This window comes from Nicotiana tabacum, chromosome 13 (assembly GCF_000715075.1).
Source record: "Nicotiana tabacum cultivar K326 chromosome 13, ASM71507v2, whole genome shotgun sequence".
Lineage (NCBI taxonomy): Eukaryota > Viridiplantae > Streptophyta > Magnoliopsida > Solanales > Solanaceae > Nicotiana > Nicotiana tabacum.
Genome location: NC_134092.1, coordinates 16,177,632 through 16,249,720, shown reverse-complemented (window position 1 = coordinate 16,249,720; position 72,089 = coordinate 16,177,632). Strand labels below are relative to the sequence as shown.

General features: G+C 36.0%; 2 protein-coding genes and 2 non-coding genes across 5 annotated transcripts; 3 read left to right on the top strand and 1 right to left on the bottom strand.

The window, feature by feature from the left end:
- Positions 1 to 15,320: 15,320 nt before the first annotated feature.
- Positions 15,321 to 15,426, top strand: LOC142168507 (small nucleolar RNA R71). Its single transcript, XR_012698364.1, has one exon. It is a non-coding gene; the product is annotated as a small nucleolar RNA R71 (small nucleolar RNA).
- Positions 15,427 to 19,718: 4,292 nt separating this feature from the next.
- On the bottom strand, positions 19,719 to 28,029 carry LOC107829223 (O-fucosyltransferase 31). 2 transcript variants are annotated; one of them, XM_075227756.1, is made up of 10 exons: positions 27,712 to 28,029; positions 23,258 to 23,320; positions 23,072 to 23,153; positions 22,853 to 22,923; positions 22,627 to 22,715; positions 22,246 to 22,449; positions 21,368 to 21,626; positions 20,846 to 21,073; positions 20,516 to 20,713; positions 19,719 to 20,264 (listed from the first exon to the last, which is right to left on the bottom strand). In XM_075227756.1, exons 1-10 carry the CDS (start codon positions 27,835 to 27,837, stop codon positions 20,055 to 20,057), a joined length of 1,530 nt encoding a protein of 509 aa, XP_075083857.1. In that variant the 5' UTR covers positions 27,838 to 28,029; the 3' UTR covers positions 19,719 to 20,054. The 2 variants fall into 2 exon arrangements, with proteins under 2 accessions (XP_075083857.1, XP_075083856.1); XM_075227755.1 differs by having other exon boundaries at positions 23,066 to 23,153; positions 27,712 to 28,028.
- A 10,326-nt stretch (positions 28,030 to 38,355) lies between these two features.
- Positions 38,356 to 38,437, top strand: TRNAS-GCU (transfer RNA serine (anticodon GCU)). Its single transcript has one exon. It is a non-coding gene; the product is annotated as a tRNA-Ser (tRNA).
- A 10,593-nt stretch (positions 38,438 to 49,030) lies between these two features.
- LOC107814065 (mitochondrial uncoupling protein 5-like) lies at positions 49,031 to 50,416 on the top strand. Its single transcript, XM_016639395.2, has one exon. The coding sequence runs from the start codon at positions 49,262 to 49,264 to the stop codon at positions 50,231 to 50,233; it is 972 nt and encodes a 323-aa protein (XP_016494881.1). The 5' UTR covers positions 49,031 to 49,261; the 3' UTR covers positions 50,234 to 50,416.
- Positions 50,417 to 72,089: the final 21,673 nt, after the last annotated feature.

The following is a 72,089-nucleotide window of genomic DNA, read 5'->3' as shown; positions in this document are numbered from 1 at the left end:
CATATAGTTCATTCAAAAGTGTGACAATCTCTTTACGAGTTTTCTTCATCATAGGACCTGCAACTGCACTATTCAGCAATCTCCTTGATGGCGGGTTTGCATCCATTGCTCTATTCAATTATGAGGGAACCTCCGCAATAGCTCCTTAAATCTTTCCCATTACTCGAACACTGTCTCCCCTTCACCTTGGTTGAAATTGTGAATCTCTTTCCTCACCCGTCCAGTCTTAGCAGCTGAGAAATATTTTTCTAAGAACTTGATATTCATCTCCTCCCACGTACGAATTGATCATATGGGCAGACTTCTCAACCACTGCTTTGCATCATCCTTAAGTGAGAAAGGGAATGCTTTGAGGCAGATGACATCATGTGATGCTCCATTGTAGCGAAATGTGTTCATAATTTCGTCGATGTCCATCAAATGGTTATTAGGATCTTCATTGGGGTTTCCTCTGAATATATGAAATTGTTATGAATGGTCTGGATGACTCTCTGTTTGAGTTCAAAATTATTGGCACCAATGGGCGGGGGCCTCACACTAGACTGTTGTTGCTTGTACATCGATCTGGCATAATCTCCTAGTGACCTCCTAGGCCTAGAGGCTGCATTTTCAAATTCATCTTCGATCATGGTTCGGTTGAGATTGAAACTTCTATCCCCGGTAACTGTTTCATCCGCAACTCTACGGGCTGCTTCAGCTGCTAACCGTGAGTCCTGTCGGTGAGCTGCCTCTCTTGCACCTAGGTTCACCTCCTCTTCATTGTTTCCCATTGTATTCTGAGTTAAAGGTTGACCCAACAGCAATCTTCTCGATCGTTTCTCCCTTCTCAACTGCCTCAGGTGCTTGTCTAACTCTGGATCGTATGGAACCAATTCCTTGGAAAATGATCGAGTCATACATAGCTAAACTTAACTTGTTGCCTGCACACAGATGAGAAGAGCGTAAAAAAAGAAAATAAAATAAAATAATTCCAGAATTAACACCGAAAATTACTTCAAACACTATCAATCGCCAATCCCCGACAACGATGCCAAAATTTGACGAGTGCAAAACCGGTGTATAGAACTTTAGCTCTCTAGTCAAATATAGTATAGTATTAAATCGTCTCCACAGGGATTTGTTTAAATAATGTTCTAATAAATTTTCCGCTTAACACTATCTAGGAAATAAACATTTGATTTATGTTATTATCAACTAATAATAAAAACTAAAATTATCGATTGTGAGAAAATAATAGAATTTTAATGACTAAGTAGCAACGATTGAATATCAAAGAGAGAATTACGGGTTGTGACAAGATATGTGATCAACTATTATTTTGGGTAACTCCGTGCTAAGTTCACTCTTAACTTCTATTGACTCTTACGATTTCAACCGATGATTTGGCTATCTTACAGATTCAAATTCTTCTTCCGAATAAATGAGAATTCTGTTAACCAACCTAATGACAGGTTCTAATAACGTATGCAAATATACAATGAATGAAAAATCTTTCAAAGAACGTCTCTCAACTATTCTTCTAAATTGGGTCATTGATAACTCTCTAAGCTCTTCCGATTACCTAAGAGAGGCGTAAAATCAACCCAAACAAGATAACACAATGCAAATTGCAGCAACACTTCTCTTTCGATTAAAGTAAAACCACAATTAGCTTGGCAATTCAATTAATACCCATTCAACGAATTAGTGCAATTGACAGAAAGTAAAACCCCAAAACACTAGCCAATCATAATATCCGTCAACAACCCTAAGAAAGATTACTCCATAGTGAAGAAGTTATTAATCACAAGAGTATTAGAAGAACAAGAAGACATTACAATTTCCAAAATCAAACAACTTCCGTATTGAATGAATTGGATGAAGTATTTTGAGTCTTAGTTGTTTCCTTGCCTTCTTCTCTCCCAAAAGTTCCCTCAAATCCCCAATACCCTATTTTTAGATGATCTAGGCTTCATATAGGTTAAAAGGAGTCACCTCTGAAATTACAAAAATAGCCCTGGGTAAAGGTTCCGGAAATGGACGTGCGCGGCTGCGCACCTAGAGGTATGACTGCGCATATGGCCGCGCACCTCTAGCAGTGCACTGTGTAACTTGCACGCTCAAGTGCGTGCTGGAGGGGGTCTCATGTGCGGTCACACATCTGGTTTAGCCTTCTGCTCAACTCTTTATTTTCTCCATTAAGTGCATTATTCATCTGTTGATCCCCAAACACGATCCCGACTTAATCCTTAGGCGTTTACTCAGACTTCAAAGCTCTAAAATAGCTCGAATTAGCTCCACAACCTCTTCATAACTCGGAATCACTCCTACAAGGCACAAAGCACACCCTTAATGCAAAACAATATCATTTAAAGCTCAAACACTAGTAAAGTGTAATAAAATAGAGTGCAATTAGTGACCAAAAGACGCAATTATAGCCGACCATCAGGAAACTGCTGTAGCTTTTGGAAAAAGTGATCTGAATCAGTCTCAGTTATGGCACTTGACTTGGCTATATGAGCGATAAGAGATTATCTTTGCTGAGTAAGAAAAATTTGCTAAATGGGTACAAAAATCAAATTTTGAATTTTTGTGAGAATTATGTGTTTGGTAAACAGACAAGGGTAAAGTTTAGCAAGAAGGCCGAGCATAAGACCAGAGACAAGTTAGATTATATACATTCAGACTTGTGGGGTCCAAACAAAGTTCCCTCCAAGATTGGTGCCAGGTATTTTATGACTTTGATTGATGATAACTTAAGGATGGTGTGGGTGTATTTTCTGAAAATAAAAGACAAAGCATTTCGGACATTTGTTAAATGGAAGATGATGGTTGAGAGGCAGATGGAAATAAAAGTTAAGCGTCTTCGAACTGACAATGGGTTGGAATTTTGCAATTCCGAGTTCGATAATTTCTGCAGCAGAGAGGGCATAATGGGACACCGCACTTGTGTCAGAACAGCATAACAAAATGGTATTGTAGAACGTATGAACAGAACGCTTTGTGATAGGGCATGGAGCATGCTTTCATACTAAGGGTGGTAATTGGGCCGGGCGGGGCCCTAAACGGGTCGGTCTCGTGGGCTGCGGTTCCGGACCTTAAATAAACGGGCTAAACGGTCCCAGACTAAAAGTGTTTTTTGTAGAAACCGGCCTGAGAACGGGCCCACGAACTCATGGTCCCGTTTTAAATAGGTCGGACATGCGGTCCCAACGGGCTAAATGGGCCCAACGGCTAAGCAATAATTTTTTAAAAACATTAAATAGAAATTAGAGACAAAACGATGTTAAAAAAACATCTAAGGCAATGCCTTGTAATTCTATTATAGAATTGTGACCTAATTTTTTAATTCAAATTTAAATACAAAATATTATAAAAATATATTCAAAGCAATATCTTGTAATTTTATTATAGCAATAAAATAATATGGCAATATCTTTCTTAGTTTTCCACCCCCCTATGGAATGAGCACAACAATGTACTAATACCACTATTGAGAAGAGAAAGAAACTAATCAAGAAGTGCCAAAATATAAGTTATATAATACATACTAATTTTTGTTCATACAAGTTACATATTATCTCTTACAAACATCATAAATCCTTTAAGGTTCATAGGAAGTTCCGTTGGTAGTGGCGGAAAAGTAGTTTGGTCATCGACGCTTCCATTGACAGGCGAAGCAGCATCCTCAGCAAGTTCAGCTAGCATTTCTTTGTAAGTTTCGTCTACCTCTGGTTGTGATTCAGCAAGTCCAAAAATTTTTCTTTTCGAACGGACCCAATCTCTGAAAAGTACTGAGTTTTCCAAGCTCCCTCATAGACACTCTATGATCACCGATTTGAAGTCTTGCTTGAATGAAAGCGCTCTCTGATGCCACTGTTGAAGCTTGAATAGTTAAAATGTCTCGGGCCATCCTTGAAAGAACCGGAAAGTGTTTTTCTTTGTCCTTCCACCATTGCAAAATATTGAAGGTTCCGTTGGGATTCACTTCCTCAAGTTGCGAAATATCATTACTAGTTACTACTAGAACCAAAAGAACCCCTAAACCCCGCCCAAACACTAAGTCCTCTTCTCCCGCAGTTCTTTTAAAAGATTGAGAATCAGAAGAAGAAGGAGTTGGAACATTTGGTCTAGCATGATTTAATGCAACTTGATAAGCATTATAAATAGTTTTAACATTTGTTCTAATTGAGGCTATTGCTTTCGGAAGTTTAGGCAACTCATCATCTTCAAGTGCTAAATATTATAAATAGTTTCATACCAAAATTGAGGACCTCCTAATTTCATACAAGGATTTAACAAAGAAGCAATACCATAAATAGGGGGAATAGGGAAAAATATATTTTAAACTTTTTTCTTATAGAATCAATAGCAAGTTGATAAATTTCCACACCTTGTGAAAAATGAGCAAACAAATTTGTAAGTTCTGCATAGTTAGAAATAGTAGGATAATATTGCCCAGAAAATACTTTTGTAGCAATATGAATTTTTTCTAAAAAATCAACAAGCATTTTAACATTAGCCCAATCCTCATTCGTAAGGTAATAGTCATCATCACTTACGTGTGCATTAAACGTTGAGTTTATAGGGTTTCTATATTCATATGCAACAACCAATCTTTCATACATGTAATCCCATCTAGTAGGACAAGGTTTAGGATCTTTTCTTTCTCTTAGGCCACAATCATCACATCTTTTAAAATATTCCCTAAATCTACTTCTACGGTTTGAATGAAAAAGCGAGTTAAGAGTCATTTTAACCTTTTCAACTTAAATATTTAAAATTCTCATATCATCACCCACAATTAAATGGTAAATATGACAAATACATCTAACACGAAAAATATTACTAAATACAGAATTTAGCGTAATGGTAAGCAAGTCTATAGCATTTGTGTTATTAGTAGCATTATCCATTGAAGCCGATATTATTTTATCACTAATTCAAAAATATCTGCAAATATCCGTAAATGTGCTAGCAATAAACTGCCATGTATGCCGTGAAGTAATTATTCTATAAGCAATTATGCACTTTTGCATTATTCAATCCTCATCAATCCAATGACATGTAACAGTAAGGTAATCACAATCGTTGTTACTTCTACCAATATCAGTTGTAATAGCAACACAATAATTTATATGAGTAAATAAATAGCGCAAATATTGTTCATATTCATGCTTATATTTATAAATATCATTCTTTACGGTTGTGCGAGGAAAATCTTTATAAGTAGGATTAAAAATATTTCGAATGTAATGCACAAACGCATGGTTAAAAGAAAAACTATAGGGTAAGCACATAACAGTTATCAATTTTGCCAATTCTTCCCAATCATTTTTTGTATCATAATATAAATACCACCGATAACAGTGTTAATTTTCAGTTAAAATTAATTTGAACCGGTACTAGGGTCAGCCTGACTAGGACTAGGTATATTTTTTCCCTCGTCTGGAGATTTCAGACGTTGATTTCTGACGTTATCTTTAGGGTGTTTTTATGTGTCTAGCCAAAGATCATGTCCCCGACCACGATCCAGTATATTTAAAAGCTAACTCTATACCACAAGTTTTACACTTAGCCTTTTTTTTGGAACTAGTTGAGTAAAAAATGGCCAAGCATGAAATATTTCCTGCCGTTTGGTAGGTTCTCTACAAAAAGTAGGGGTAATAACGAGAGTATCATATGGGTCATCATTTGGATTAGCAGCGTTATCACTAGTTGGGTCAACATCAGGAGTAGGACTAATGGGTGTATCATCGTCTGATTGAGTTTCATCAAGATCAATTTTCTCATCATCATTTTCATCAATAATATTATAATTATTAGAATAAAGAGCATTCATTAATTCATGGTCTAAATATTCACTGGGTGCAATATTATGGTAAAATTCAGTATCGCTAAATTATAATAAACTATTATCGGTATTAAGAATAGCAGGTGTAGGATGGGTATGGGGTCTGGTTCGGGGAGCCGGGGGCAGGGGAGGAGGAACAACAGTATCACTAGATTCTCCAGTCTTGGATTTATGGTTGATAACAACAATTAAACTTTAGCATATGTTTTCAAACTTTCCTTTACTTTATTCCATACTTCAAAAATTTATTCAACAAATAGGCAACATGTTTATAACAATTCTAACCTCACAAACCGACTCAATATCACAATGTATTGATGGCTTGAACACTTACATCATAGAAAAATCTAATAACGTCACCTATCCTTGGCGAAATCATGTATCCTCAAAACAAAAACAAGAGAGCAAGTTGAATCCACACATTCGAATCAAATGCTCAAATATATTTTAAGGATTCTCATATATCAAAGAAATCCCTCACTCTCACAAAGAAGTCACATGCATGCACAAAGTACCACATGTTTGCCCATTATGTAAACCTCTAGTAATGTAGGCTTGCTCGATCTAAAATCAATTAGGACTTTTTATGGCTATAATGTGGGCTAAAGGACGGGTATGATAAATTTGGAAACAGTGACTTACCCTCCTAAGCACTTCAACATATCACAAAATAAATTTAAGCGCATATTTCTTCAACCTAACTGCAATTTCGCAAACAATATTATCCCCAAAGTATTTCTTCTTTCCTTAAGCACTACTTTAATTCATATCCACTAGCAAGAACAAGATTACTTTTTTTTTAGTTTCCCCTAGTGGTGTATTAATTTACATAACAAGTGCACCCTTCTTTCTTTCATTGGTTCCACTCGAAAGCCATCCAACACTTAGTCCTTACTTCTTCTAGCGCTCACTTCATAATTAAAGTATTTTACGAGGTATACGGATCAAAATAATGACAATTAAGAATAAATGGGTATAGGCATGTAATGTGGTTACCAAATAAAAGTCTATAGGCTCAAAAGGGTTGACTAGGGATAAATTTTATTTGTGGTAGGCATTAAATTCAAACAGATCAAAGAAATCCTAAAATTATTTTTCAAACTGAGCAAAACCTAAAATTTCGCTTCAACTCACATGTCGGGCAAATTCTAGACTCTAATGCAATAACACGGACTGTACAATTTCTCACCACACATGGCACATGATTCACCAAGGACGGTTTCATTCCTATTCTCAAATAATTGCAAGTATTCACAGAGCCACAAAATATTAAGCATCAAGCACAAAGTGATACAAGCCAAGAAAACGAGATATAGGCATCAATAAACATGTTATTACTCAACAAGGCATCATAACAATTTCAAACCATAGGAAAGGTACTACACATGCTAGAGCCTAAATATGCTACTATCAAACTAGTCAAATAGTAATTCTTATTTTTTCATTCTTTTATTCCCTGAATCCTATTCTAATCTAAAGACAAAACAAAAATTACTACCCGGTACAACTACATCCCATGGAAAAGAATCACGGTACAAAGAAAAAACACGAGGGAATATATATATATATATATATATATATATATATATATATATATATATATATATATATATATATATATATATATATATATGTGTGTGTGTGTGTGTGTGTGTGTGTGTGTGTGTGTGTGTGTGTGTGTGTAAGAATTCCATCGTCGGGAAAAGTTCAGTCATTTGTTTTTTAAAATGGGAATCATGAAACAAAAAAGTAAAATAAATAAAACAAAATTAAACACACAAAGTAATTAGTTTATCTAATATTTACAAATGACAGAGAATACTTCTCACCCCACACTTAGTTCATGCATTGTCCCCAATGCATGTAAACGTTCCAAAAATAAACAAAAAATCCAAAAATAAACAAAAAAACAGGTAAGGGGTAGGAATAACTCCCTCATCAGTCATTGTAATCGCCCATCATCCTCGAAAGCCTCATCTACAACTGTCCACTCATCATCTGTTTCTCCCTTCTCAGCATCATTATCATCATCCTCCTCGGATTACTCTGGCTCGGCCTCGAAACATACTGGTGTGTTGACATCCTCATCATCTGGGAGTCGCTGACCATCGCCAAGCCTAACTAGATGTTGTGCATGAGTATTGAGCGGGAAACACTCCTCCAAGATGGCCCTCTCCTCAGTAGTGGCCGGCCTTCCCCCAATCCTGAGCTGTAAACCCATCATCCCATATAGATGTGCCATAAAGTTGTCATCTCGAGCATTGCGCTCGGCACCTGTCATTGTGGCCATGGCGTTCTCTTCCTTAACCCTGATGCCTGTGATGTCCATTAGTAGGAGGGGTGGAGGAATGACTATATTAAAATCTCACTCCTCCTCCACCAGTTCTTTTCTCAGGTACTGAGTCAACATGTTGGCGAAGGACAGTCTATTAATGCGCTTGCTTGTTTTTACCTAGGCCATCTGGTAACGTATTAAGTGGCCTACATTCACTTTCTGGCTAGTCATGAGGAAGTACAACACGCATATCCTTTCACGGCTAATAAGAGTCTCATGGTTGCATGGTAATAGTCGCGTGTTGATCAACTTCAGCCACACCTGAGCTTCCGGCTTTATATTTTTATTTGGAAATTTCCTATGGCGTTGGGTCTTCTTGTCACGAACTCAAGCATCCACAGAATTGACACCACATAGAGTGTGTATCAATGTTTGATATGTTGGATGGGTGATGAAGTTGTCCAAGGGTTCCTATGGAATATCTGGAGTTCCCAAAAAATTGCATATAGCTGATGCTGAGAAATCGATCAACCTTCCCCTAATAGGCACCAGCTGCTCAGTATCATTTGGATAAAAATCGGTATAAAACTCTCAAACAAAGTTTCCATTGATATCCCCAGTGTTTCTAAACATGTAGCTCAAGCCAAGATCATGAATACCTTTCTAAATTGATTGATATTTAGCTTGTAGGTGACGCTCATGAATAACTGACTCAGAATGTATATGTCTTGGCCGACAAATGTTGTACCAGTCCTTGGCAGATTGAGGCATGCTCCTTAGTCCAAATTCTCGTTGTCCCTCAGGTTGTGGGCGTGTGGCTGCTATAGCTGCAACTGCTTGCAACCCTTCAACTTGGCTTGAAGTGGCCTCCCCTCCTTTTCTCTTTTTCGGTGGCGGTCTGGAAGAAGCCTTGGCCTTATTAGGAGCAGTAGCCTTGCCCTTGCCTTTACCATCGTCTTTTTTAGGAGGCATATTCGTACCTACATAAATGAACTTTTATCAGTGATAGAGTATATGAATCAATTCAAAACATGGTCTTTCGACCCCACAATTAAGAGTTCACGACATGATGTTCAACCATTTTTAGGCTACTCAGACTTCACCTCTTTATTTTAGCATGAGAATCAAGAAATGGCAATATGATGTTTACTACAATTGCGATGCATATAGCTATCGGTAAGCTCACCTAAACTTACAATTTGGAGTGTGCAAGGCAACATATCGCTACTATTACAATCCCGGAGACTAGAACACCATTGGGGACAAAGAATGTGTTTGAGACATTTTGACAAACACATAGTGTGCACTAATGCCATGGAAGTGCTTGTAGGGATGAGGGATTGCCTCACCCTACCAAATCAGCTTGGGGATTTCATGTTACCACCCTTGTAAATTAGAGATTGAAACTATTTTTGAATAAGCTAAAATCTAGATAGTTGGGACTAGTTAGAGTTGTGCAAGTACTCTCAAGTGGAACTGTAGAAATTGAATCCAAGGATGGAATGAACAGGTTTAGAGTAAATGGGCAAAGGTTGAAACATTACCTTGGCATGGAGGAGGAACATGTTGTATCAGAGATTCATTTAAAGGAGCCTCAAGTGTTGAGTGAACCTTAAGTTTGATCGACTGCATCGTGCCGTGACATTAAATCAGGCGCTCGTTGGGAGGCAACCCAATTCATAGTTTATTTTAGCTTAACAAGAATTTTTGTTTGTTTTTATGCACTAACAATTTTTTAGCTAACTGTTTGTGCTTGAACAGGTAATGGAGCACGATGGGAGGTCATGGCACTTGGAGTCGGTCACAAAACGAAATAAAAATTGCATATGTACGCTCCAAACAAAGCTGCATACCTTGTGTTGCCCAGCAAAAATGCATCGTGGACCTGGCAACAAAACGCACATTGCCAGCCTTTCATCTCGCTATACAGCTCGCGTCGTCGGGGGTAGCGAAGTCCACCTCGTGGAAGACCTTGCGGCGCCAGCTTCCCAGCTCGCTGTAGAGCTTGCCTTGCCCAGTCCCTTGCTCGCTATAGAGCTCACATCGCCAGGTAATTACCTCGCATTTCGCCTTGTGTCACACGGAATACAACGAGCAACACCTTGTGTTAGCCTCACATCACGCGGGTTATAGTGAGGTCAGTATTGCGTTAGCCTCGCGTCGCGCGGGTTATAGTGAGGTCAGTCTCGCGTTAGCCTCGCGTCGCACGGGTTATGGCGAGGTCAGGTATGTTTAATGTTTTTATTTCTTTCCTTTTTAATCCCCATCGGTTATAACACAACACACACATACACATTAATTAAAACACACCATCCCATCCTTCTCTACTTACTGCACATCCTAAATTTCCCTCTCCCCCTCCAACACAAACCTAATTGAAGACAATTATTCACCCATTCCTTCACTCACTTGGAACATCAATTGAAGAGCAATCCCTCCTCCTAAGAATCTAAGGTATGTTACTAACTCTTTTCTTTATCAAAATGCGAATGGGTTGTAGTAATGAAATCTGACAACTTTTGTGTATATCTTCATTGTAACATTGTGCTTCTTCGCCCTAATCCCATTAACCCCATAGGATTGGTATTGAATTATACAACAACACGACATCTCCGGGTTTGAAAATCCTCTCTTGAATATGCTTATCATGCATGATATTCATCCTTTCCTTGTACAGCCTGGTGCTTTCAAAAGCATGGTAACAGAACTCATCAAGTTCATGAAGCTCTGCGACTCTACTCATACCAGCGGCCTCCATGTCAAGATTTAATTGCCTTAATGCCCAAAATGCTCTATGCTCTAGCTCCACCGGTAAATGACATGCCTTTCCGAACACCAATTTATATGGTCACACACCAATCGAAGTTTTGAATGCAGTGCGGTAAGTTCATAGTGCATCATCCAATTTTCTCGCCCAATCAGTCCGAGTAGCATTTACAGTTTTGGTCAAAACACTCTTGATTTCATATTCGACACCTCAACTTGACCACTTGTTTGTGGGTGATACGGAGTGGCAACCTTATGGCGTACGCCATATTTTTCCAGCAACTTTGCGAAGGTTTGATTGCAGAAGTGAGTTCCTCCATCACTAATGATCCCTCTTGGAGTTCCAAATCGGGTGAAGATATTTTTTCTTAGAAAACCAATAACTCCCTTTGCATCATTTGTTGGGAGTGCTTCAACTTCTACCCATTTCGAGACATAGTCCACTGCTACGAGTATATATTTGTTGCCATATGAGTTGACAAATGGTCCCATAAAATCGATTCCCCATACATCAAATACTTTTACCTCTTGAATCGGGTTCATGGGCATATCATGTCGATGGGAAATATTCCACGTCTTTTGACACTCATCATAGCTCTTTACCCAAAAGTGTGCATCTTTAAACAACATCGGCAAATAAAAGCCCGACTCCAGCACTTTAGCAACTGTCCTTACTCCTCCAAAATGGACTCCATAAGGCAAAGCATGACATGCCTGCAAAACAGAAGCTTGGTCTATCTCGGGAATACATTTGCGGATCATGTTATCAATACAAATCCTAAACAAATATGGTTCATCCCAGAAATACATGCGACAATCACAAAAGAACATTTTCTTCTGCATAGAAGATAAGTCATATGGAACAATACCGCTTGCTAGGTAGTTTGCAATATCTGTATACCATGGCGCTACCTCAAGGCTCGTGGCCAACAATTGTTCATCTGGGAAAGTCTCCATGATCTCTTCCACCTCAACCTTCATTTCAGCTCATTCAAGCATGGACAAGTGATTGATAGGTTTTCCGTTCCTTTTCGGTCACGGATTTCCAGGTCGAACTCTTGCAACAGTAGAACCCATCAAATCAGGCATGACTTTGCCTTCTTATTATCAATTAGGTACCTGAGAGCAGCATGGTCAGTATAAACAATTACCTTCGAGCCTATCAAGCAGGACCGAAATTTGTCAAATGCGAACACCACTGCTAGCATCTCTTTTTCTGTCATTATGTAATTCAGTTGAGCGACATTCAATGTTCTACTTGCATAGTAGATTGGATGCATGATTTTATCTTTTCTCTGTCCAAGTACTGCTCCCACAGTATGATCACTTGCATCATACAGTAGCTCAAATGGTTGATCCCATTCGGGTGCAACTATGATAGGTGCAGACACTAGCCTCTTCTTCAATCCCTCAAAAGCTACCCTGCAGTCATCAGAAAACACAAAAGGGTGATTTGTTTCAAGCAATTTACAAAAAGGGTTAGGAATCTTGGAAAAATCTTTTATGAATCGCCTGTAAAAAATGGCTTGACCAAGGAAACTTCTTATTGCCTTGACAAAAGTGGGTGGTGGCAACTTCTCTATTACATTAATCTTGTCACGTTCCACCTCAATGCCCTTACTTGACACTAGGTATCCCAAGACTATACCTTCATATACCATAAAATGATATTTTTCCTAGCTTAGCACCAGATTAGTCCCCATACATCTCTCCAACACTCTTTTCAGATTTCTAAGGCAATCATCGAACGAGTTTCCCACCACTGAGAAATCATCCATGAAAACCTCCATTATTTATTCTATCATATCTGTGAAAATGGCCATCATGCATCTTTGGAATATGGCGGGTGCATTGCATAGGCCAAACGACATTCTACGAAAAGCTTAAATGCCATATGGACAGGTGAATGACATTTTATCTCTATCTTTCGGGGCAATAGATATCTGATTATACCCCAAGTATCCATCCAACAAGCAAAAATGGTACCTCTGTCAATCTATCTAGCATTTTATCAATGAACAACAAGGAAAATGGTATTTTCGAGTGGCCTTGTTCAACCTTCTGTAATCCATACAAATTTGCCATCCTGTGACTATTCTCTTTGAGATCAACTCGTTGTTCTCGTTTTGCACAACAGTTATCCCACATTTCTTTGGCACACACTGAACTGAGCTAACCCAATTGCTATCAGAGATGGGAAAAATAATTCTCGCATCTAACCACTTGATCACTTCCTTCTTTACAACTTCTTTCATGTTAGGGTTTGACCTTCTTTGATGTTCTCTAGAAGATTTGTGCCCATCTTCCAGTAGAATCTTATGCATACAAAATGCCGGTTTGATACCCTTAATGTCTGCAATAGTTCAACTGATTGTAGTCTTGCACTCTTTCAACACCTGCAAAAGTTGTTCTACCTGTACATCTAACAAACCAGATGAAATAATAACAGGTAAACTCGAGTTAGGTCCCAAGAAAGAATAACTGAGTTAAGATGGTAACAGTTTCAGCTCCAATTATGGTGGCGCTTCGATCGATGGCTTTGCTGGAGGGGTCTTCTTTCTTCTGAGTGTAAAAGGCTCGAATTCGAGCTCTATTTTCCAGTACCCTTGCATTGTGTCTAACAAAGACTTTTACATTAAGTGCCTCATCATCTTCCTCCATGATCACATCCACCGTGTCTAACAAAGAGCAATTTTCAAACTCTCTGGGTCGCCGCATAGACTTTTGCACATTAAATGTTATTTCTTCATTATTCAGCCTCATCTTCAGTTCCCTTATTTCACAATCAATCAAAGCTCTCCCTATGGCCAAGAATGACCTTCCCAAAATTATGGGAATCTCCTCATCAACCTGGTAGTCCAGAATGACAAAATCTGCTGGAAACATGAATTTTCCAACTTGCACAAGTACATCATCAAGTATACCTAATCGTCTTTTCACCGTTCGGTCATCTAGTTGTAGTAACATGGATGTGGGCCTTGCTCCTCCAATGCCTAACTTTTTATAGAAAGACAATTTTATCGCATTTATGCTTGCCCCCAAATCACACAATGCTTTGGCGAATGCATAGCTACCTATGGTGCATGGAATTGTGAAGCTTCCAGGGTCGGATAGCTTCTCAGCTATAGGTTTTTCCACAACAACACTACATGTCTGTGTCAATGTGATAGTTTCCAAGTCTTGAAAGTCGAACTTACGAGACATCAAGTCCTTTATTATTTTTGCATAATCGGGGATCTCCCTCAAAGCATCAATTAGAGGAATGTTTACCTGAATTTGCTTCAGCATTTCCATGAATATTTTGTACTTCTCATCCTTCTGATATTTGGCCAACCTCTGTGGGAAGGGTGCTGGAGCTCGCTTCTTTCCTGTGGCTTGAGTCAGATCTTGCTCAGGCACTTTTTCTAATGCCTTCTCTTGCACTTTCTCAGTCTCCTCTGCAACCTTTTTTTTCTTGTTTATTTCCTCCAGGGCTGGCTGCACTCTCACTTTTGTTAACTCAGTTGACTCATCTACCTCAATTGGCACTGACACGAGTGTTTTAGTTGATCGGTTCTCACGAGTGATTTCTTTCTCTAAATTAAGATCTCTACCATTTCTCAAACTCGCCACCATAATCTGATTCGGGCCCCACTCCTTTGGATTGACATGTGTGTCTACAGGTAAAGTCCCCTGGGGACGATTATTTAAAGCCATAGATATCTGCCCTAATTGAATTTTAATTCCTTTTATCGCTGACTCATGTGCTTCCACCTTCTCTCGCATTTTTTCATTAGACCCAATCAGTTGGTGCAACATTCCTTTAATTTCAGACAACTCATCATCTTGTCTCACTGTTGCTGTTGAGGCTGTTGATAAGCTAGTTGCTGATTTTGCTGATTGTATCCCTGTTGCCTTTGGTAAGGCACTACTTGATCCTGTGGTCGCATAGCTCTAGGATTGTTGGTGTTATTGTATTGTTGTTGTGCTGGTCTATACTGCTGATTCTGCTACCCTTAATTCTAACCACCTTGCCTCTGGCCTCCATAGTTGCCCACATAGTTCATATTCTCCTAATAGTTTTGGTTGTCATTTTCACCACTCCACGGGCACACGTATGGTTAGTAAATGCATGGTATACATAATCCTCCATTAGTCGTGTCAACTATGTGTACCTGCTTTTGGCCTGATTCATCAATCTTCTTAGTGAGGATACTCATTTGTATCATCAGAGTAGCCATATTCTCGGTTATGGAGTTGTTAGGGTCCAATGCTACTGAGTGAACTATAAGGGTGATTGTAGTGTCTCTTGTCATCCAGCCTGAGTTTTGAGCCATTCTATCTAGCAGGACCTTACATTCTCTAAATAACTTACTAAAAAATGCTCCACATGTTGAAGTATCAACATTAGCCTTCAAGTTATTCGCCAATCCCTTGTAATACCGTTGTCCAAACATCTGATCTGGAATGCCATGATGTGGACACTTAACCAGTATACCTTTGAACCTCTCCCAGTTTCTTGTAATGTTTCAGCTGGTTTCTGCCAGAAGCTCAATATTTCATCGACTTGCTTGGCGATCTTATTGGGTGAGTAGAACTTATTCAAAAACTGCTTGACTAATTCCTCCGAAGTGGTGATGGAATTTATGGGGAGCGAATTAAGCCAAGTCTGGGCTTCTCCTGTCACTAAGAATGGAAACAACAACAGTCGTATTGCTTCCAGTGTCACGTTCGGTTGCCTTTGCGTTACACAAATTGACCAAAAAAAATTCAGATCAGTGGATCTTCAATGTAAGACCCGGAGAACAGTCCCTTGTTTTATAGTAGATGTAGCATGTTGTTTGTGATTTGAAATGACTCCGCTTGTATCTGAGGAACTATAATTGCTGTTGCCAAATTTTCAATGGTGGGTTGTGCAGAATCATACAAAGCTACTTCTGGCACAAGAGGTGCCACACCCTGATTGTTCAGGTCATTCACATTGTTTTGATTGCTTTGATTATCCAAAACGTCACCCATGTCTAATTCAATTTGTTCACTTGGGTATTGTTGTCATTTGTCCTTCCTGTTTGCATGACTTAATGCCTTGAAAGCTTTCTCAGGATCCGGTAATGCTTCAAATAATTCACCAGTTCTTAAGGAGTTTCTAGACATGCACTTATACACACAAGACTACAAACGTTAGAATTTCAATATAATGAATTTAAAATGAAGAAAATTGACTAAACTAAGAATCCTAGCAAGTCTTCTAGCTGTAATTAATAACATTGTTGCCTCCCCGGCAACGGCGCCAAAATTTGATCACGCCCAACTATGCCTCCTAAAAGGTCTAGCGGTCATTGCAAATATAATTTGATTTATAAGTCTAGAGTCGAATCCCACTGGAAAATAACGTACTAATTACAACCAATAGTTTTGTACGAATTCAAGTAATCAACCTTCAGAAATATTATATAACGATTTGAGAGTTTACTAACTAAGATCAAAATAATTAAAAATGCAGTAATCTATAACTAACAAAGCAAATATTGTAGACAAGATTTGAAAAAGTCTAAGGTTATGATTTCCCCTATTATCGGAATCTTTCCCACTACGCTTTCTATGAATTTGCCTAAATATTCTCTACCAATCATGAGTACTTTGATTGTCGTAGCTCTCTCTCGAGCAACTACCATAATTTACTAGACGTATTCTCTCGAACTACGCTAGCTGGCATTAATTTACCGCTCACTACGATCGCACCAACACTTCGTTATCTCTAATCCCGTATTTAAACCCTTTGTATTGATCTCTCAACTACATTAGGAGTGGTGTTGTTCAACAACTACCTAAATGTGTACCCTCTCTTGATCAATATACACACTAAATGGGTACAGTTAATTGAGAGATCTTCAATTAACAACAATAAAAATGTAGTTGAACAAGTAGAGAAAAATCAAAGGCAAATCTATATTAAACGCATTAAAAAATCATCCTCCAATAGGTTCCATCAAACCTTAGATAAGAGAGTTTAGTTACTCATAAATACAACAACAATTAACATAATGTTCAAAGACATTAAACTACAAAGTAAAGAGATAAAGAAAAGGAAAATTCGTTTGATTCTTGCCCCACAGTGCTTGGCAACCTTTTTCTTCTCCAAAATCATGTACAACCCTAGAATAACTCATTTGGGGAGTATTTATGTCAATCCCCCGGTTCAAATTCGGGTTTGGATCTTTTAACCCGCGACTTTAGTTACCGTGCTATAGCCCTCGCGAAGCCTGGTCTGTAGCGCGATCGACCTGGCTATAGACCTCGCGAAGCCTGGTCTATAGCGCGGCCGACCTGGCTATAGACCTCGCGAAACCTGGTCTGTAGCACGATTTGTGTACTTGATATTTTTGGCTCTTTTCTTGCATTTTTTGTCCTCGTTTTGTGCAACTTTCATTCGATGATTTATTCCGATGTTCCTACACATAAAACAACATAATTTAGCGCAATTGTCGCACAATAACTCACTAAACCAACAAAATATAAGGCGAGTAATGTGCTAAAAATCTCATTTTGGCCTAACATCACTTAGCTGAACCTCGTTAAATCCTTATGTTGATTTTTCTTCTCTATTTGCTTTGTGTGTGATTGTGTGCTAGTTAACCCACGATCTTCTGCAACAATATTAAATTTTTTCCTTTTTGTAATCACAACAAACATAATTCCAGTTGATTAATGCCACCAAATTCTGCATATTGTCTTTCTCGTTTGGCTGGTCGTTAACTGACTTGTCGTTACATTTTTTAAAATACGAGTTTTTTAGTGGGCGTTTGGACATAAGAATTATAAAATTTTAAAATAGGTTAGAAAAAAATTTTCAAGTGAAAATGGTATTTGAAATTTAGAGTTGTATTTGGACATGAATATAATTTTGGGTTGTTTTTGAAGTTTTGTGAGTGATTTGAGTGAAAATTTTGAAAAATAGCTTTTTGTAATTTTTCAAATTTTCGAAAATTTTCAAAATACATCTTCAAATGAAAATTAGAAATTTTATGAACAAACGCCGATTTCGAAAAAAGTAAAATTTTTTTAGAAAAAAGGAAAAAATTTCTTATGTCCAAACGGGCTCTTAGAATTATTAATTTTGTGGATAGTTTTATTTCTTGAATATCTTTAATAGGGTAATAAGTTCCTTTACTTTACTTTCCGATCAATGGACCAGATTTTGACTGAAACAACACGATTTTTACCTATCAAATTAGTCTATTGCAATTCCATATTAGCGTTATTGACGATCGAATTGGTCACTAATGGTAATAAATTTTACTACTGAGAGGATATGCTTTGTTCAGTCCTCTTTTTCTTATCCCCAAATTGAATGTGTTAGTAACTCTTAAAAATTAGTGAAAATTGTTTATAGCATTGCTTGACTTCAATCCATATATGTGACAGGATAATACTAATAAAAAAATCGATATATAATATACGGAAAAGGGCCAAAAATACACTTATCGTTTGGTAAATGTTTACTTTTATGATCCATCTACCTATTCGTCCAAAAATGGATACAACGTTATCTTCTGGTCTAAAATTACCCTCACGATTGGCGTAAATATCTTTGGTCCCTTTTTTAATGTGTTGACAGCACGTACAGCCCTTGTCCAAATCAAATTTAACCTGCTCCAGATTTAAACCCGCCCGACTAGACTGAAAATATTTTAAACAAAAAAATGAAAAAGAAAGAAAACAGAATACTCACCCAACTCGTCTTCTCACCCACCCATGTCGCCGTCCTCCTCCTCCGCATTGTGTGAAACTTGGTTAATTTTAGCGTTATTGATTTTACCTTTCTCTTCCTATTTATTTTTCATTTTCCATTTTCCCATCCATTCTTCATTTCCAGCCAGTTTCTTCCATTGAACCACAAAAAAAAGCACCACTGGACTACCACTTCTTCACCGTGAACTATGATTTATCAAAGATGGAATCGTCTTCTTTAAAAAACTAATTCAATATTTTTAAATAGAAGTGGATTAGATGTAGAATATAGAGAGACAAAGAGAGGGATGAGAAGCTTTGTCAGAGTTTGACTTTCCGGTGAGAGTTTCAGCTTTGCCGACAAAACTCAAACTAAACAGAATCATCAGATGGGTTTTGGAGCTGAAAATGGTGGTGTTTTGAAGGAAGAAGAAGGTAATTTGGGGCCGGTTTTTATGGTGCGATGCAACTGGTTTTTGGAGTTGCATTAATGGAGGTTTCTAGGTGAGTTTATATAGCTATTTTTACGATGGATAGTGGCTAGTCTCAGTTGGAGTTTGTGGTGGTTTTTGGTGGTGTTTCGGGTGACTGACTGGCGACTAGTTTTAGAAGCCTGGCGGTTTATGGAGGCTGTGACTACTTTTTTGGAGGAGAGACGAGGAAGATGGGGTTTTTACAATGGGTTGGTCCAATAAACTGGAGCGGATTTAAATCTGGAGTGGGTTAAATTTGATCCGGACAAGGGAGTCACCCAATTACGTGCTGCCAACATATCAAAAAAGGGGCCACAAAAATTTTCGTCAGTCGCGAGGATAATTAGACCAGAAGATAACGGTGTATGCATTTTTTAACCAATAGGTAGACAGAGCGTAAAAGCAAACCATTTACCAAATGATAGGGGTATTTTTAGCCCTTTACCGAATAATATATGATAATATTTCATAAGAAAATGCATTTTGAGAACCAACTTCATAAATCAAACTTGGTAAGGCCTACTGCACCAATTCTGTGTCCAGATATGATACTGCTGCTGATGAGCAACTTCATCACTAGATGATGGTCGACATATTTGCACTAGATCTATCATATTATTATCAATAGCATCTCCTTGATCTAACTCTAAAAAAGATATTCTAAAAGGTCAAATCAAGAAAATTTTCCATTCACTAGCTGTCATTTGGTAATTTATCTATCATTTCTACCACAGCCAAAGGAAACACACTCTTTGCAACAATTCATTCCAGCGGTTCAGAAAACTGGTAAATATAGTAAGGTATCTCTGGCCTAAGATGCTCTCTGTATAATGGTCATCACAGGACTAATACCAAATTGTAACACATATTCTGCAAGAACAGTAATTCTCAGGTGGCAACAAAAATTCTATCTATAGAATAAGGGGTCGGCCTTTTATTTTAACTTTAGAGGCACAAACACTAACCTAATGTCAGCACAGATACTGCAAAGGCACGCTCAACCCTGGCACATGCAATCAGGAGCAGGATACGTGTACAGAGATCGATTAGGTTTGCGAAGTCTGATCTGCCCTTGTCGGTTCTTGTGTCCTTCCACAACTGCCTCTTTGAACTCTGGCCAACTCAGGGTTTTATTCAGGAAAAGCTGGCCTAATAAGGCCATGTTAGGCCTTATTGTCTTCAGATTATAGTACGTTCGATGCCCCACCTGTTGATTTCAAGTTGATTAGCCGGTGCATATCGGATTCAAATAAATATCAAACAAGGTTCGTGTTTTGGATATAAAGTCCAAGGGGATCTGAGCTACATGATAAGCAAATAGGATATCCTTATAGATATTCAGTCTTTCCAACGAAAATGAAAAAACTCAAATGCCTAGACCTAATATTATGAAGTAAATTCTGAAATGCAGTACAGCAGCTAAATTGCAACTCAAAAATTAGAAGTGCAGGTGATTACCATTGCATTATGCATATTTCCTGGGGACGCGGAAATGAAAATATCACTGTGCATGCTGACATAATAATCAACCGCAGCCAGTAAGGAAGCCTTCCCTTTAATAAGAGCTCTTTCATCTGAAGAAGCAAGGCTCTTTTTGTCTTCCATCAGCGGAAACAAACTTCTCAGGGTTGAGATCCGGGCTTCCCCACCATAAACCTAGAAACATTGACATAGAAAGAGTAACTTTAGAAAACAAAAGTACAGGCTTAAGATAATCTTGCACCTCAAACACCAGGGAAAATTTTGAAAAGTAGAAAATATAGAGAGATCTACAGACAAAGTGGAGACCTTATGGGAGGCAAGATATAATCGAGTGCTATTGTCAAATCCCAAAGCTGCCAGCAGTAATCCAATTTCTTCTGGGGTCAATGGGCACCGTCCTTGACTTCTCAACTCTTCATCAGTAAATTGAGAGTTTAGGACTCTTCCCTGCCAAATCACTTGCCTATATTTGGCTAATGCCAGTTTTTCAGCCTTTCCACCACCAAAATCACACGCTGAATGTGCAGCCATATCCTGGAAAGATTACAAGGTTACATTGTGGACGGGAGAGCAAGATTTGAAAGCTCAAAACTAAACAATGTAACGAAGGAAAAGAAAAAGTGGATCAGAGGACATATGATGTTGACTTTAACAGGTTTCAAGGACAACAAACTCTATCTGGAAATGATAAGACTAGTTATTTGATCAGGAGATACTGCAGGATCCGCAAGTTAAAACTTCCAATTTACTTCAGGCAGATAATCATTGTAATGCGAGGAGCAGATAACTATAATCCTGATACTAACTGCTCAAAGAAGAGTGTTTTACCTTGTCAAAGCGAAGGTGAAGAGCAACAAACTTCCCTGCTCCTAGTTTGTACTTCTCACTAACCTCTCTAATGTAATTACTACCATCTTTGGTAGAAGGATCTCTGAGGCGATTGACAAGGACATCTCCAAGATGTCTTATGTGAGGAACAAAGGCTAGTGCTTGAAAGTTCACTTTACATCGAAGGTGTTGGAGGTACTTAGGCAAGTTGTCAAATGTCATTCGGTGAGAAAATGGTGCTATTGCAGCAATTCCATAACTGAATTATTCCGAAAAAGAAAATGTTATTTTAATGAGCGACTCCAAAAGTAGAGCCAAAAGCCGTGAATACAGAATAGCTATCTATTCAGAAGAAACATGTTTATACTAAGAAATAAATCAAACACAGCAAACTATTTGCCAAATTGCTCATCTAAACTTTACATAAGGTCACAATCCGGGTCATAATAACTAACTAAAGTAACTCACATGAAGGAAATATGCAACCATCTGTTCTTAGGTATTATAACTGAAAGGCATTGCGTCTATCATGACAAAAAATATAAGTGCAGCTAGTGCTATGTTGTAGAATTTTAGAAGCTTTTTTTTTTCTTTCTGAAAATCCAAAAACTCTTGAATACTTTCGGTATGTAGAAATTATACTTTTGGCAATTAGCGTCATATCTAGCATGACAAAAACAATACCAATGCTAATGCTAGGTTGTAGACCTTGTGAAGCATTTTTTTTATAAATTCAAAAGCACTGCGAATACTCTTAACTAATTAGACCTTCTACTTTTGAATTGTTAACCTGCTTTGTTGAGAAATAGAAGTCATAGGTAGTTATCAAATAAAATCAACAAAACATTTTTAATACAAAAATCAATCATGTGAGCTACCTCTGCAGGACAGGCAATACATTGTCCAAATACCAGTTTGTCGAAGCATGAACTGATGCTGTCTTGATTCTGGTAGGTCGAATACCAGTTGCATAATACTCTCGTGTGCTCCAAGATAATTCATCGGGCAGCTCTTTAACTATTGCTATATCGTCTTTCAATACATTGATGAAATAATCAACATCAAAGATATCCTCGAATGTACTGCAGGAAGTAGCAGATGACTTGTATTATGTACTTGTGGAAGGATGCAGGTACCCGGTGGAATAGTCGAGGTGAGTGCAAGGTGACCCGGACACCACCGTTATTAAAGAAAGAACCTTGTATTATGTATTTAAAAACCGAAAATAAAAAATCAATGTAGCAATATATTACAACAACCTTGAATCTTGCCAAACAGGATTTACTTCCAAATAAGGGATCACAAGTGTAGCATTCAGGATCTTGGCAACAACAACTGCATCACAGATCTTATTCAAGAAGTACACATATTAGTAATCATCTCATAACACTTGTTAAGAAACGGTATCCACGGCACAAACATTCCTATAATAAGCATTTCTCATATATGTTGTCCCCATAAACAGAGCACACTTATGATACGCACCGCCATCCTTTGTTGATTTAATCCTCCATCGAGGAACACTTGAATATATCCCTCAGATTTTTCAGGTAGTGCTGCATATGTTTGAGCAACAGTGAATCAGAAATAAAAGAGTAAATGAAATATCACGTTGATGCTACGAAATGAAAGAATGCTGCACAGAGATCCTTGAAACGACACATGAAAGTTGAAGTGCGTTAGAACTAATCCACAGACACTCACTAGAGGCGATGACAGATTCAGTACAGGGTTTCCATCCTTGGTAGGCCAAAGGCATCCATAGGTCAGACTGTTCTTCAGATGACTAAATGGAAAAGAAGAACCCAATAAGAGATCCTTCTACCATTCTCTGGGTAACAAGAGTAAAATTTGGAGGAACAAATGAATGCAACGAATAGTCTTACGCACAGTTTGGCGTTGTAGAGCACTCTTCAGAAGACGCGAGTGCCTGGGTTTTGGAGCATTCCATTCCTGTGGATGCAAACTGGATTAAGGATATAAATTTTGCCTTAAGAATCGATCTTCGATAAATGGTGCAAGTAAAATCGTGTAGTGACAACCAAAAGTATGACTGTATTCCCAAGTTGTCAAAGTTTTATTCAATGCAGATAAACTTTTCACATCGTCTCTTGTTCTACTAGAGTTCTGTTCTCTTTGTAGTCAGAAACTATTCATTGCGCTGGCAATATCACGTTCTCTTAGCTAGAAATGCTGCCTTGTTAGGTTCCTTTCAGAAGAGTTATGCAGACCTATACCTATTTTTGCTTTACCATTTTTGCAGAATTAAGACTTTCCAGGCAAGGAAACCACATGATATTTTATTTCTACTGATGTATAGCATTATCTAGCTTCATCTTAAATAGTTCGAAACGTGGACAAAGGTAGAAAACATTGAACAGTGATTAGTAGTTTTTGTTTGGTGATTCATGTCAGCAACTGTTAGAATGACAAACAATAGTATGCTCTTTTCTGGGCTAAGAAGTGTGCATTTCCAGAATATTATGCAAAACCCAAGTAATTGTGGCTTTCTTCAATTTGAACAGGAGTATGGTGAACTTACTTAAATGCTATACCTCACTGTGAATAACATCTAACACAGTATTTATCTGACTAAACGACTGTCATTTATTTTAACAACTAATGATGATCGAGCCAACAACTCCAACTTAAAGAACTCGTATTTTACGGCGGACTAAACAATTCTTCTCTATGGTCTCTACAGTTAGACAGACTGGCATTGTGCATTCCTAATTACCAGACAAATACCATCTTCATGCACAGAATAAAAAGATGGCGTATAAATGGTCCAAGCCAACATATCCAACTTAACAAACCCTTCTTTATAAAAGAAAAGACAAGTTTGTAAAATAATGCCAGATTCCAAGATTATGACATAACAAAGATTTCTTCTGCCAGTTTCTTAGGGGTTAAAACTGAAAGATACTACTGGGCATCACAACAAAAATCATCAGCCATTCATATGCAAGACACTAAACCAGAAGTTTCTACAATTGCCGAATCCAGATATTTCCGGATTATCCTTACTTCTGACTCCCTAAAATTGACTAGCATACACTTTCTGGTTTCAACATCACTGTTCATCCAACCACTTCCCCTTCTACACCCAAAGATTAAATGCGACACACCAAGTTTTTACAATTTAACCCCTTCAATTGATCCTCCAGAGAATTTTATCATACTCAGATGCCATTTTCACTTCAAAGATTGTATTTTTATGCTTTTCCGCTTTTCTATCCATCCCCAGGAATCAGTTTCCTTTATTCCCAACAGACCTTAATGAAGCCAGCAACAACAACAACGACCCAGTGAACTCCCACTAGTGGGGTCTGGGGAGGGTAGTGTGCACGCAGACCTTACCCCCACCCCGAGGGGGTAGAGAGGCTGTTTCCGATAGACCCTTGGCTCAAGAGGACGAAAAGACGACGAAAAGAGGAAATATATCAATACCATCAATAAAAATCATAGAAAAAAATAACAGCATCACAAGAACCAGAAAATAACCAGTAGATAAAGCCCATCACTAAGAGAAACGAAAGAATGGTGTGAACTCAACATTAACCACTAACAGTCTAAGACTAAATCCTAGCAGACTAGCCTCATTGTAGAAATATGCACAACTATCCCCTAACTTACAACCTTAATGCTCGACCTCCACAACTTCATGTCTAGGGCCATGTCCTCGGTAATCTGAAGTCACATCATGTCCTACCTGATCACCTCTCCCCAATACTTCTTAGGCTGCCCTCTACCTCTCCTCGTACCCACCAAAGCCAGCCGCTCACACCTCCTTACCGGGGCATCTGGGCTTCTTCTCTGAACGTGCCCGAGTCATCTGAGCCTTGCTTCCCACAGCTTGTCATCCATGGGGGTCACACCCACCTTCTCTCGAATATCTTCATTCCTAATCTTATCCATCTTAGTGTGCTCGTACATCCACCTCAACATCCACATTTGTGCTACTTTCATCTTCTGGATATATGAGTTCTTAACTGGCCAACACTCAGCCTCATACAACATGGTCGGTCTAACTACCGCTCTATAGAACTTACCTTTGAGTATCGGTGACACTTTCTTGTCATACAGGACTCCAAACGCTAACTTCCACTTCATCCACCTCACCCCTATACGGTGTGTGATATCTTCGTCGATCTCACCATCCCCTGTATAACCGACCCAAGGTACTTGAAACTACCCCTTTTGGGGATGACCTGTGATTCAAGCCTCACGTCCACTCCTGCTTCTGTCGGCTCGACGCTGAACTTGCACTCTAGGTATTCCGTCTTAATCCTGCTAAACTTGAAACTCTTAGACTCGAGGGCCTGTCTCCAAACCTCCAGTCTCTCGTTGATGCCGCCTCGCGTCCCATCAATCAAAACTATGTCGTCAGCAAATAATATACACCATGGTACCTTCCCTTAGATATGATGTGTCAATGCATCCATCACTAGGTCAAATAGGCATGGGCTGAGCGTCGACCCTTGGTGCAACCCCATAAAAACCATAAAATGCTTCAAGTCGCCTCTCACTATCCTAACCCGAGTCTTAACTCCATCATACATGTCCTTAATCACCCTAATGTAAGCAACCAACACACCTTTGGCCTCTAGGCATCTCCATAGAACCTCCATAGAAACCTTGTCATACGCCTTCTCCAGATCAATAAACATAATGTACAGCTCCTTCTTCCTATCCCTGTATTGTTCCACCAACCTCCTAATAAGGTGGATAGCTTCTGTGGTAGAACGCCCCCGCATGAACCCGAACTGGTTGTCTGAAATAAACACTGTCCTTCTCACCCTCACTTCTACCACCCTCTCCCAAACTTTCATGGTATGACTCAGTAATTTGATACCCCTATAACTGTTACAACTCTGGATATCACCTTTGTTCTTATACAGCGGAACCACCGTGCTCCACCTCCACTCCTCCGGCATCCTCTTCGTCCTGAAAATAACATTAAACAGCCCAGTCAGCCACTCCAAGCATGCTTTACCCACACACCTCCAAAATTGTACCGGAATTTCGTCTGGCCCAGTAGCTCAGCCCCTACTCATCTTACGCATAGTCTCCACGACCTCCTCAACCTTGATGCGCCTACAATACCTAAAGTCACGGTGACTCTCGTAATGCCCCAATTCACCTAACACAATATCCTGATCCCCTTCTTAATTCAGAATTTTATGAAAGTAGGTCTGCCATTTCCGTTTAATCCGGTCCTCCCTCATCAAAACTCTACCGTCCTCATCTTTGATGCACCTCACTTGGTCCAGATCCCGAGCCTTCCTCTCTCTCGCCTTTGCCAGCCGGAATAACTTCTTCTCCCCACCTTTGTCCCCCAGTTCCTCGTACAAACGAGCAAAAGTCGCAGTCTTAGCCTCTTTGACCGCCAGCTTCGCCTCCTTCCTAGCGGTGTTATACCTCTCACTGTTCGCTCTCCTCTCCTTCTCGCCAGTGCTCCCTACTAACTTCAGGTACACCGCTTTCTTCGCTTCACTTTGCCTTGGACCACGGTGAAAAAGAAAACAGCACAACTTAGAAGGAAAAAAGACATTGAAGAAACAACATCACTAAAGATTGATATATGGGTATTTGCGACCAAAAAAAAAACATTAGAACAACAATAACACTTCAATCCCAAGCTTCTAGGAGTAAGCCATACCGACGGTCAGTATCTTTTTCCTTTTTCTTTTTTGTGAGAAATTTTGAGGATCTATAGGTCACGGGTTTGAATTATCTCTGTGTGACCTATAGGTCACGGGTTCGAACTGTAGAAGCAGTCATTAATGCTTACATTAGGGTAGGCTGTTTACATTACAACCCTTGAGGTGCGACCCTTCAACGAACCCTGCGTGAACGCGGGATGCCATATGCACGGAGTTGCCCTTTTTGAGAAATTCCTAGGACCAGCTTGCGCACGATTCGAAACTCGGCGAATAATGGGTCACCCTTCTCCACTTAAAACTAGCTTTTTGTCCGCGGCAGGGTTCAGACTCGTGACATGCACCTAACCTACACATCCAACACTACCTCTCAGACAGGAGTCAATTGCATTGTGTGGATAGGTTAAAATTTTTATTTTTATGTATATAAGATATGTTGAACCCCGGGTTTTTTGTGTGTTTACTTTTTTTATATTTTGAACCGAAAACATGGCTCCGCCGTTGATGCCTCTAACCGCCTGAACCAAGTCTTGTGGGCACCAATTCTCACTATTTATTCTGTTCCATTTAGACTTGTTTCATTACAATACTCAGTAATTTGTTTAACACAATAGGTTCCATACATTTTCTAGTGACATAAAGGCAGAAAAATTACAGAGTGAGATACAACTGGAAACATACCGAGAAAATGGAGGGGGAGGCATAGCTCAAAGGAGTGAAAAGACTGGGAAAGAAAATGGGCAAAAGCAGCAGAAAAACACCAGCCATTGTCCCACTTCTATGGCTGCTACTGTAATAGACACTCATACTTGGTTGTGCGGCCACTTAATAAACGGCAGTATTGGCTCAACCCCTGATCAATAATAGTAGAATGAATCTAATCAATAACAGATTTTTCCAAAGAGCCTTGATTTAGGAGGAATATATAAGAAGAAAATAAGCGCATTTCAAGAAGAACAGAAAAGGGGAGACATTATGATTATTCGCTACAGTAATAGTATGTCACGGGTGCACCTTTCTCCATATATATCAAGTACGTACATATAAAATCAATTCGTAGATAGTAGAGAAAGCGTACGGTACAATCCAGTAAGACATCTTACAGTAATGTACCCAAAAAAGACATTATTTATCAACAATGGCGATTTTAGTCATGCTACCAAAAATAGCCACAAAAAAGTATCAATGATGTACAATATTCAAAAACAATAGGCAAAAAAAAGATTTTTTCGATGGATATTGTTGCGATTCGTTGAAAACACCAGTGTTTTAAAAGGCGTTTTTGGGGCGAGGCACACCAAAAACGCCTTGAGACGATGGTGTGGGGCGAAAGTCTCAAGAGGCGTATGCCCAACAATTCAGGGCGTACACCCGGGCGTTTGAGACACGTTTTTTGTAGTGAAACGTAAGCCCCAAAGACCTTTTCAAATTAAAATAAATTTTGTTGAATAAGTCTTTCATATAATACCCAAATTCTCATATGTCAACTTGTAATTACTCAAAAGTTTTAAAAAAAGGAACTGAAATGTATTAAATTTAAAAGTCAAGACCTTTTTTTATTGATTAAAGCCCTAATTTATGGTCTTTCCCAATTCTTTATCGTGTTCTCTAGTCTGCTAATATCTCCCAATACAACGAATATTCATTTTTTTTTTTACAAATACAAAGAGAACTCCATTTTTCTTCGTAGCACTAAGTTAAAAGTTCAAATTGCAGGTTAGTCATCTTTTTTGTTCCTCCATATAGAAAACTTTATTCTTTTCGACTCAAGTTACTTGTGCTTGTAAGTACCGTATAATAGATTGTTTTGACTAGTTTTTTGTATATATATATATATATATATATATATATATATATATATATATATATATATATATATATATATATATATAAAATCTATATATTGTTTTCTTCAAATTTTATTGAATTTTACATATTTATAAATATTTACTGTAATTATATTATTTTATAAAATATTAAAATTAAATATCCATGGGGCTTACGCCTCGCTGAGGTATATGTAAAACGCCTCGCCTTACGCCCATGCCATTTAAAACACATAGATGAGACAATATACAAAATTTGAGAAAGTTTGAAGGTGAATTAGACTAGTTTGGAGTCAGAATTCATTATCAATGATATACAATATTACAAAAATTAGGCAACAAGGATTTGTTTCAATGGATATGGATGAAATTCGTTAAAAACATAAGATGAGGCGATATATAAGATTTAAGCAAGATTGGAGGTTATTTGGACTGGTTTGGTATCAAAATTCATAGTTAAAATCGAGTTTAAAATTTTTTTTGCGACACGTATATCAAACATGCATCACGCATGTATCTCACACACAAGTATATATGAATATACATGTTATACACATTTGATACACATATAATACTTATGTGATACTTAAATGATACATAGTATGATACACATATCATCTTTTTTCATATTCATCTTCTACTTCGAATTTTCAATTCAAACTATCTCAAAATTCCACCAAAGCATCCCAAAATTGAGATTCAAACTCCTTCATATGTACCAAATCTATTCCAACAACATCCACTCAAAAAGAAAGAAAAAATTTGATTTTTTTGGCTACAAATAGCTAATGGGCTAATACTAGTAGCAATTGCCTAATATTCATAATATTTTATGAATTGATCAATTTTATAATAACTTACTTATGGGCGGACATAATTGATAATTTCCCCTAATAATATGAATTAGTACTCACTCTGGCCCATTTTAGGGGCACATTTAAAAATTTAACTTTAGACTTCCAGCCACATAAATGTCATCTATGTTTAGTCAAATATTGCTATATAAACTGAGTCGAGAGAGCATATGAATTCGAATCCGTCTAACAATCAGCGATGGACGCAACATTGCATTAGCATGTTCATCTTAACTTAATATTTTCAAATGTGAACATAAATCTTTGTATGAAAAATTACTATTGCAATAAATAATTGATTTGAACTCATAATTTTAAAAATACAAGTAGATTCAATGTTATAAACCTAAAGGTTAAATTAATAGAACTTAAATCTTGGATCCTGCTAATATACTTAGGGGTCTTTGGTATGCTAACTAAATTATTCCAGAATTATAGTCCTGAAATTATAACCCCTAGACTATTTATTCCACTTGGAAGGTGAGATAAAATAATATCAAATTTGATGGGCTAAGATGAAATAAGATGGGATATCCAGGATTAAGGTTGAGACTAAGTTTATACTATATTTGGTTGACGGTATAAATTTATCCGATGAGATAAGATGGAATAAGATGGGATATCCAGGATTAAGTTTATACTATGTTTGGTTGACGGGATAAATTTACCCCATCAACCAGACATAGTATAAATTTAGTATCACATTTTATTCCACATTATCCCATACCAAACGATCCCTTAAAGATTACTAATGCCTAGGTCCTTAAACTTTGTTAGCATAAAAGATGTACTAGTGGTTTCTCTGTCCCAATGTATTTGATGTATTTCGGGTATGATAGTCAAACTTTTTAACTTTAATTTTGGATATAGAATCTTTAAGTTTTTTGAAATAAATTTACATATTTGAAAATTACATAAAAAGTACTGCTCCCTCCGTCTCATTTTAACTGTTAGCCATAGGTGAATCCAAAAATTAAGTTTTTGGTTCAATCTTGAAGGTCCTTAGCATTGAACTCATTGTATATTTAAAGTTATTTATTCATATCTACTTTGTGTTGCAATTTTAGTAAATTTTTATACATGAACTTATATTGCACATTAAAAATAGTGGGTTCAGATAAAGCGACACTAATACACTGCATCTGCCTCTGGATTTAGCTCTTTTCACGTCTATTAAGAAAAATAATAAATATAAGGTATAGTTTACTAAGTTATTCATATAAAATGCTTTTTGAGAATTGACAATGTTAAAAAGAACAACTATTTCTTTAATATAAAAGGTATAGTTGAAAATAATTAACAATTTTAGTCTTAAAATCATAAAGTGACAATTAATGTGGGACATATTTTTTGAACTAAAATGATAGTTAAAACGAGACTGAGCATGAAGTTAAAATGAGACTGAGCAGCAGAAAACTTACAACTGCAATACGGTGATTCTTTTTCTTTTTTTTGAGTGATTCGATTTTTCATAGTAAAGGCTTTCACAATATTTTTCTTGTTTCTTAGAAGAAGACAGACGATATCAAAAGGATAGATTCGTAAACTGATGGTGAAAGAAGGCACCTCTTATAATACAGCACGTGGCATCAAATAGGGAAGAGTTTTTAAAGGGGATGACAACTTATAAACAACTTAATTAGCTTAACTATTAGAGCCAGTTTGGCCAAGCTGAGGTCGAAAGTATCTTCTTCTTTTTTCCCTCAAAAAGTATTTTTTTAAAAATTTAAGTTGTTTGGCCAATACGGAGAAGTACTTTTGGCCACCAGCAGTAGAAGCCGTATTTCTGCTTTTGAGAAGAAGCAGAAAATTCTAGCTTCTTAGCAGAAGCAGAAGCAAAAATTTATGTTATTCAAGACAAAACTATTTTTACTCGTAAATTTATATTTCAAATTATCCCTTACTGATTTAAGCTTTTTCTTTTCTTTTTTTGTTTCTAGTTTCTACCATTCTTTTAAAATTATATATATATATATATATATATATATATATATATATATATATATATATATATATATATATATATATATATTGTATGTTATATACAAATTTTACACTAAACAAATTATCTACATCCTTATTTGGATTATCAATTCTCTTCCTACAAATAATCATTTATAATTTCTTTTGTTATAGGCTATTAATTTCCGAATCTTTAAAATAATTATCAAATCTAATTTGTGAAAATTACCTACAAATAGGTAATAAATTTATAATTGCATCACATAATCTATATATTATTAAAAAAAGAAGAAAAAACCTCCACATTAAGCCAAGTGACAGTCTCACAATAGGTCACTTGGCAATTTAGGACAAAGTTTGTTAGGTTAGGTAATAATTAGTTTCTTTTTTAGTTTAATTTTTTTTAAAAAAATATGCATTATGTGTTGTTAATAATTAGTTACTCTTTTTAAATTTGAATCTAAACATACTTAATAAATTTGAATTAAATAATTTTTGTATATGTAAAATTATTTCTATTTTACGCTCAATGCCATCTTTCAAGTTTGACACTCAGAATCATCTTGCTACAACTAACATGGCTATACATAATTTTCTCCGACGACATTCTTCTACCGATAAAGAATTCAACTATTATGCTAATGAAAGACATTACTGCAGAGATTGAGGAAGGAGATGGGTTCTGGTATTCTTTTAGAAATGCTAGGCAAGTCTTCTACTAATATGGAGACGTTGTGTTATAGAATTAGAGATGAAGTTGTTGAAAAATATTATCATGTGTGAGTGACTTTGCTTATTATTTCATGGTGGATTATCAATATATAGTAATTTGTGGAATAGACTTCAAATTCATACTGAATGATGAAAATAAGCAATTATACTAGATAATATTATATGCTTTGGTATAATTATATATGTTATATTGATTTAAATCTTTAATATGTATGTTTACTTTATGTTTTATATTTTAATAAATAATAAAAGTCTCTTACGATAAATATTTAAGTTTATTTTTCTCTTTTAAATAACTATAAGACCTTGGTACTATACTTTTTGGTAATGTGACATTTAAAAGTACTTTTTAGAAAGATTGGCCAAGCACAATTTGTTTATCAAATATTGCAAAAAGTACTTCTTAAATGAATTATCCAAACACAAACTATTTTTTTTCAAAAGTACTTTTGAACAAAACACTTCTGAAAAGTACTTTTCAAGAAGCTTTTTATTCTCTTTAAGCAAAAACTAAATTTGTTTAAAACAAAAATATCCTTACAATAAATTTATATATTTTAAATTATCCCTTATTAATAGAATTTTTTTTACCATACATTTCTTCTCTTTTTTATTCTCTTTCTCTTATTCCTCTTTGGAATATTCTCTCTATTATAAATATATCTCTTCTTTTATATAGTGATTTATAAAAGTAAATTTTTAATATATATTGAATGATGTGTTTTGATATGCACAGAGGCTTCGATTTTAGAGGTAGGAACGGAGGGAGGAACTTCACTGCTGGATTTTGCTAAGACGTTTGATTTGGTAATTGCTAACTCGAGTTTCCCGAAGAAGGAGGCGCACTTGGTTACTTTTCAGAGTTCGGCAGCCAGGACCCAGATTGATTATCTACTACTCAGAAAGTCAGATAGAGGTCTGTACGTGGATTGCAAGGTCATCCCCGGTGAGAACCTCACGACCCAGCATAGGCTCATAGTCATGGATTTGGAGATTAAGAGGAAGTGAAGAAAGAGGGTTGTGTATGGTCTTCCTAGGATCAAGTGGGGAGCTTTGGGATTAAGGTCAGTGCATAGGAGTTGGGGGATAAGCTGCAAGCTATGGGGGCATGGAAGAGCAGTGGGGACACGAGTGGTATGTGAACCGCGACTACGAATTGCATTAGGGAGGCTGCTAGGGAGATATTGGAGGTCTCGAATGGCCCTTCTGGTGGCCAAAAGGGGGATTGGTGGTGGAGCATTGAGGTCCAAAGTAAGGTGGAATCCAAGAAAGTGGCTTATTTAAAGATTGTGGAAAACAGGGACAATGAGGAGAAGAGGACGAACAGGGAGTAGTATAAGGTGGCTAAGAAGAAAGCAAAGTTAGTAGTTATTGCGGCCAAGACTGCCTCATTTGAGCGCTTGTATGAAGAAATTGGAGGCAAGGGAGGGGACAAGAAGTTGTACAGGTTAGCCAAGGTGCGAGAAAGGAAGGCCCGTGACCTGGACCAAGTCAAATGCATCAATGATGAGGAAGGTAGGGTGTTGTTGGACGAGGCTCTGATTCGACAGAGATGGCATACGTACTTCTATAAATTCCTGAATAATGAAGGGGATATGAACATTGTGTCGTGGGACTTAGAAAACTCCAAGAGTGTCAGGATTTTGGGTATTGCAGGCATATTAAAGTTGCGGAGGTAGAGGGGGCGATGCGTAAGATGACCAGGAGAAGAGCGACCGGGCATGACGAAATTCCGGTAGAATTCTGGAAGAGCGTGGGTAGGGTGGGCTTGGAATGCCTAACTTGGCTATTTAGTGTCATTTTTAGGACGAAGAAGATTCCCGAGGAATGGAGATGGAGTACGATAGTACCGTTGTATAAGAACAAGGGAGATATCTAAAATTATAACAATTATCGGGGTAACAAGATACTGAACCATACTATGAAAGTATGGGAGAGGGTGGTGGAGTTGAGGGTGAGAAGGATTGTGCCTATCTCAGAAAACCAATTCAGATTATGTCGGGACGTTCGACTACAAAAATTATTCACCTTGTTAGGAGGTTGATGGAGCAATATAGGGAGAGGAAGAGGGATTTACATATGGTGTTCATCGACTTAAAGAAGGCTTTCGATAAAGTGCCGAGGGAGATTCTATGGAGATGTTTGGAGGCTAGAGGCGTTCATGTTGCATACATTAGAGCTATTCAGGACATGTACGAGGGTGCTAAGACTCGGATGAGAACAGTGGGAGGGGGGGAGGGGGGACTCGGAACACTTTCCGGTTATGATGGGGCTGCACCAGGGGTCAGCACTCATCCCATTTCTATTTGCCTTGGCGGTCGATGCGTTGACGCGTCACATTCAAGGGGAGGTGCCTTGGTGCATGTTGTTTGTAGATGACATTATACTGATTGACGAGATGTGTTATGGTGTTAACAAGAGGTTAGAGGTTTAGAGACAGACTTTGGAGTCTAAAGGTTTCAAGTTGAGCAGGACCAAAACAGAGTACTTGAAGTGCAAGTTCAGTGGTGCGACTCAGGAAGAGGACGGAGACATAAGACTTGAGTCACAAGTCATCCCTAAGAGAGAAAGTTTCAAATACCTTGGGTCTATTATACAAGGGAATGGGGAGATTGACAAGGATGTCACACACCATATTGAGGCGGGATGGATGAAATGGAGGCTCATTTTCGGTGTTCTGTGTGATAAGAATGTGTCACCAAAACTTAAAGGTAAGTTATATAGAGCGGTGGTCAGGCTGACTATGTTGTATGGGGCAGAGTGTTGGCCGGTTAAGACATCCCATGTCCAGAAGATGAAGTTGGCGTAGATAAGGATGTTGAGATGGATGTGTGGGCATACCAAGTTAGATAAAATTAGAAATGATGTTATTCGGGACAAGGTGGGTGTGGCACCTGTGGAGGACAAAATACGGAAAGCGATACTTAGATGGTTCGGGCATGTGAAGAGGAGAGGTGCTAATGCTTCGGTTAGGAGGTGTGAGAGGCTGGCATGTGAGGGCAAACGGAGAGGTAGAGGCAGACCGAAGAAGTATTGTGGGGAGATGATTAGACAAGATATGGCGTTGCTTCAGCTTACTGAGGACATGACCATGGATAGGAATGTGTGGAGGTTGAGAATAAAGGTAGATAGTTAGATGGTCGAGTATTATCCTTGTTTGTAGCAGTAGCTTTGACACACCACTTGGTGCCTTCTGTAGCAACTTTTATTTTTTTGGCTAGTTTTCTATTACTACTTGTTGTTGTCTTGTATTTCTATTTTCTGAATGCATTACCTTTGCTAGTTTTGTATTTTGTTTTGGTTGTTTTGCTTGTTATTACCCCTCCCCTCTTCCTTCCTGAGCTGAGGGTCTTCCGAAAATAGCCTCTCTGCCTTTTTAAAGGTAGGGATAAGGTCTGCATGCGTACACTCTACCCTCACCACACCCCACTTGTGGGACTACACTGGGTATGTTATTGTTGTTGTTGTTGTTGATGTGTTTTGATATATTTAAATCATCTTGTAGATAATAAGTAATACGAGATATACAATATTATTGTTTTGGAATAACTATATTTTATATTAATTAAAATCTTTAATTTATATTGTTACTTTATGTTTTATATTTTAGTTGAATTCCTTTATAATAAATATTTAAATTCATATCTTTTTTTAAATAATAGTAATTACAAACTGAATTTTTACTGTCCCTTTTAGTAATTTGATAGTCAAAAGTACTTTTTGGAAAGATTGGCCAAACACAATTTGTTTACAAAAAGCAAAAAATACTTTTGAACAAAAAAAATACTTTTAAACAAAAGTACTTTTCAAAATAGATAATTTTTGATAGCTTGACCAAACATACTTTTACTCACCTTGAGATTCGATTATTTCAAAGCGTAAAAATGCACCATACTTACTATTCTTTTAAACACTAATCTTATGATGATGATAAAATGGTGATACTAATTTACATCAATGCATAACTATGAATGTTTTTATAAAATAAAGCCTACAATTCCATAAATAAGAGAATTGGAAATTCATTATTGCTCCTACATTTACCAAGTCTCAAACATAGAGTAGTCTTCAGGAGCAGGATTATCCCTTCTAGCTAAATAAAATCCATCATCCTTAACCAAATAATAAAATGGACCAGAAGGTGTACTCCCATCAGAATCAAAAAACACATTAAACCTTTTATCTTTTGAGCCACACCAAAAATGACAAAAGTAAAGAGTTCTTCCCCAAATATTCTCACGAAATGAGAAATTAAAATCCCCATATATGGGAAGGTCATGGTACCCTAAATCATCATCTCCTGATGCACAATGAATTGTTAATGTAGGAGAATTTGCAGGTAAACCATTGACTATATGAATGTGAACTGCAGCTCCATTTATTTTTTGTGTAAAGTTTAATGCCAAGAAGAGGAAAAAGAAGAGGGTTTTGTGTTGGATGAAATTCATATTCATATACAACTAAAGTGTGTTTCAATGAGAATAATACTGAGTCTTTGATTTGTATATATACTCGTCTTTTGAATAGTGAAAATGGCAATATATAACCTAAAGAGGAAGAATAGACTTCTTTTCTTTTCTGTCATTTGCTAATATAGAAGTGGTTTAATATGGATAAGGTTGAGGATTATAAGTTTAAAGTTTTTCCATTAATTTGCTTTAACTTCTGACTGAAAAGGAAGAATATATAATTGCACTAATTTTCTTCCCTTAACAAATCATTTTTTGATCATGTTTGTGTTTGTCATATCCACTCATGATGTAAAATGATTTAGTTACATGCATAGTGTAATTTGACTGACTTAGTACTTATTGCATATCTCATTTTTAAATACTTAGATACCCTTTTGATTCCACATATTTATATATACTTCCAAAAGAGGAAGAACAATCCAAGAAGTAAATGGTATATTGCCTAGCATAAACAAATTTGGTATTGTCAAGTTGGGGCGAGGAATTTTTGGTTACAATAATTAAGAACTCAACTTTACTTGATGCTATAACATGATAATATTCTGAGAACAATTTTGCCAATAAAGCAAGAAAAAGACGAGGTGTTCATCACACTAGCCGGTGGAGAATTTGTGCAGGGGAATCCTTTTTTATGGTGTTGAATCTGTTTTATGACTTTTATTTACGGTCAAACTTCTCTATAATAGTCATGTATATTTCGATATTTTTTGACTGCTATTGTGAAGTGATATTATAGAGAATATATATTATAAAATTAACATGAAAAATTAGTTCAAAAAAAAACTTGACCGTTATAGTGAAGTATTATTGTAGAGAGTGACCGTTATAAAGAGGTTTGACTATATTACAGTTTGAATTTAGTCCAAACAGGTAAGGTAACCCTCCTTTCCTTGTGAAAATAGTATGAGCTAGCCAGTTTTCGGTTGCAAAGTCATTAAAAAATAGTCATTGTTTTAGTTAAAATACGGAAAGTACCAACATAATATGATGGATTATGGAGCTCATGTGTATAAACTTCCAACATATTATGTTGTAACTCCAGCACATTATGAAATTTCAGCACATTATGCTGGAATCTCATATGTAAAAAAATCGAACTCTATTATGCTGGGATTTTTCTAGATTTTTAAGGGTATTTTTATTCATATTTTATCTTTACATGAAAGGGTGACTAAATTTCGATTACTTTTGAAATTGTTACTATTTTTCAATTACCAGTTGTAAATCAAGCTATTTCTAATTCTTTTTGCTTCTCCGTTTATGATCCCCATTTTCTACATATTGAAAGTTGGGAGTATATTGCCTACTTTCTAGACCAAAATTTAGCGTGTTACAGTACATTATTATTGAAGAATACAACAATAACACCTATGTCTCATCCTAGTTTATTATTATAGCAGCAAAATAAATAAATAGATAAGTTATTTTAAAGGAGTAAAGAAAGTTATAAAACTAATAAACTACGTTTCCATTCAACAAGTCGCTTTGGCCGAGTGGTTAAGGCGTGTGCCTGCTAAGTACATGGGGTTTCCCCGCGAGAGTTCGAATCTCTCAGGCGACGATTTCCTTTTTCTGTTGTCAACTTTTAATAATCAACAAATTTGGAGTAACAATCTGCCACGTAAGAAAATGCCAAGCTGTTCCTTCTTGTAATCCTTGGTGACCTTTTATATAACCTATTTTTATTATTTGGTCAGAAATCAACACAAGAAAAGGTCCATTCCATTTTCATTTATCTTTTGGAGTTTAACTCAGACAAAAAACTCATGAAAAGTATTTTTTTCTTCTAAAATTTATAAGTTTAAATTTAGTAATATAATATTTTTTAGCTATTAGACATACCATTTACAGCAAAATGAGAAATTTAAAATTAGATTATTTAAAACATAAAAAATATCATTGCTCTAAAACAAACTACTAGAAAAACAATAACATAAAGTAAAACGAAAAATAATGAAAAATTGAGCCTAGTGAATAATTTATCATAAAATGGAAATTTTTTTCATGATGCAAATTAGCACTTTTCCATGAAAAATTTATATTAATCGAATTAGGAAAGAAGATTAGTAGGTAATCGAGCACTGTCTCACTTTACTGTAAGAGAGGCTTGGGGGTAGTTAGGAGCTCATTATCTTCTTTTCTTTTCATATTAGTATTATTAATACTATTCTCGTCTTGTCTTATTTTTTCAGTACTTCGATTATCTTATTACTTTAAGATAATAGTCTCGTCTTGTCTTGTTGATACTTCTCCTTTGCTGTTGTTATTCTCGTATCTTCAATTATTTTGTAACGCTTTCTTTAACGCTTTCTTTAATGCTTTCCAATGGCTTCTTCACTACCAGTTTTCTTTTAAAATATTTTTTCTTTAGTTGATGTTCTATCAAAAATAATATTTTTATCTTAATGAGATAAAAATTAAGAGTAAGATTTGCGTATAAATTATTGTTATTGTTGCAGAAATTGACAATTAGAAAAGTCAATCAACACCTTCCCCAAGTAGCCCTTCCCTGAAAAACTCCCGAGGATATTTCAAGACGCGGTGACTCGGTCGGGTCTTTCCAGCTTCTTGGCGACTCTTTAGATAATGACACGTGTCAGTTGAATTTTCTTTGATGCTTTTTTTTTTATAGTTTCTCTCAATCTCGTCTTTCATTTATGTTTTGGTGACATAGAAAAGGTCACAAAAGGTGGAGTCCAAGTCAAGCGTTATCATTTGGCCCCTAATTAATTAATTTAATGTGACGTTTAACAGAAAACTCTTTAGGTTTCCTCATTTTTCAACCTTGCCCTTTTAACTTTTTCAAGTGGCAATTTTTGACTTCATGATTTTCCTTTGTTTTCAAATTGCCAAAATATTGTAGAATGATACATTTTTAAATCGATAATTGGCATTTTCATCAAGTTCAAACCTATTATTATAACTTTAATGAGATCATCTTATCTTATACTAATTAAAATTATAAAAATTTTGACTTTAAAATTTGGGTAATTAAAAATGTGCGAATTACTTGTCTTGTATGAGATGTCCTGATGGTTCATATTTAAAAATCGAATAGTTTTGGATATAATGATCTAGATCTTGTGCCACCAAGTCGTGTTAATTAATTTTTTTATTGCGTCTTTGTTTCTTAATTCCGAATCAAGCTGCAATAAGTGTTTCATCAAGAGGATGTTTGGATTGGCTTAAAATTTCGTCAAACCAGCTTAAAATACTTTTTAGCTTATCTTGGTGTTTGGCAAATACAAAAAGTCAAGTACTTTTAAGCCAAAAAAAATTAAAAACAAGCCAAAAGTAATAAGTTGGTCTATCTCAACTTATTTTTTTTTTGGGCTTAAAAGCTACCTGAGTTTGACCACATAATTTACCCTATTATCCCTTACATACTTCTACAATTACCAAAGTACACTCTCTTAATAAAACCTCTAACCTGTTTATTTTTCTTCCCATTTCTTCCTAACTGGTATCATAACCTCAGGAACATTTTAAATTGATTAGCAATACTTGTTTCTCAACTTCAAAAGCTTTCTAACTCCTTCAGATTCCATTTTTGATTTATTTGCCTAATCAAAAATGAAAGCAGAAGGCAAGAAAGTAACTTTTACACGGTTCTTCGATTTTGAAAAGTACTTTACGTTAATTTATTTACTTAGTGGTAATATTATATGAATTGTTTATATAATTTAAGTATATTAATTGATGTTTTACCTAATAAGTACTTTATATTAATTAAAATAATTTTATCTAATAAGTATTATAAATTAAACTGAATTGATACACAAATTAATCTGCATTTGAGTTAATTTAAAATTAAAAATGCATCAATAAGCTTATTTTTAGTGTTGACAACTTTAAGGGCATCTCGATCATTTTAATAGAAAAAAAATACTTATCAGCATTTGTTTACCAAATATTTTAATAGTTTTTTTTTTTTAAATTTAAGCACTTCTATTCAAACACATTAATGTTTGTTTGTAAAACAAGCTCAAAAACTAAAAAAAATAGTTATGCTTAAAAGTCACTTTTTTCCGGCCGCTCTAACTCACATAATGCAAGTTGAGGCAATTTTCCACTATATATAGACCGGCCGCTCTAATTCGCTTAGAGACTGGGTTGAACATAGTGGCTCTCTCTTTTCTTTTCTTGTTTTCTTTCTTTTTTCGAACGAAGTAAGAGGTAATATTAAAAACTGATAATGCAGTCAACTTACCATAAAAGTCAGATGCCTCAAGTAACAAGATAAGGTATTAAATTGCTTTTGACCCCTCTTGAACTAAAGAAGGAATTTTAATATTTCAATTGGTTGGCTATTTGAATTTTTTTTATTAGTAAGAGTTCGATTTCCTATTTTATAATTCTCCTCATATTTCTCCTTTCCTTCTCACTTAATTTTAAAATAATAATTTGAACTAAAAAGAAAAAAATAAAGATATAAATAAGCAAGTTAATATATATATATATATATATATATATATATATATATATATATATATATATATATATAAAATCTAGCCCTTTATATAACACTATTGCTGTTTGGAGAAGTCAACTATTTTAGTGCTTCATCCATCCATTTGTTTGTATAATTTGATTAAACATGAAGTTTAAGAAAATAATAAAGGCAAGTAATAAATTGAATGAGAGTATGTTCTTTCTTCACAATTTTAAATAGTTTTAAATAAAAATAGCAATTTATAGTATTCTCTCTCGTGTAAGATTCTTAATTCTGTAATTTTTGTTTTAAAAAATAGCACTTTCACTTTATATCTAAGTGGATTAAGGTTCAACTTATTTCAAGGATTTTCTTTATTCTTCTCCTAGCTCCGCTTCTCTAGACTCCTATATGTCATGAGTCATTTTATTCTAATTAAAACTTGTATTTTTGTATTCTCTACGTTTCAATTTATGTGTTTTAATTGTTGGGATTTTAAGCTTGTGTAGCTTAAAAAGAGTGAATGAAAAATGGAGGAAAAATGAAATATTTGAGTTTCCCTTGGCAAAGGGACATTGTCCCATATCGGAGGAAGAAAAGGCTTTTGATGGGTATATATATAATTGCTCTTCTTCTAGCTCTTAAAGAGTTAAGAAAAAGGCAAGCCTCGCGCCGCCGTCGTCGTCGCTCGCTCGGCTTCGGCTTCGGCTTCGGTCAAAGATTGATTGATTAAATTCCTTTCAATTATTTAATTAAATAATTAACGAAAAATTCAATCTCGCGACCCGGTTCGGTCAGACCCGTTTTCTTTTTCGGATTATTTTAAATATATTTTTCCCGCAATATTTCAAACAACCCTTTTCCAACAGCCATGGCTGTTTCTGAAAGGTTGCAAACCTTTTCAGAAACAATGCCAGCAACTCTATAAATAGAGTTTGAATCCCGGAATCTTTCCTTACGAAATTTTCTGAGCTTCTTCTTCTGCACAAAAATTCCAGTGTGTTTTACAGCCTTCGAGTGGCTCGCTGTTCACCGGCGTTTTGGTACCAACACTCCAGTGAGTTAAATCGTTCTATCCTGGGAGGATATATTCCAACACCTCGGGTACTTGAGGGGAATAATTTCCTTAAGGACACACTGTGTATTCAGTGGGCTCGATTTATTCCTACACTATTTTTTTCAGAATTTATTTTGTTAAACAAGTATTACTAACTTTCTGTTTTTATTTTTGCAGAAAGTTTAATTGTTTATTACAGCAGTACAGAATTATAACATTCTTAAGGAAATTATTTTATTTATATTCTGTATTTTGTTTGTGGAGATTAAAACCTATGTGGTTTTCTACTCCTTCTAAATTTTACTATTCTGATTTGAAGATATAAAAACTTCATCAGAATATTGAAATTCGTAAAACGATTTGAAGAACATAAAAACTTCATCGTTTTTCTGTGAAACAGTATATAAAAACTTCGATTTTATTTATAATAGATACTGTTTTTGTTAATAACAGTATTATTTACTGTTCTGATTTTGCCATTAATTGAACTCTTCTGTTGTTTACAGTGAGAAATGGCAATTGATAATGGAAATTCTTCTGCGACTATTGCGGCAACGACGATAGCCTCGTCAAGCCGGACTGTTGTTCCACCGGCAGAGAAATCGGGAAAACTTTTTGGAGCCAACTTCAAAGAATGGCAGTAAAGGGTATTCTTCTGGATTACCACACTTGGTATGCAGAAATTCACTAGTGAAGGACCTCCAGTGCCTGCTGCGGACATACCGGACAACGAAAAATTCATGATTGTTGAGGCGTGGAAGCAGGCAGATTTTCTTTGTAAAGGCTATATCTTAAGCGCTTTAGAGGATGACTTGTACAATGTGTACAGTGCGATGAATACTTCGAAAGAATTATGGGACACACTTGAGAAGAAGTACAAGACTGAAGATGCATGCTTGAAGAAGTTCGTGGTTGCCAAGTTTCTAGACTATAAAATGATAGACAGTAAAATTATTAGAACCCAAGTTCAGGAGCTTCAACTTATTTTTCATGACCTTATTGCTGAAGGTATAGTCGTGAATGAAACATTTCAAGTGGCTGCAATGATTGAAAAATTTCCTCCTTCGTGGAGAGATTTCAAGAACTATCTTAAGCACAAGCGCAAAGAAATGAAGTTGGAAGATCTTGTGATTCGTCTCAAGATTGAGGAAGACAACAAAACAGCCGAGAAGAAATCTCGTGGAAATTCAACGATCATGGGAGCTAATATCGTTGAGGAGATTGCTCCAAAAAGTAAGAAGAGAAAGAGGTCTTCTGGACAGACTAAGGAGCAGAACAAAAAGAAATTCAAGGGTAGCTGCTACAATTGTGAAAAAATCGATCACAAAGCCCCTGATTGTCGTTTCCTGAAAAAGTATAAGAAGAAGGGACAGGCCAACATAGTGGAGAAGAATGATGACATTGATGATCTATGTGCAATGCTTTCGGAATGCAACCTAGTTGAAAATCCGAAGGAGTGGTGGATTGACTCTGGAGCTACTCGACATGTTTGTGTTGTCAAGGAAGCATTTGCGACTTACTCTACTGCTGGTCCCGAAGAAGAGCTTTCCATGGTAAATACTGCAACAGCCAAGATTGAAGGTTATGGGAAGATATTCCTGAAGATGACTTCCGGCAAGGTATTAACGCTCAACAACGTTCTTCATGTTCCTATTATTAGGAAGAATTTAGTTTCTACTTCTTTGCTTGTTAAGAATGGATTCAAATGTGTATTTGTTTCTGATAAAGTTGTTGTAAGCAAGAATGAAATGTATGTTGGAAAGGGCTACCTCACAAAGGACCTCTTCAAACTAAATGTAATTGTTGTTGACAGTATGAATAAAATTGCTGCTTCTTCTTATTTATTGGAGTTAAATAATTTATGGCATATTCGTTTAGGACATGTCAATTACAAAACCTTGCGAAAGTTAATTAATTTAGAAATGTTGCTTAAATTCGAGTGTAATAAATCAAAATGTCAAATATGTGTTGAGTCTAAGTTTGTAAAACATCCTTATAAGTCTATTGAAAGGAATTCAAATCCTTTAGACTTAATTCATACTGACATTTGTGATATGAAATCGACACCATCTCGAGGCGAAAAAAAGTATTTTATTACTTTTATTGACGACTGCACTCGATATTGTTATGTTTATTTGCTTAATAGTAAGGATGAAGCAATTGAAGCATTTAAGCAATACAAGAATGAAGTGGAGAATCAATTGAATAAAAAGATCAAAATGATTAGAAGTGATAGGGGTGGAGAATATGAATTTCCATTTGCAGAAATGTGTTCGGAATATAGAATTATCCATCAAACTACTGCACCTTACACACCTCAATCCAATGAAATTGCGGAAAGGAAAAATCGGACATTAAAGGAAATGATGAATTCTTTATTAATAAGTTCTGAATTATCGCAGAGTTTGTGGGGCGAAACTATCCTTACAGCTAACCGAATACTCAACAGAGTACCCCACAACAAAATGCAATCTATTCCATATGAAAAATAGAAAGGAAGAAAACCCAACTTGAAATATTTCAAAGTGTGGGGGCGTCTAGCAAAGGTACAAGTTCCTTTACCTAAAAGGGTTAAAATAGGACCAAAAACTGTTGATTGCGTTTTCATTGGATATGCTACAAATAGTAAAGCATGTCGGTTTTGGGTTCATAAATCCGATAATCCCAAAATTCACGTTAATACGGTAATGGAATCAGATAATGCTGAATTCTTTGAAAAAATCTATCCGTATAAAACTGAATGTGAGTCGTTAAGTGAAAGACCTAAACGACCTCGGGAAGAACCAAAGGAAAATACTCCAAGTATAGAAGATCCAAAGCGTAGCAAACGTCAAAGAACATCTACTTCCTTTGGACAAGATTTTGTGACATTCTTGCTTGAAAATGAGCCTCAAACTTTTAAAGCAGCTATGTCATCTTCTGATTCAGCATTTTGGAAAGAGGCAGTCAATAGTGAGATTCAATCAATTTTGGATAACCATACATGGGAATTGGTAGATCTTCCTCTGGGAAATAAGCCTTTAGGTTCGAAATGGATCTTTAAACGAAAAGTGAAAGCTGATGACACTATTGAAAAATATAAGGCAAGACTTGTTGTCAAAGGTTATAGACAAAAGGAAGGCCTTGATTACTTTGACACTTACTCGCCAGTAACGAGGATAACATCTATTAGGGTGTTAGTGACACTAACGGCCGTGTATGGTCTTGAAATCCATCAAATGGGTATTAAAACAACTTTCTTAAATGGAGAATTAGAGGAAGAGATTTACATGGAACAACCTGAGGGTTTTGTGGTAACTGGTAAAGAAAAGAAAGTGTGCAAACTTGTTAAGTCACTTTATGGACTTAAACAAGCACTCAAACAATGGCATGCCAAATTTGACCAAATAATATTGGCAAGTGGGTTTAAAATCAACGAGTGCGACAAATGTGTTTACATTAAAAACACTCCAGGTCATAAAGTCATTGTTTGTTTATATGTTGATGACATGTTGATAATGAGCAAAAACATGGCAGATATAAATGCTACTAAGCGCATGTTGGCTAGCAAATTCAATATGAAAGACTTAGGAGTTGCTGATGTGATCTTAGGAATCAGAATTCACAAGACTCCACAAGGTCTAGCATTATCACAGTCTCACTACATTGAAAAGGTACTTGACAAGTTCAAGTATTTGGATTTCAAAATTGCCAAGACTCCAATTGACGTGAGTTATGTACTTCAAAAGAATGAAGGTGAAAGTGACTCACAACTGAATTATGCAAGAGTATTGGGAAGTTTGATGTATATCATGAATTTTACACGACCAGATATAGCATGTGCTATTAGTAAACTGAGTCGGTTTACAATTAATCCCAATCACATACATTGGATGGCAATGAAACAAGTTTTGAGGTATCTCAAATATACCCAAAATTACGCTTTGGATTATCACAAATACCCCTCCGTGATCGAGGGATATAGTGATGCAAATTGGATCACTGGATCATCTGAAGTTAAATCTACGAGTGGATATGTTTTCACAATTGGGGGTGGAGAAGTGTCTTGAAAATCATCCAAACAAACGTGTATCGCCCGTTCTACAATGGAATCTGAATTCATAGCTTTAGATAAGGCCGGTGAAGAAGCTGAATGGCTCCAGAATTTCTTGGAAGATATTCCATTTTGGCCCAAACCTTTGGCACCTATTTGTATACATTGTGATAGTCAAGCGAAAATAGGCAGGGCAGGGAGCGTTATGTATAACGAAAAATCTCGTCATATACGACGGAGATACAATACCGTTAGATAACTACTCTCTAGTGGTGTTATCACAATTGACTACATAAAGTCAAGAGATAACGTGTCGGATCCACTTACAAAAGGCCTATCTAGAGAGGCAGTTGAAAGATCATCAAAGAGAATGAGGTTAAGGTCTAGGACAAGTCATCATAACGGTAACTCTACCTAGCAGACTGGAGACCCCACGAGCTAGGTTCAAAGAGATCAAACAAAGTTATGAATGACGGTTCAATATTGTCAAATAACTCAACCCATTCTCGTAATGAAGACAATGTTCAGAAATCGAGGTAAAGCATTAAGGCTTTTTAATGAGTCAACAAAGCTTAAAGGTTTTTTTAATGATTTGCTAAGTCTGGCAGGATATGACCAGATAGTGTGTCTATAGGATTACACGTTTAGAAATTACCTATGTGAGTGTGAAGTGTAAGCCGCTTAAAGGGGAATGAAAGTAAAGGCCCATTCTCTAAGCACTCATGAAACCAGGCGGTGTTCATGGCTGAAACGAACAAAATCGTGAGAACCATATATGGTTAAGGATTGATTGTGTGACTTATGTTGTCTAGGTATACAACAAAGCTTGACGGTTCAAAGATATCAAATCTACCGATTGATCGAGTATATCCAATATAAGTTCACTACGGAAAGTTCAAAGGAAAACCTACTTATCCAGATGTAATTAATTCTTGCATGTAAAACACACACGCGTCCGTGCATTCCTTTATTTTATAGCCATTCCCCATTCATGTGGGGGATTGTTGGAATTTTAAGCTTGTGTAGCTTAAAGAGGGTGAATGAAAAATGGAGAAAAAATAAAATATTTGAGTTTTCCTTGGCAAAGGGACATTGTCCCATATCGGATGAAGAAAAGGCTTTTGATGGGTATATATATAATTGCTCTTCTTCTAGCTCTTAAAGAGTTAAGAAAAAGGCAAGCCTCGCGCCGTCGTCGTCGTCGCTCGGCTCGGCTCGGCTTCGGATTCGGCTTCGGCTTCGGCTTCGGATTTGGATTTGGATTTGGATTTGGTCAAAGATTGATTGATTAATCTTTTTGGACAAAATTTTTTCAATTATTTAATTAATTAAATAAATAATTAACAAAAAATTCAATCCGGAATAACCCATGACCCGCGACCCGGTTTGATCAGGCCCGTTTTCTTTTTCGGATTATTTTAAATACATTTTTCCCGCAATATTTCAAACAACCCTTTTTCAACAGCCATGGCTGTTTCTGAAAGGTTGCAAACCTTTTCAGAAACAATGCCAGCAACTCTATAAATAGAGTTTGAATCCCGGAATCTTTCCTTACGAAATTTTCTGAGCTTCTTCTTCTGCACAAAAATTCCAGTGTGTTTTACAGCCTTCGAGTGGCTCGCTGTTCACCGGCGTTTTGGTACCAACACTCCAGTGAGTTAAATCGTTCTATCCTGGGAGGATATATTCCAGCACCTCGGGTACTTGAGGGGAATAATTTCCTTAAGGACACACTGTGTATTCAGTGGGCTCGATTTATTCCTACACTATTTTTTCCAGAATTTATTTCGTTAAACAAGTATTACTAACTTTCTGTTTTTGTTTTTTCAGAAAGTTTAATTGTTTATTACAGCAGTATAGAATTATAACATTAATTTGACTGGATACTGAGTTTAAGAAGTAAGAAAGTCTTTTAAATCTTAAAGTCTTAAGCTAAAGATGTGGGTAATATACCAAAATGCCTTTAAATTTTGTGATCTTAAATATGTCATACGGAAAGTTAGAGTTAAAAAGCTACTTAAATATAGAAAGATATATTATTTTTGAAACGGATTAAAAAGAAAAGTAAAATATATATTTCATCCGTTCACTTTTACTTGTCCACTATACTAAAAATATATTTTTATTTTTACTTGTCCATTACACTAAATCAAAAGAAAGACAATTATTTTTCTGTTTTACCCTTATCAGTAATTACTCATTTTTAAAATTATTTCTCAAGACTTTTTGAAATGCTACAATTATTAGGGGTTATATAGTAAAATATATACTGCAATTATTATTTTTTAATGTACGTGTGAAAAGTCTAAAGTAACAAGTAATAGTGAACGAATGGAGTATATTGTAAATTGAAACTGAGGGTGTATTAAAGAACAAAATGAAGACAAACAAAGAGAACTAAATTTAAAACGTTATAACTTTAGTTTAACTAATTTGGACTTGTGGCTAATTAAGAAACTTAAACAAAATTTCAAAGCATCCCCAGCAGTTGTTGAGTTGTGACCACATCCGCGTAAATATTGGAGGAAATAAAATTAACTTAGCTGTAAAATCACAATATCACATGCTAGTTGAAAAAGATATTTTCTACACGTAGTTCTTTATTACTTTTTCCTATAAATTCCTTTCCCCCTTCTTTCTCTCAACCAACCAATTCATCTCTTTCCTTCTCTCTCAGCTTATGTCTCAGAGACCCAACATTCCACACTTTGCATCTACAGCCTTTGCCCTTCATTCTCATCTCCTGGTTTCCAGTGAGATGTCCTCTAATTCCAACTGGTCTTTATTCAAAACAGATAATTAATCAAGATTATCGTTCCCATTTTTTCTTTGTTTGAATTGAAACAACAGATCTTGATTAATTATGGGGGTGAAAGGTTTTGTTGAAGGAGGCATTGCTTCTATTATTGCTGGTTGTAGTACTCATCCTCTTGATCTTATCAAGGTGCGTATGCAACTTCAAGGCGAAACGCCTATTTCTTCAACTCCCAGTTCATCTCCTCTTCGTCCTGCTCTTGCTTTTCATCCCGCCAACCACGCAACTCAAGCCCACGTGCCAATAACACCACGCGCCGTTCCTCGTGTGGGACCCGTTACCGTCGGTGTTCGTATCGTCACACAAGAAGGCGTCGCCGCCCTCTTCTCCGGTATCTCCGCTACCGTTCTCCGGCAAACCCTTTATTCGACTACACGGATGGGGTTGTACGACATGTTGAAGCAAAAATGGACGGACCCTAAGACCAACAACATGCCTTTGGGTAGAAAGATTATCGCCGGACTCATCGCCGGCGGTATTGGGGCGGCGGTCGGAAACTCTGCTGACGTGGCGATGGTCCGCATGCAAGCTGACGGTCGGCTGCCGGCGGCCCAGAGGCGGAATTACAAGAGCGTGGTAGATGCTATCACGCAAATGAGCAAGAACGAGGGTATTACTAGCCTGTGGCGCGGTTCATCTCTTACGGTGAACCGTGCCATGCTTGTGACAGCATCACAGCTGGCATCATATGATCAGTTCAAGGAAATGATTTTAGAGAAGGGTTTGATGAAGGACGGACTCGGGACCCACGTGACGGCGAGTTTTGCCGCTGGTTTCGTGGCGGCAGTGGTGACGAATCCGGTGGATGTAATCAAGACTCGGGTGATGAACATGAAGGTGGAGCCAGGTAATGCTCCACCGTATAATGGCGCAATCGATTGCGCCATGAAAACTATAAAAGCCGAGGGACCAATGGCCCTCTACAAGGGATTTATCCCAACAATTTCAAGGCAAGGGCCATTCACTATTGTGCTCTTTGTTACACTGGAACAGGTCAGGAAATTGCTTAAGGACTTTTAATTAATTGATGATGACGAAGAATTTTGATTTAGTTGATGTTTAATTAAAAAGAGGTAATTAAGATTTGGAATGAGGTAGCACAATCCCAGATGTTGTGTTCTCACTTGTTAGTATTATATTATTATGCTACTTCAAGATAAAATGACGTTCCGTTTGGTACAAGAATTGCTGATTAAAGTTGAAGCAATTGTTGAATTTTCTAATCTTGTGTTGTTCTTGCGTTAAAAAGAAGAGAAGGTGCACAATTTGAATTCAATTGCACTATTGTGATTAAAATAAGATTTTAAGTTAGTAAATACAATATCAGATAGATGCAATCATGCGAATTTTATTAAAGTGTATGTCTTTTGAGCTAGAAAGCAGTGTAAATATACAGGATTCACGCTATAGAAGTATGAGAAATATTAACCGAAAATTGCAAGTTTCTTTTAAAGGAAAAGTTAAGGCAACAACTTTTTGTTTTGAATTTTAAAGAAGAAAAGGGTATCGAATAATTGACTTTGTCAAGCTACGGAAATCTCTTTGCCAAAATTCTGCAATATCTTGTGCAAGCAAATCAGAATTTTGGATTGTCTTGCGCGAGTCAATTTCTTTGTATGTGATTTTAGTCTACCTCAATTTCTTTTAGCAACATCACTCACGTGGTTTCACGCCTATAAATCAGTATATTTAGAGGTCGACGAATGAGATGATCAATTCATCTCAAACTACGTTCTCTTAGTTTATCATGTGTTACTCGTACCTTATGGGGAATGTTGTCATATTTAATATCTTGTCTAATCTAGTAACTGCATATTCATTTTAGCATATGCATCCCTGCCACATTCATCTTGCAGACGGATTTTAGTGGCCCAACATTCACTATATTGTTGCTCTTATAACTATTATACAGAACTCATATTTCATTTTGGCAGATATCATTCTATTTATACATGACACTCTGGTAGCATTACTTTATTTCAACCAGAGGACTTTGATTTTAATGTGTAACATCTTCACATATCATTTCATTATTCTAAATAATGTGTCTAAATATCTAAATTGTTTGTATTTAGGCACCACAATTAGTACTGTCTAATCTCACCTCAACTTCACTCTTTCTATGCTAACTAAACTTGTAGCGTAGTCAATTTTTACTTCTACTTATATATATCCTAAAATCCTTACTCTCTATATTCCTTCATATAGTTTAAGCTTTTGGCGGACACTTTCACTGATTTCATCAATTAGCATAATATAATATTTTCCCCAAATAGCATATAATATGAGACTTCATTTTATATATCGTGTTAATTAGCACATCCATAATTGGGGTAAGCAAGCACGAAGGCTGGTGTAAATTCACAGTTATGAAAAAGTTTTGTGATAAAAATTTATTAATAGAAAGATATGTTTGCAAATGATTTTCTTATGTAAAGTATTTCATTACGCAAAAGCAATCTCTCAATTTTTTCCACGTGTTTCGCACATGGTGTTAATGATATAGGTAAGTTTCATGTTTCAATTAATTAAAGACACGCAAGCAAGTATTATATATTGTATATAATTCCCTATGTAATTCTTTTTATGTGACCAAGTAATACATAAAATAAATATATATCCTTGAACCATTTCAGCAAAAAACAGAAAAATAAATATGCAAGAAAGGACACTAACAGTACCATTATCAAATATCTGACCGACACGAACTAATGAATTAATATAGAACGATCACGTCTCAAAATGAAATTAAAACAGTGTATGAATGTCGAATCTTCTATTATTTTTATTGAATTGAATAATTGAGAGTAGGGTTTTTGAGGGTCCCTAAAGGGAATTATTGTTACTCAATTGAATTATTGTTACTGAATTGTTGACTAAGTCCTTGTTTGTTACGATGTTTCTTCGTCATGCATTGCATTTGTTATTAGGTTATCTGGTTCGTAGCTAATTTTGATAGATATTTGCTAGAACATTGTTCCAAATCCTTAGAAATTGTATGATGAATTCTTGAACAACATGCATCTTTATACATACTTAGTAGGCGTTTGGTCTTAAAAATTGTAGTTTTTGAAGAAAAAAAAAATTAGTATTTGGAGTTAAGTTAAAAAATGGTATTTGGAATTTGAAATTATGTTTGGACATGCATTTCACTTGAAAAAATATTGCAGTTTTGTGATTGAAGAAAATATTTTTCTGAAAATTTTGAAAAAGTGGTTTTTGAAAAATCATTCTAGAAAAATTTCCAAAAACTTGCAAAATTTCATGGCCAAACATATTTTTGAAAAACAAATTCGAAAAAGAATTTTTTTTAATGGACAAACAGGTCCTAATAAGATGCTTCAATTTTTGGAGCTTCTACTGCAACTAATTACCACATCCACTGAATTCTTTATCTTTTTATAATTTAAAGGTTGTTTCCCCCCCTTTAAATAATACCAAAAAACATGGCAATTTGTTTTTTGGCCAAAGTTCCCTAAAGGAAATATGTAAAAGTAATTTCATAGCATGCAATGGCGTAGCCATATATGTTGATGCAATAAGCATGGATTAAGGGACTGAGCTGTAAACATAAACTTTAATTCATACCACAATCTTCAACATGATAATCTTACAGAAAATTGTTACAGAAAACATAAATGAATCGAAAGCCATTATCACGAAGCGGAAGCGTTAATTGGAATTGATTTCTCGCCCCTTGCCCTAGCTTTCGTTACCGCCGCCTTTAGTGATGGAAAGGAAGAATATAATAGGTGGTAACCCTAATGGGTGGGGAGAGGACCAATTTATAGAGGTTCTCATTTAATCCGGTATGTCCATCAAGTAACCGATCGGACAAATGAGATTTGCTCATTAATTAAATATTAATTATGGGCCTTAAACCTATTGGGCCACACACGTAGAAAAACTTACATTCTTCCACTTGGCCCAATAATCACATAATATTAATATTTAATAATATAAACATGAGTTGCGCATAAACAAATCTCTTCTATAATGTCCATCATAAATAACATAATACGATAAACTACTAAACGTGAGTTATGATGATTATATATAATTTGTTTACATACTCCTTTCCATATACAACAACATTAACAACTCACCGTATAAGGTCCATAAGCTATAAAATATTATGGTCCACAATAATGTCTCATTGAGACTTATCCTGTAATATCTCAAAACAATAATGTGTACACCATTATGAGAAATAGAAAATCATTAATGTATATCATAAACACATAAATGAGCTCAGAGTGTCAAAACATCATAAATACATCAGTCATAAATACAGCCAAGACCTATTCTATGTACATGTTCTTTAAATATTTTTGGCTGTAAACCTTTCGTTAACGGATCTGCAACCATGAGATCAGTTCTAATATGCTCAAGTGACACTCTTTGTTTCTGAACTTTCTCCTTGACGGTAAAGTAATTTAATTCCATATGTTTGGCACCTTTGGAGTACTTATCGTGTTTCGAGAAGAATACCGCTACAAAATTATCACAGTAAATTTTCAGCGGCATGGTAATGGTGTCGACAACCCCAAGTCCTGAAATAAAATTTCGCAGCCATAATGCATGAATTGTGGCTTCAAAACATGCCACGAATTCTAATTCCATCGTAGATGTAGCAATTGTGAGCACCTAATTTTTGATTATATTTGAATTTTTATCACCTTATACTATGTAAATATTTTCAAAAATTTAATATATATATATATATATATATATATATATATATATAGGGTAAAAATTAAATAATAATTTAAAAGGCCAATTATTACTATTAGTATTATTTTTATTATTATTTTTATCATTATTTTAAAATAAAATGAATTAAAAATAGAAAATAAATAAATATTAATTTATTATTATTATTTTTTTTAAAAAAATTTCGGATGAAAATTAAAAAATAGGAAAATTAGAAATATAAAAGTAAAAAGTAAAAGTAAAAGTAGGTGGAAATTGTTTAATAAAAAAATAAAGAAAGTGAAAAATTTTAAAAATAAAAGTAAAAGAATGTGAAAACTTAAAAAAATAAAAAGTAAAAGAAAGTTGGAATTAAAAAATAAAAGTAAGGGTAGCTGAATTTTTGTTAAAAAATAAAAGTAAAATAAGTGGGAAATAAAAAAAAAAGGAAAGTAAAATAAGTGGAAAATAAAAAAAGAAAAGTATAAAAGTGGAATTTAATTATAATAATAGTAAAAAAGTAAGAAATTAAAAAATAAAAGTAAAGGAAAGTGGGGAATTGTTTTTTTTTAAAAACAATAAGAAAAATGTTAAGTGGAAATTCTTTTTAATTAAAAATAAACAAAATAAAAAATAAAAAATCTGAAAATTCTGAAATTTTTTCTATATATAGAAGGGAAATGTGAGGAAAAAAATGGAAATAAAGGAGAGAAGGAGAAAAAAATAGGGAGGAGGGAATTGAGAGAAATGTTTTTGCTTATTCTACGCTAAGGAAATTTTTATTCGTGTCATTCTTTCTTCGGCGTTCTTTTGAAAAATCCAGCAATCTATCACTAAACACTAAACCGAAACCAACTGGAAATCAAGCTAAAAAGCACGACAAAAACGAGCCAAAAATCCAGCGAAATAGTCCCCTTTTGTACAGAAAACAACAACTCCAAAGTTGAGTCGTCGAGTTCGAGCTCCGTTTGTCGGTTTTGGTCGAGGCTCCATTTGCATCCTTGTCCATTATCCGAGCTTCAAAACAGTCTTGTAAAGATCCATTTCTCCCATCATTATTTTGTTAAGATATTATGATTTGAGTATATAATTTGATCTTATTTAGCTTCATGAAGATTGAAATTATTGTTTTCATGTATTAATTGTTAGATCTCATTAGCTTTGTTAAATTTTGTTACTTTCTTGTTTGATTAACATGAAGATTGATGAAAATATAATTTTTGGGTACGTAGTGAATGTTTAAACTTTGGGGATAAAATCCATGTCTGCTAGTTGAAATTGAAAAATAAGGTTTGGACTTTAAAAAAAAAAGATGATTGGGCCCGGTGGTTGGGCTTTGCTTAATGAAACATGTACTACTGCAAATGACTAATGGATAGTAGAATAGCTTGATGAACTAGTAACTAGGCATACTCACTAGTTAGCTTTAAAAAGCCAATTGTGCTATGATCAATTTTAAGTTATCTAGGCCAGAATAATTAATAGCAAAAGCTGATCCTTTTCACAATTGATTTCACAATTGATTTCATAATTCATGTCCTCACTAATCTCAAATCTTACGAGAATAAATAACATCCGAACATCGTAGCTTACTTTAGGCGCGATTAATAATAAATCATCGTGATTGTGGGTACGGTTCCCGTGGCATGGTCACGATACGTAATCCCCAATTCGAGTGTGAGTTTCACATATCTCGACCACAACTTCAAACAATAATAAATAAAATTAAACACGTTGTAGATTGCGGGTGCGTTTCACGTGACGCGATTTGCGATGTGTATAAACAACGAGTGTACGATAACGTAACTCATCTCATATTAATTTCATAAAAGTTTAAAATGCAGTAATGTAATAAAAGCGGTAAAAGGAATAAAAATGCACATATAGGTTTAAAACATAGAGTTTCAACTCCCTAGTTGATGTTTTTAGACATATGGTCTCCACTCCCTAGACACTTTTCCATCATAGGGTCTCCACTCCCTAGTTGATGATTTTTAGACATAGGGTCTCCACTCCCTAGTCGCTTTTCCAATAAAGGGTCTCCACTCCCTAGTTGATAATTTTTAGACATAGGGTCTCCACTCCATAGTCACTTTTCCAACATAGGGTTTTCACTCCCTAGTTGATGTTATTTTAGATATAGGGTCTCCACTCCCTAGTTTATTTTCCAACATAGGGTCTCCACTCCCTAGTTGATGTTATTTTAGATATAGTGTATCCACTTCCTAGTCTCCATTCCAAGATAGGGTCTCCACTCTCTAGTTGATGTTATTTTAGACATAGGGTCTCCACTCCCTAGTCGTCTTTTCCAACATAGGGTCTCCATTCCCTAGTTGATATTTTTAGACATAGGGCCTCCACTCCCTAGTCGTCTTTCAAACATAGGGTCTCCACTTACTAGTTGCTAAATTTTAGACATAGGGTCTCCACTCCCTAGTCGTTTTTCCAACATAAGGTTTCCACTCCCTAGTCGTTTTTCCAACATAGGATTTCTACTCCCCAGTTGATGTTTTTAGATATAGGGTCTCCACTCCCTAATCGCTTTTCCAACATAGGGTCTCCACTCCCAAGTTGATGATTTTTAGACATAGGGTCTCCACTCCCTAGTTGCTTTTCCAACATAAGGTCTCCACTCCCTAGTTGATGTTTTAGACATAGGGTCTCCACTCCCTAGTCGTTTTTCCAACATAGGGTCTCCACTCCCTAGTTGCTTTTCCAACATAGGATCTCCACTCCCTAGTTGATGTTTTTAGACATAGGGTCTCCACTCCCTAGTTGATGATTTTCCAACATAGGGTCTCCACTCCCTAGTTGATGATATTTTAGACATTCCCTAGTTGATGATTTTCCAACATAGGGTCTTCACTCCCTAGTTAATGATATTTTAGACATAGGGTCTCCACTCCCTAGTCTCTTTTCCATCATAGGGTATCCACTCCCTAGTTGAGAATTTTCCAACATAAGGTTTTCACTCCCTAGTTGATTTTTATTTTTTTTAGACATAGGGTATCCACTCCCTAGTCACTTTTCCAACATTGGGTCTCTACTCCCTAGTTGATTTTATTTTAGACATAGGGTTTTCACTCCCTAGTATCCTTTCCAACATAGGGTCTCCACTCCCTAGTTGATTTTATTTCAGACATAGGGTCTCTACTCCCTAGTTTCTTTCCCAACATAGGGTCTCCACTCCCTAGTTGATGTTTCCAACATAGGGTCTCCACTCCCTAGTTGATTTTATTTTAGACATAGGGTCTCCACTCCCTAGTCTCTTTTCCAATATAGGGTCTCCACTCCCTAGTTGATTTTATTTTAGACATAGGGTCTCCATTCCCTAGTCTGCTTTTCCAACATAGGGTCTCCACTCCCTAGTTGATGATTATTTTAGACATAGGGTCTCCACTCCATAGTCGCTTTTCCAACATAGGGTCTCCACTCCCTAGTTGATATTTTTAGACATAGGGTCTCCACTCCCTAGTCTGGTTTTCCAACATAGGGTCTCCACTCCCTAGTTGATCTTAAATGCAGGGTACATCACTCCCCGATATCTTTGCCAATATAGGGTATCCCATTTCCTGGTCATATTTTCCCAACATAAGGTACACCAATCCTTAGTTGGGACATCCTTTGACAATAAAAGAACACCATCCAAAAACAAAAACATGACTTTTTCAGGGTACACCACTCCCGACCTTTTATTGCTTTCAATAAAGAAGTAATTTAGAATTTTATTACAATAATTCATGAATTTTCCTAGTGCAAACTGGGGAAGAAAAATTTCGTTCGTTTGTTTGTTTTGTTGTCTGAGTATGTTTTACCTCGAGGCACAGGGTTCGAGATGACCAAAAGAAGAAGTCTCAATTCACAATAAAAGAAAAGAAAAAAAAATAAGTGAATCCAAAATGCAAAAGCAATTGAAAATATGTGGAATGCTCAAGACATGGCTGAAGCCACGAGCATTGGAGTCTCATTTTGATTAGAAGAAGCTATAGAACAATGAACTAGAACCTACAGCTAGCTAGCATCAATGTTTAGATTAGAGTCTGCATGAAGAACCAGTCAAAACTCAAGATCAAGTTTCTGAAGACTCATAGATAGGAATCTTGTAACTCATAACTGATAGACTTGTTTAGTTTCTTTTTTATTTTGATATAATAGCAGGACCGTGGACCGGAGCCTCGGCGGAACTTCACTCGACTCCTCAACTCATCATTCCACCATTCTCCTTGAACTACACGCGACCCGATTCCCCTATAACCCGGGATATGTAGGCGGTCCAAATCCAGGACTCGGTTGCACCCTATCTTTTATTTCTTTTCCTTTTGAATAATGGTTTGATCACAAATTAGTCACATGGCTCACCTAGTCTTTGCCTGAAAACTCTGTATTTTTCCAAGCTGTGATTATTGTGAGCACCTAATTTTTTACTATATTTGAATTTTTATCACCTTCTACTATGTAAATATTTTTAGAAAATTAGTATATATTTTTAGCGTTGTTACATTTATATAGGGTAAAAATTAATAATAATTTAAAAGGTCAATTATTACTATTAGTATTATTTTTATTATTATTTTTATCTTTATTTTTAAATAAAATGAATTAAAAAGAAGCTAATAATAATAATAATAATAATAATAATAATAATAATAAATAAATAAATAAAAATAATAATAATAATAATAATAATAAAAAATGGGGAAGGGAACTAAAAAATAGGAAAAGTAGAAATATAAAATTAAAAAGTAAAAGTAAAAGAATGTGGAAACTTAAAAAAATGAAAAGTAAAAGACAGTTGGAATTAAAAAATAAAAGTAAGGGTAGCTGAATTTGTTTTAAAAAAAAAGTAAAATAAGTGGGAAATAAAAAAAAAAAGAAAAGTAAAATAAGTGGAAAATAAAAAAAGAAAAGTATAAAAGTGGGAATTTAATTATAATAAAAGTAAAAAAAGTAAGAAATTAAAAAATAAAAGTAAAGAATATTGGGGAATTATTTATTTTTTAAAAAAATAAGAAAAATGGGAAGTGAAAATTCTTTTTAATTAAAAATAAAAAAATAAAAAATCTGAAAATTCCAATTTTTTTTTTGTATAAATAGAAGAGAAATGTGAGGGGAAAAAAGGGGGGAGAGAAAGAGAAATAAAATAGGGAGGAGGGAATTGAGAGGAATGTTTTTGCTTATTCTACGCTAAGGAAATTTCTATTCATGTCATTCTTTCTTCGGTTTTCTTTCGAAAAATCCAGCAATCCATCACCAAACACTAAACCAAAACCAACTGGTAACCAAGCTAAAAAGCACGACAAAAACGAGCCAAAAATCCAGCGAAATAGTCCCCTTTTGTATAGTAAACAACAACTCCAAAGTTGAGTCGTCGAGTTCGAGCTCCGTTTGTCGGTTTTGGTCGAGGCTCCATTTGCATCCTTGTCCATTATCGGAGCTTCAAAACAGTCTTGTAAAGATCCATTTCTCCCATCATTTTTTGTTAAGATATTATGATTGAGTATATAATTTGATCTTATTTAGCTTCATGAAGATTGAAATTATTTTTTTTCTGTATTAATTGTTAGATCTCATTAGCTTTGTTAAATTTTGTTACTTTCTTGTTTGATTAACATGAAGATTGATGAAAACATGATTTTTGGGTACGTAGTGAATGTTTGAACTTTGGGGATAAAATCCATGTATGCTAGTTGAAATTGAAAAATAAGGTTTGGACTTTTAAAAAAAAAAGATGATTGTGCCCGGTGATTGGGCTTTGCTTAATGAAACATGTACTACTGAAAATGACTAATGGATAGTGGAGTTGTTTGATGAACTAGGAACTAGGCAACTTTAAAAAATAATAAATAAAATTAAACACGTTGTAGATTGCGGGTGCGTTTCACGTGACGCAATTTGCGATGTGTATAAACAACGAGTGTACGACAACGTAACTCGTCTCATATTAATTCCATAAAAGTTTAAAATGCAGTAATGTAATAAAAGCGGTAAAAAGAATAAAAATACACATATATGTTTAAAACATGTATTAAATCAGATAACTAGGCCAATTATTAATAGTTGAGTGACCGTGCTAAAACCACAGAACTCGGGAGTGCCTCACACCTTCTCTCGGGTTAACAGAATTCCTTACCCGGTCTTCTGTGTTCGCAGACCATAAATAAGAGTCAATTTTCCTCGATTTGGGATTCTAAAATAAATCGGTGACTTGGGACACCATAAATTATTCCAAGTGGCGACTCTGAATAAATAAATAATCTCATTTCGAATAATGTCACTTAAATTAGAAAAACTCCCCTATCCCCTATCCTCTCGGAAAAAAGGAGGTATGACAACAATGACAGACTGTTTAGCACTCTTCCATGATATTGCTCCTTCAGCTAATTGGAACATATAACCAAACGTAGACTTCCTAGTGTCAATACATCCAGCGAAATCTGAATCCGAGTATCCAACAACTTCCAAATTCTTGGATCTCCTATACATGAGCATGTAATCCTTCGTTCCTTTCAGGTACCTCAAGACTTTCGTTGCAGCTTTCCAGTGAATAATTCTTGGGTTACTGTGATATCTTCCTAGCATTCCGACCGCAAAACTAATATCCAATCTTGTGCAAGTCTGAGCATATATCAGACTACCAACAATAGAAGAGTAAGGAATTGATTCCATTTCTTTTCGTTCTACATCGTTCTTAGGGCATTACATGAGACTAAATTTGTCCCCTTTTTGATTTGGAACAATTCATGCTGAACAATTGTTCATGTTAAATCTCTCTAGAATTCTTTCGATATAGCCTTTCTGAGACAATTCCAATAATCCTTGATATTTCTATTCCTATCACATAGGATGCCTCACCCATATCTTTCATTTTAAAATTCTTAGAGAGAAAATCTTTAGTATCAGGCAATATGCTTAAATCATTAGCAGCAAGTAGAATATCGTCAACATATAGGACTAAAAATATAAACTTGCTCCCACTAATTTTTTGGTATATATACTGATCAACGGTATTTTTCACAAATCCAAAAGATGTTATGGTATCTTTAAACTTTATATACCATTGTTATGAGGCTTGTTTAAGTCCATATATTGACTTCTTCAGTTTACACACCATTTGACCTTTTTCTTTAGTTTCAAAACCTTCTGGTTGGTCCATATAAACTTCTTCCTCGAGGTCTCCATTAAGAAAGGCAGTTTTCACATCCATTTGGTGTAACTATAAATCATAATGAGCCACTAAAGCCATAATAATTCTTAACGAGTCTTTCTTTGAGCCCGGTGAAAAGGTCTCTTTATAATCAATGCCTCCTTTTTGAGTATAACTCTTGGCAACAAGTCTGGCTTTGTATCATTCAATATTGATATTTGAATCACGTTTGGTCTTTGAAACCCATCTACATCCAATTCTTTTAGAACTTTCTAGCAATTCAATGAGATCCCAGACTTTATTGTATTCCATGGATTTTAACTCTTCTTTCATGGCATCAATCCATTTGTCAGACTCATTACTTTCTATGACTTTTGAAAATGAAACTGGATCTTTATTAAGACCAATGTCAAAATTTGACTCTTGCAAATAAACCACGTAATCATCCGAAATAGCCGATTTTCTAACTATTTGAGATTTTCTTAATGGCATTTCTTGTGGTTCACTTGTGTCAGATATTTGTGAGTTAGTTTCTTCATAAAGTGTTTCATCCAAATGCTGCTCGGTGTTGTCAAAGTATTCTTTAACAACTAAAACAATATTTGGTATTTGTGTGGAAGTAGGCGCATTCTCTGGGTAATGGAACATTGACCGTCACCTCTTTTATTTCCAAACTTTATTTTTCAATACTCCCACTAACTTCACCATTCTCAATGAATCTTGCATTACCGGTTTCAACAATTCTCGAACTATGATTTGGACAGTAAAACACATACCCTTTAGATTTCTCTGGGTAACCAATAAAGTAATCACTTACTGTTCGAGAATCTAATTTCTTTTCTTGTGGATTATAAACTCTAGCTTCCGATGGCAATCCCAAATATGCATGTGCCTTAAACTAGGTTTCCTTTCTGTCCACAGTTCAAAAGGAGTCTTTGGAACTGCCTTACTAGGAACCCTGTTTAATAAATATACAACTCTTTTAAGAGCATACATCCACAATGATTTCGGTTATGGGGAATTATTTATCATGCTCCTAACCATATCCATAAGTGTTCGATTACGCCTTTCTGCAACACCATTTTGTTGAGGTATTCCTGACATAGTATAATGTGCACATATGCCATGTTCCTCGAGGAATTTTGCAAATGGACCTGGACATTGTCCTGATTAATTATATTTTCCATAATATTCACCACCTCTATCTGACCTAATAATTTTTATTTTTTTGTCTAATTGCCTTTCTACCTCATTAACAAACACTTTGAGAGCATCTGTTGCTTGAGATTTTTCATTCAACAAATTGATGTATCCATAACGTGAAAAGTCATCGATAAAAGTAATAAAATATTTTTCTCCACCAAAAGATGGAATATCAAAGGGTCCACAAATATCGGTGTGTATAATTTCAAGAAGCTGGGTGCTTCTTGTGGCACCTTTCTTACTATGCTTGGTTTGCTTTCCCTTAATGCAATCCAAACATATATTAAGATCAGTAAAATTTAGATTCGGAAAAATCTCATTCTTTACTAATCTTTCTAATATTTCTTTGGATATATGACCCAAACGTCTATGCCACAAGTAAGTAGAACTTTCATCTAGTGAACTACGTTTAATTCCAATATTATGTTGAACAGTAAGAAGGGATTCAGAAAAACTAATATCGAGTTTCAATTTATATAAACTATCACTAAGAATACCATAACCATAAAAACAACATTCTTATATAAATTAAAACATCCATTTTCAAACTTTAAATCAAATCTAGAAACATCAAGACTTGAAAGAGAAATCAAATTCCTAGAAATTGAAGGTACATAAAGAGTCTGTAATATATCAAGGTGACGTCCAGTTTCCATGGTCAAACGATAAGTCCCTATGCCTTCAATTGGAGTATTCATATGATTTCCCATGAACAAGAAATCCTTATTTGGATTTGTAGTTTGGATCATAAGGAATCCCTTTCTTTTCGAACCAAGCTTTACATTTCAGGCAATCTTTCTGATAGTGTCCTTTCTTGTTACAGAAACGACATGTATCTGCCTTATGTTCCTTGTTAGCATCCTGTGGAGCTTTAGCAGGTGCTTTCTTCTTCTTGAACTTGTTGGCCTTTACTTTAAGTCCTTTACCAGCTCCTTGACCCACGAGGTTAATTGAATGACTCCCTTATTTCTTAAGTCTTGACTCCTCCTGAGTAAGCATACTGGACAATTCACTAAGATTTCACTTATCCCTAATAGTGTTATAGTTAATTTGAAAAGGTCCATACTCAGGAGGCAACGAATTCAGAATAAACTGAACCAAGAAGGAGTCATCAACTTTCATCCCCAAGGTCTGAAGTCTTGCTGCAATGTTAGTCATCTCGATGATATGATTTTGCATACTACGCGACCCATCAAACTTCATGGTCGTGAGTTCATCCATTAGTGTACCAGTGAGAGACTTATCTGCAGAACAAAAATATTCCTCCACAAACTTTAGGTATTCCCTGGCACTTTTTGTTTGTGGAATAATACTCTTAATGTTGTTGGCAATATTCATTCGCATAAACATAAGGCTCAGCCTGTTAGAGCGTTCTCATGCTTTATGGAAAGACTTCTCATCCGCACTACTCGAATCAGTAATGGCAATAGGCTTATCACTCAGCAGAGCCAAATCAAGATTCATCACACTTAAGTAGAACTGGACTTGTTCATGCCATTCAGAGAAGTTCAATCCATTGAACACAGTAACAGACGAAGCATGCGAATGAAGAGGAATAGTTGCAAAATAGATAATACATGCTCACAAATCAATATAGATTCAACAAATAATTAAAGCATATCGTAATTCTCCTTTGGGTAAATACTACAACACACTATCATAATTTAAATGCCATTTAGTCTTTAATAGGTAATTAAATATTTTTAACCAAACATATATGCCATCTTTGGACAGACAATATATATTTGACTAAAGAATATTAATTTACCTCATCACATTCACTATTCATAGAATAATTGATCCACTTTTGGGTAAATCCTTAAGTTCTATCAATAGTAAAAATTAATTTATCCACTAATTTTTAATTATAGATATTTTATTAATTTTATGGATAAATTATACTTTTATGTATGCATGTTTTTCATAAACATACTAGCTTGGCCACTTTAGTGACTAATAAACTATATAAACATAAGTGCACACATAAAATAATTATCAAAAGATTATACAAAAACAATTTAGTATAATCCCACTAGTGGGGTCTGGGGAGGGTAGTGTGTACGCAGACCTTACCCTTACCCTGGGGTATAGAGGCTGTTTCTGGTAGATCCTCAGCTCCCTCCCTCCAAGAACTCCCCACCTTGCTCTTGGGATGACTCGAACTCACAATCTCTTGGTTGGAAGTGGAAAGATTATATGCATGTGAATACTTTAAATACTATAGTTTGATCACTTTGGTGACTAACAAACTATATGTAACTTTAAGCATATACATTACTCGTTGCACAATATAATATAAGAATCATATCACAATCAATGTATTATGTGTGATTTACGTGCAACTATGGGAATTTATATGTATCAGGAGTAATTTCATTGCTTTAATGGTCCAGAATGGTTCCAAAACATAATAATGGAAGAGACAACATAATTAACTTTCAGTGTTTAATGCCAAACTAATACATACTTAGGGCCCAAGAAAGAAACGATAATTACAGTTTAACTCAAAAAGATTAAAACAGTTTTGCAAGCACTAGAAACCCACACCGAATTTGTCATGCTAAAACCGTAATTACCCAGAACTTAAGAAAACTTTCAGATTTTAAAGTTGAAATATAAACTTTAAAATTGAACACACATTAAATAAAAAAAACACAGTGAATAATTAATATTAACTGATCATATCGTTAAGCCATGGCGACAGACAATTTTCATACCAACATTACTATTCCTTCTTCTTAGAGTAAACGGCTAAAGAATATTTCATTCGTTTTCATTAGTGAAGATTATAAGTTCAAGAAATCCAGGCTCGGATACCACATATAAACATAAACTTTAATTCATTCCAGAATCTTGAACATGATAATCTTACAGAAAATTATTACAAAAAAACATACCTAAATCGTAAGCCATTATCACGAAGCGGAAGCGTTAATTGAAATTGGTTTCTCACCCCTTGCCCTACCTTTCGTTACCGTCGCCTTTAGTAATGGAAAGGAAGAATAGAATAAGTGGTAACCCTAATGGTACGTCCATCAAGTAACCGATCGGACGGATGAGATTTGCTCATTAATTAAATATTAATTATGGGCCTTAAACCTATTGGATCACACACGTAGGAAAACTTACATGAACACCCTTCGTCGGAAAATTGTAATACGTATATAAAAAATTATATTATGTATATAGCTAGGTCAAATATTACATTTTATAGATACCTTGAACACTTTTTGTAAAATTTCTGGTTTAGTCGGACTACATGCATAAATTCTGCTTTTAGAGAATTTCAAGAAGGTTTTGGCTGTGTTTGGTACGAATGAAAATATTTTAGAAAATATTTTCATGAAAAATGGGTGATTTTATCACTTATGTTTTCTTGTTTGATTGGTGAGTAAAAAGCTTTTTCCGAAAAATATTTTCTAGTATTTGGTTAGAGAGTAGAATTATTTTTTTAGGAATTTTTTTTATGCCACTCTCCTCAACCCCTTCCCTCAAGTCCCTAGGTATTCTGTGCTCTCCCCCCAAATACCCAACATTTTCATTACTCTATTTTATTCAAGAATTTAATTATTCTTCTAAAAATTCACACAAACCCAAAGGAACTAATGTGTTACTTTACTTTTTATGCAAAAATAACGTTAAAATTTGTGCTCCGTAACTTAAAAAAATTCTCTTTTTTGGTTGAAAAAAAAGTACTATTTCTAAAATATGAAAATAAAGTACTTATTTTGTTGAAATGAAAGAAAATACTATTTACTACATCATTTTGTTTAAATGAAAGAAAATATTTTCTCTACATCATGAAAAAAGTACTTTTTTGTTAAAATAAAAAATAAATTTTTTTTATATCGTGAAAAGAAAATACTCATTTGTTGAAATGAAAAAAAAAGATACTTTAGCTATAACATAAAAAAAGGTACTATTAATAATATTTCTATTTGGGGTAGGGGTGGAGTGGGGTGGGTGTGGGAGTGGGGTGGGTGTGTGGGTTAGTGAAAATTGGTGGGGATGGAGAATGAGAGGAAGATTGGAAAAGAGTTTTGAAGAATCTTCTCTTTCTCTTGATATGAAAAATATTTTTCTCCAATTGGAGAAAAAAAAGTTGATGAGGAAAATATTTTCCAAAATATTTAAGCCAACCAAACATGAAAAAATTAAAAAATATTTTTCGAATTTTTTTTTTCCTTCGTACCAAACACACCCTTTATCCCCTTCCTTTTCCATTCCATAAAACAATGTGTTGAAGAAAGCTTTATATTCGTTGTAACCAATAAAGAACAAAAGAATCGTACATGTTTTTCGCACAAAATTGTATGTCATGAATCATGATCCCATGTATATTAATCGGGCACCTTTGTTTGCCACTAACAATTTGTGACCTGACTTACACGACTTTATATTTTTATATGACAAAGTAGAAAAGATTTGCGAAAATGATTTTAATTAATATCTAAAGATACACGGAGGATACAAAATAACGTGTTGAATTGCAAATTAATTAACGTGTAATGAGTTGAGCACTATAATATTATGCCTAAGTCTGTATACGGGTAAAACTGGGGTAACCGGCCCCTCGACTTTTTGGCGGATCGAACGAAGCAGGGACATGATTATATGGGGTCCGAATCGAAGCCGGGACGCCTCGTACTAAAGTCCGAACGGAGAGGTCGCCACCGGGCTCGATAAGACATTACTTCTCCGATCCCGGAACGAGCTCCGAGACCTCAAACAATATGGTAATGGTCACACACGACCATTAGAGGGCCGCTATATCTGCACCCCATCAGATATCACAACGCAGATCTCGGCCCGTATTGTCACAAAATCAATGATTAACGAAAAAGAGGATTTTTTACCTTTAGAATTGTACTAGTGATGAAACTCTCCTACTATATAAAAGGGGGTAGTTATTATTTAATGGACATACTGTAATACTGATATTTAGCTTAAAGTATATATATTTATATGATTATCGTCTCATATTTTACTCGTGTTTCGTGGATTTCGGATGTGAAATGTATTGATTTATACTAATTCGTGATATTTTTATATATAGGAATCATCCAGAGGTAATAGGGGGTGAAATGTGCGAGATTAGAGCCAAAAAGGAGCAAAAGGTTGAAAATGGCCATTGTAGCGCCACAGACAGCGTGGGGCGATACCTGTGGCACAATTTCCAGAAGTTTCATCTTTCCAGCGCTAGGGCTAGCGCCCCACGCTACCCTGGGCGCTGGTGACGGAAAATATCTCCAACTTTGCCTGAGACAAGGTTATTTCGGTCCAAGACCTATCCAACGCGTATAAAAGCAAGACTAAGCCTATTTTGAGAGGGGAGACACCACATAGAAGGAAAAATACACAAAAGGAATATCCGGGAGCAAGGATATCTCAATTATCTTCATCTTTTCTTAGTATTTTCAATTATTCAACACGTGTGAATTTGTTTTGATATTATCAAGAGTGGTTAAAATCCATAGTTCTGGGGTTGTGATTTAGCTATGAATATTGTTGTTTAAAGTTGACTTAACCTTGATTATAATTCACCAATATATGGTTGCTTCTTCAATTATGTGACTAATTGCTTAATTGTCTCGCCAACAGATAGGTTCTATTTATTATCTATGCTATGCTTGGGAAAGCCATGTTTAGATTAGAGAAAAATTGAAGAGAGCATGATCTTAACTCTGAGGGGGGCGAATTTGTGGTTAGGATAGGAATATACCTAGTCACCGTGCTTAATTACATATCATAATCTTAATGCGTTCTTAATAGATTGATTCCATACGAATATAAGCATAATCGCTTTTGAATAGGAGAGCAGGAATTCGGGAGAATACTACGAGAGCAATTGTTTGATTAATTAGCAACCATAGGTGAATTATATGATAGGGAGAATTAATTAGAACACAATAGGATTGGTGAGTCGATCATAATCCTGAAATATTTGTCTCTACTGAATAAACAACAACCATTTTACTGCTTGCTAAATTAGTTACTTGTTAGAATTATTGCTTAGTTTAATCACTCTTTTAAACTCTGATTGACTTGACTGAATAATAATCTTGGTGAAACTAGTGGGTAGTTAATACAAGTCTCTGTGGGTTCGACACTCGACTTATCATTTTATTACTTATACGACCATGTATACTTGCGTGTGCGTTTGGGAGCAACAAGCTTTTGGCACCGTTGCCGGGGACTTGAGTATTGACTACTTTCTAGTTTTTACTTTAGTTATTTATTTCGTCAAGTCTAACGTTCTTATTGGTCGCTCTACTCTCAGGAACTTTGATTGAATGCGAAGGGTCATAAGCCAGGATAAACTTCAAGGCTTTGACCCGAACCTGAGAGAATATTTCACAGGAGGTTGAGGGAAACATGGGACACATATAATCTTCAGGCACTAGTTCAATTTCTTATGGACATGGAAGATGAGCAACATATGACTATTCAGGAGGTGGCAATGCCCAGCATTGCTAATGTCACCTACAACATCGTGAAGCCTAGAATCACTGGGCACTTTGAGCTGAAACATAGCACGATCTAGTTACTACATATGAATGGGCAGTTTATGAGTCTTCCACACGAGGATCCACAACAACACATCCTGGACTTCTTGGAGATTAGTGATACTTACATCACTAAAGGAGTCACTCCAGACTATGTGAGGCTCACACTGTTCCCATTCTCTCTTTTGGGCGAAGCAAAGCGATGGTTGAAGGCGGAACCAACTAATTCTATTACATCATAGAATGATCTGGTGAGGAAATGTTTGGCAAAGTTCTTTCCTTCAGGCAAGACTGCAAAGATCAGAAGTGAGATAGTCGACTTCAAACAGAAATCGGGGGAGTTTTTATACTCAGCCTAGGAAAGGTTCAAGGGGCTACTCATAGACTGTCCTTATCACAATCAGACAAATAAAGTATTAGCTCACACTTTCATAGAGGGTATACATACTGAAACAAAGATTATGGTAGATGCTGCAGCGGGAGGTCAAGTGTTAGAGAAAAGCTTCGATGAGATATATGCATTATTGAACAAATTTTCCAAAAGCAATCCTGATTGGCAATGGGAGATGGGTAGATACACAGTGAAAAAATCGGTAGGGGTTCTCGAGCTAGATGTCGTCTCTGCATTATCAGCGCTAATTGCCATACTGGCCAACCAAGTCAATCATATGACCTTGGTTATTAACAAGCAATAAGCCCAGCCAGTGCAACATGTTCAAATATTTTATGAAGTATATGAAGAGGGTCACACGAGCGACTTTTGTCCAGTTAATTCAGAGTCTGTCTATCTTGTGGGTAATGCAAATAGGGGCCAGACAAACCAGTATGGGAACACTTACAATCCTAAAGGGAGGAACCACCCAAACTTCTCTTGGGGTGGAAACCAAGGGGCTCAGAATCAGTACAGGCCACAAGCTCCTCAACAGCAATGTAGACCACCACAGACTGAGCAACCTACAAACTCGACGAGTCACATTGAGGATATGCTAAAGAAATTGATGGCTGACCAACATGCCCAAGCATCAGCGATGAGAAATTTGGAGCGACAAATGGGGCAACTTGCCAGTGCCCAAAATACTCGACTAGTTGGAGCTCTTCCAAGAGACACTGAGGCTAATCCTAAGGCATCTATTAATGTTGTGTCATAGAGGAATGGGAGACAGTTAGAAGAAGTCCCGTCGAAAAAGAGGAAGAAAGTGACCATTCATGAGAAACCGGCCACCATAGAAGCAGAATCAAAAAAGCAAAGGAGTCAGAGAAGTCAGCTGAAGAGGCGGTGGCTAAGAAACCCCCACCATTAGTTGCGAGGCCACCACCTCCGTTCCCTCTGAGATTGCAGAAAGTGAAGGATAATGCAGCTTATAAAAAGTTTCTTGATATTTTGAAGCAAGTACAAATCAATATTCTACTAGTAGATATCCTGCAAGAAGTGCCCAAATATGCTAAATACATCAAGGACATAGTGGCAAATAAGAGGAGGTTGACAGAGTTCGAGACAATGGCACGCACTGAAGAATGTAGCTCAAAAATTCAAAGCAAGCTACCTCAGATATTGAAGGATCCATGTAGCTTCACTATCCAAATCTTGATTGGTAAGCACGTAGTCGGGCGAGCTTCGTGTGATCTTGGGGCGAGCATTAATTTGATGTCGCTATCGGTGTTTAGACAGTTAGGGTTGGGTGATCTACGCCCAACCACAGTAATTTTACAGTTGGTTGATTGTTCCCTTGCACATCCTGAAAGAGTGATTGGAGATGGTTAGTTCAAGTGTGTTCTTTCATATTCCCTATGGAATTTATTATCTTTGAATATGAGCCTGATCAAGAAGTCCCATTTATTTTGGAGTGTCCATTCCTAGCCACGGGCCGAGCTATTATTATGTATGCGAAGGAAAGATGACGATAAGAGTGGGTGACCAAGTGGGTTGAAGTATTTAATGTGTATAAAGCACTCAGATTGCTAGCCCACTATGAAGAGCTATCCATGATTTCTGTGGTGGAAAGTGTCGTGACGTCATTTGTGTCTTATATGAGCCCCATAGATCCTCTTGAACGAGCCTTGATTGGGAATGAAGAAGACATCGAAGATGAGATGATGGAAGATATTGATCAAGTACTTAACATATCTTCCAGTTATGTCCATGGGGTTGGGAGATTTGAGGAGTTGGACATGCATGTTATTCTGACCCCTCCTAAGCCATCTATTGAAGAAACTCCAAAGCTAGAGGTTAAACCCCTTCTAGTGCATCTATGATTATTTGGGAAACTCTGAGACATTTTCAGTGATTATCTCATCCAACTTGACCGATGTGCAAGAAGAAAAATTGCTCAGAGTTCTTCGTGAGCATAAAAAGGCTATTGGGTAGACAATTGCTGACATCAAAGGAATCGGTCCATCATTTTGCATGCATAAAATCTTTCTGGAAGATGGACACCACTCCAGTGTTGATCAACAAAGGAGATTAAATCCCATTATGAAAGACGTTGTAAAGAAGGAAGTAATTAAGTGGCTAAAGGGGGGATGACTGTTGTAGAGAATAAGAAGAATAAGCTAATTCCTACTCGCACCGTGACGAGGTGGAGAGTTTGCATTGATTACAGAAAGCTCAACAAGGCAAACAACAAGGACACTTCCCACTTCCATTCATTGACCAAATGTTGGACAGATTGGCGGGGCATGAATATTAATGTTTTCCTTGATGGTTATTCGGGGTACAACCATATTGTCATATGCCGAGAGGATCAGGAGAAGACCACTTTTACATGTCCTTATGGTACTATTGCTTTCAAGCGAATACCATTTGGTCTTTGTAATGCACCGACCACTTTCCAGATGTGCATGATGGCTATTTTCACCGATATGGTGGAAATATTTGTGGAAGTCTTCATGGATAATTTTTCAGTCTTTGGTTCTTCTTATGATGACTGTTTGAAGAATCTGAGCAAGGTGTTGTCCCATTGTGAAGAAACAAATTTAGTGTTAAATTGGGAAAAATACCATTTTATGGTGCAAGAAGGCATCGTGTTGGGCCATAGTGTATCAAGGAACGGCATTGAAATTGATAAGGCGAAGGTGGAGGCGGTTGAAAAATTACATCCACCCATTTCTGTGAAGGGTGTACGGAGATTCTTGGGACATGTGGGGTTTTATAGACGCTTTATTTAAGATTTTTGAAAAATTGCTAGTCCATTGTGCATGTTGCTTGAAAAAGATGTGACCTTCAATTTTGATGAAGCCTGCCTAAAGGCATTCGAGGAGCTCAAGAAGAAGTTGGTGGCTTCCCCCATTATTGCAGCACCGGATTGGTCCTTACCATTTGAACTTATGTGAA

Coding starts and splice junctions, on each gene's coding strand:
- LOC107829223 (XM_075227755.1), bottom strand. CDS start 27,837: ATGAGTGTCTATTACAGTAGCAGCCATAGAAGTGGGACAATGGCTGGT. Junction 23,321..27,711: donor CCTCCCCCTCCATTTTCTCG/GTATGTTTCCAG, acceptor TTGCATCCACAG/GAATGGAATGCTCCAAAACC. Junction 22,924..23,065: donor TGTCATCGCCTCTAGTGAGT/GTCTGTGGATTA, acceptor AAACATATGCAG/CACTACCTGAAAAATCTGAG.
- LOC107814065 (XM_016639395.2), top strand. CDS start 49,262: ATGGGGGTGAAAGGTTTTGTTGAAGGAGGCATTGCTTCTATTATTGCT.